Raw genomic sequence first — 71,645 nt, 5'->3', positions numbered from 1 at the left:
TACTAAAACAGAAATGTAAAGCGGTTAAGAGTAGTGAGATATTTCTCTCTCATTTAGTAATGTATGAAATGTTGTAAAGAAATTCCAAAGTTATATTCTCTGCACTTACTCACTCACTCTCTCTCTCTCTCTATTGCATCATCTTCTCCATTTTTGTACTGTTAATTCTTCCATTCTCTGTTAGAATCTGTGAGTCACATCTCATAGAGCTCAATTTCTTCTTACACTAACAACATTGGCATACTATACCAATTGTGTGTATCGAATATCAGGATGGCGAACTAAAAACTTCTCATCTAAGCCGTTATCTACGCTTAGTTTCTTAAATGTAAGGCATCTTAATTACCAAGTCAACTTTGCACTTTAGAAATAACAGGGCATAGCCTTGCCAGAACGGGCTACTCATTGTAGAGCATGATCATATATAATGTTCAAGAATGAGAAGGTTGCGAGGACTGCAATGAAAAATACCGCAAAAATATGAACATTAAGTAGTAACATTTCAATATCTCTAAACTATTTTAGTAGCAAAAATATGAACTTGTAAGTAGTCACCATTTAGTTAAATTAACATTAGGATTAGAGAGAAAACGAGCAGAATACGAAATTTGTGAAGAAGCAAAGAAAAAAACCAGAAAACTAACACCATAGCACACCAACCCACCACCCTAAAATTCGATTTAACACAAAAACCCTAACATTCCTAACCCTAAAATTTGATTTAACACTAAAACCCCCAATTTCTAATTTAATTTCCCAAATTGAATCTAATTACAATACCAAAATCTTCAAATTAGGCATTAAAACTTGATTCTGAACTTAGAAAGAAGAAAAATAAAGAATTAAGCTTGATTCTGACCTAGGTCTATACCTGTTGGCTACAGGAAAATAATTAAGCTTGATTCTGACCTAGTGCAGTCAGGAGAGGATGAGGAGAGGATGAGGATGAAGGATGAGGAAGAAGTCGATATAAGTGAGAGGGAAGAGAGAGACCGAGTGAGCGAGAAGGATAGAGAGGGCGATATAAGTAAGGGAACAGATCAGGAAACCAAGTGAGAAGAGAGAGTTCAGGTTTATAACAAATAGCGAAAATTTAAACAAAGCGCCTATTTTTAACAACTACACCACCAACATTATCATAGCGTAACGAAAGTTTACATTTTGACGTCGCGCAACGGGTTTTTACGTGACGATTACATTGTGGCATCGCGCAAGGTATTTTTTTTTTTTTTTAAATATTAGAAAATGTGACTTTACTCCCTTCAAATTCAGTTTTTTTAACATAAAACCCACAATAATACATAACAAAAACCCAACCCGAACTACAATAAATTTAAAGCTACTTAATAAATATACATATTTTTCAATTTCTTAAATGTTATACGTACAAAATAAATAAATTTAAATCTACTTAATAAATATATACCATTGAAATTGATGGGATACACGTTGTACAAAACTAGTTTCAACGATCCAACCGTCAAACTTGTTTGTATATACTTCGAGATCACATACGCCAAAAATCGCAAAAACAAACATTCAGAGATCAAGTAACGGGACAAAACTTTTCAACGGTTATAAACGAAAATTCACGATTTAACAGTAGTTTTAACTCCGATTTTGATGATTTTTTATAGATACACTCGTTGATCCAATATGAATACAATGAACAAATTCAATCGTCATTTTAGAATATTTACACAAGTGAATACCACAAAATCTTATGTTATACTTAATGAAAGTATAAATAAACTTCAAGTCTTAGTGAATCTATTAAAATTGATAAGATACACATTGTAAGAAACTAGTTTCAACAATCCAACTGTCAAACTTGTTTATATATACTTTGAGATCGCATACGCCAAAAATCGCAAAATACAAACATTCAGAGATCAAGTAACAGGACAAAACTTTTCAACGATTATAAACGAAAAATCACGATTTAACGATAGTTTTAACTCCAATTTTGATAATTTTTTTATAGTACACCCTTGATCCTCTATGAATACAATGAACTAATTCGACCGTCATTTTAAAATATTTACACAAGTGGATAGCACAAAATCTTATGTTATACTTAATGAAAGTATAAATAAACTTCAAGTCTTAGTGAATCTATTGTTTTGATGGCATACGCATTGTATGAAACTAGTTTCAACGATCCAACCGTCAAACTTGATTGTATATACTTTGAGATTGCATACACCAAAAATCGCAAAAAACAAACATTCAAAGATCAAGTAACAGGACAAAACTTTTCAATAGTTATAAACGAAAAAGCACGATTTAACGGTAGTTTTAACTCCAATTTTGATAATTTTTTATAGCTACAAGAAGGCTACACTCCTTGATCCTATATGAATACAATGAAGCGATTTGATCTTCAATTTCAAATATTTACACTAGTGGGTACCACAAAATCATAAGGAAGAAATAATTTAGTTTCGGAACCATTCAGTAAGGTCTACAAAAGGTGATTAAATTTGCCTGGCTGCAAAAATTTTATTAAACTAAACTTTTAAAAGGTCACATTATATTCGCACATCAGTTCTCAAAGAAGAAAAACTTCACTTCCTCATTTTGTATTAACCCCCCATCTCAGAGGAATAAGAACAGTTCTCTAAACTTCACTTCCCCATTTTGTATTAACCATACAAAAACAGTTCTCTAAACTTCACCTCAACAATAACAAAGCAATTTGTTCTGATTTCTAAAGTTTAAAGAGGGGAAAGCTACATCAGTTATCTTTCAGCACAGGAGAAAATATAAAATATCCTCATTTTGTGGGCAATGCTTGGGAATGCACTGTCTCATAAGCAGCAACCATGGATGCCGAAGAGAGAACATATTAACACTCAAGTGTATAGCCATTTGCCACAATCTCTTGGATGGCATCACTAACAGCTCCATCCTCTAATTTGACAGTAAGTTTCATTGCGACTTCCTTCCATGAACTGCCAATTCCAAATAACAACCGCACACTGGGGAAGGGAGGTAGCTACTGCAACTGGTTTGCAGTTTCTACGACCCAAATTAATTAAGTGATAGGAAAAAAATCATTGACTTTGCGCAACACCAATCTTCATCGCGCAAAGATGCTTTGCGCAATGCTGGTACTCCTACGTCGCACAAAGCAGTTTTGCGTGATGTAGGTGCACCTTCGTCGTGGAAAGTTAGGAAAAAAAGGGTAAAGCATTCTTGGTTTGATGCCAAAATCCTTGCGCAATGGCACTTTGCACCTACGTCGCGCAAAAATTATTGCGTGACGCATGTATATGTCGCGCAAAGTGCCATTGCACAAAGGCCGTTTGCAAGACGTTTTATGTTTAGCGTTGTGCAAACATACTTTGCGCAACGAAATTTGTTGCATCGCGCTAACATGTTTTTGTACTAGTGTCCACTGAATTGATAACTTGTGGGTAGTGGAGTAGGGGACTTATTGGTTCCTTCCATAAACTGTCATGAAAGGACTAGAACAGGTTGTTTGACTTGTAGATCAATTGTAGACAAATTCAGCTTGAGTGAAAACAAGATCCCATTAACAAATATTTTTGCCCACAAAACTTTTGAATAGATTTCCTAAGCTTCGGTTGACTGTTTTTGTTTACCCATCCGTTTGGGGGTGATGGGAAGACAAACTGCAAAGTAGTGCCTAGTTTTCTCCAAGGAGTTCACCAAAAATGTCCAACAAACCTATTGTTATCGTCAGATTGATTGTCTTTGGAATGCCATGAAGCTTGATAACTTCTCGAAAGTACAAATCAGATACATGAAAGGCATCCAAGGTCTTATTGCAAGGCACAAAATGAGCCATTTTTTAGAATTGATCCACCACAACCATAACATAATCTTTATTCCAAAGTGTGCGCGCGAGGTAGTCCCACAACAAAATCAATGCTTACATCTTGCCAAGGTGCCCTTAGCAATTGGTAATGGCGTGTATAACCCATTGTTTTGGCCATGACTCTTGGCTATATGACATGTTTGACATCACTCCACAAGTCAAGTTGCATCTCGAATCATTTTAGTCCAATTAAAATTTCTTCAACAAGAGACAAGGTCTTATCTCTTCCAAAGTGACCACCAAGCCCTCCTTGATGAGCTTCTACAATAATAGCTTCTCGTAAGGAACATTTGGAAATACACAAATGAACTCCTTTGAAGAGGAATCCATTTTGTAGAAGTAAGAGTCCCAAGAGCCATTAGAACAATTATTCCAAATTTTCTAGAAAAAAAAAAAAGATCATCCTTGTACAGCTCCTTTATCACCTCAAATCTTAGTAGCTTCATTTTCTTGGTACTCAAGCAAGAATACCTTCAACTTAATGCATCAGCCACCTGGTTTTGTTTACCCAATTTATGTTTAATGTGAAACATATAGGCTTGGAGGAATTCTACCCAACGAGCATGTCTTTGATTCAACTTGTGTTGGCCATTAATAAATTTCAAAGTTTCATGACTTGAATACAGAATAAATTCTTTTGATAAAAGATAATGGCGCTAATGATCTAGAGCCTTGATGATAGCAAAAAACTTCTTGTCATAAGTTGAATATTTGGTGCGAGAATTAGTCAACTTCTCACTAAAGAAAGGAATCAAGTTGCCTTCTTGACTTAGGACGGCTCTGTAGACATCGAAATTTCGGTGAAATAAATGTTAACCAATACAACACTTATTTCACCTATATCATTCCCTCACTTCACCAACCTCACACACTTACTGCACCTACCAACTCCATTTACTTCACCTACAACATCCACTTACTTCACCCACCAACTCCATTTACTTCACCAACCTCAACCTCACACACTTACCTCACCTACCAACTCCATTTACCTCACCTACAACCTCCACTCACTTCACCTACAACCTCCACTCACTTCACCAAAAAAATGAATGGTGGTGATTCACTCTCAAAGCCTATAAATAGGCTTCTCCATCAAGAGGAATGGACACACCAAGACACCAAGACACAAAACACAAACACCAATTCACAAATACATTTCTCTACTCCCAAAATGGAAGAGAATACTCCCCACACATCCAAAATCCTTGAAGCTTTGAAACTCTAAAGCTCTCAAGCATCCAACCCCCAAATTCCCAAGAATCCCGAAGAATGGAGAAAGCACTCTTCATTCTTCGTCAAATCCTCTTTCAAGATCAAGCCCCAACGGCCCTTGAAGAAACTTCCATCAACCTTCAAGATCAAAGCCACGAAGGCCCTTGAAGAAAGTGTTCATCATCCATCATCCGTTCATCCTAAGATCAAGCCCCAACGGCCCTTTGGATCAACAACCTCAACAAACCCACACACCAAAACATTGAAGCCTTAAAGTTCTAAAGCTCTCAAGAAAATCCCGAATGATCAAGAAAGCACTCTTCGTTCTTCGTCAAATCCTCCTTCAAGATCAAGCCCCAACGGCCCTTAAAGAACAACCATTATTCAAGATCAAGCCCCGACGGCCCTTGAAGAAAGTGTTCATCATTCATCAACTGTTCATCTTTAGATCAAGCCCCGACGGCCCTTTGGATCAACAACTCATCCACAAACCCAAACACCAAAACCTTGAAGCCTTAAAGTTCTAAAGCTCTCAAGAAAATCCCGAAGGATCAAGAAAGCACTCTTTGTTCTTCGTCAAATCCTCCTTCAAGATCAAGCCCAAAAGCCCTTGAAGAACTCCCACCAACTCAAGATCAAGCCCCGACGGCCCTTGAAGAAAGTGTTCATCGTTCATCCTAAGATCAAGCCCCAATGGCCCTTTGGATCAACAGCACAAACAAATCCACACATCCAATCGTGCTTCAAGATCAAGCCCAAAAGCCCTTGAAGAAAACCAACTGTTCATTCAAGATCAAGCATCGACGACCCTTGAAGAAAACCAACCGCTCTTCAAGATCAAGCCCAAAAGCCCTTGAAGATCTGCTCATCCATCAACCTTCAAGATCAAGCCCAGCCCTTGAAGAAATCCACACAACTATTATTCAAGATCAAGCCCCGACGGCATTTGAAGAAAGTGTTCATTGTTCATCATCCGTTCATCCTAAGATCAAGCCCCAACGGCCCTTTGGATCAACAACCTCAACAAATCCACACATCCAATCGTTCTTTAAGATTAAGCCCAAAAGCCCTTGAAGATCCGCTCATCCATCAACCTTCAAGATCAAGCCCAAAAGCCCTTGAAGAAATCCACACAACCATTATTCAAGATCAAGCCCCGACGGCCCTTGAAGAAAGTGTTCATCCGTTCTTCCTAAAATCAAGCCCTAACGGTCCTTTGGATTAACAACCTCAACAAACCCATACACCCATTCTTCAAGATCAAGCCCCACGCCCCTTGAAGATCCATTCATCAACTGTTCATCCTTAGATCAAGCCCCGACGGCCCCTTGGATCAACAAACAAATCCACACATCTATTCTTCAAGATCAAGCCCAAAAGCCCTTGAAGAAAACCAACTGTTCATTCAAGATCAAGCCTCGACAGCCCTTGAAGAAAACCACCCATTCTTCAAGATCAAGCCCAAAAGCCCTTGAAGATCCGATCATCCATCAACATTCAAGATCAAGCCCTAAAGGCCCTTGAAGAAACTTCCATCAACCTTCAAGATCAAAGCCACGAAGGCCCTTGAAAAAACTTACAACTGTTCATCCAAGATCAAGCCTCGACGGCCCTTGGATCAACAAATCTACATCTTACGGAGATTGAATCAGAGGACCAAATTTGAAAGATCGTAACCCCAAAAATCATTAAACAAAAAAATATTATTTTGTACACCACGTATTCTTGTCTCTTGTTTTTCAGGAATTTTTCGTGTTCACAGGCTCTGATCCCTACATTAGAAGCATCACAATCCACCTCAAACACCTTGTTGAAATCAAGAAAGACTAAAATAAGAGCCTCGGTCATTTTCTTCTTGATAAGCTCAAAGCTTTTTTGCGCCTCGTGAGTCCAATGAAAATTTCCTCCTTTTAGGCACTCAATAATTGGAGCCATAATTGTACTAAATCCCCTGATAAATCGACAATAAAAAGTGCAAGGCCATGAAAGCTTCGTGCTTCTTGAATTGAATTCAGGATAGGCCAGCTTGTAATAGCTTTTACCTTGGTAGGATCCATCATAATGTCTTCAATTGAAATGACAGCCTAGAAACACTAGAAAATTAAACTAAACACCTTTTATTCACTTTTACCTAATTCCCTTTGTGTAGTCAAGAGAGCTTGTACGGTCATGGGTGGTCCATCATTTTCAAATTCAACTTCTCCACCATAGTAATAGTTATCGCATTTTCATAGCTACCCCTATCGATAATCACATGTCATACCTTGCCATGAGAAGTACACCTGTATGAAAGATGTCATTGCGAAGCCAATTGTTTTCTTCCACATAGGCTGCTTTTAAACTTCTTCGAAATTGCTAAGCTTTCTCTCATGTCGCCATAGGTGATTTCTTCATCAAACCTTGGGGCTTGATCAAAATTTTGATTTGGATCTTCGTTGAAATCATCCCTATCTTGTTCTACAAGCAAAACCATCTTGCGATTTGGGCACTCAACCACATAATGGCCATACCCTTGACATTAGAAGCAACGACCTTGCTTCAGATAGCTCAAACTTGATGAAACTTCTTGATTATGAGTTGTCCTTGCTGGTGCATCTATTTTTGGAGTAGGACCAAGTTTCGTATTGGATGCTAACGCCCGATTGGTATTGAACTTTTTCAGTCCAAATCTTGTGGTACTACCCCACCTCTCTTAATCTGTTTCTCAACTTTTAAGGACAATTTCTCCACACCATTATAACTCCAATTAGGTTGAAGTTGCATGACATTGCTAATTTCCAAGCGAAGTCCCCCAAAATAACGAGCAATGGTTTATTACTCTGTTTCTACAATGTCGCAGAGCATTCGGAGTTTGTCAATTTCTGCTGTATACTTCTCCACAGACAAGTCTTTTTGCTGGAAATTGTGAAACTTAAGAAAAGAATCTTGTCGATAATTTTCTGGTAGAAATTTCTTCTTTCAATTCTCTCCTCATCTTTTCCTATGTTACAATTTTTCTTTTTCCTTCTCAAGCCTGATGCTTCTTGAAATGTCCTCACCAAATTGAAGCATGTTTCTTCAATTTGATAGCCACCAATTTCACTTTGTGATATTTTGCCACATCTTATTTCCACGGTATTGATCCAATCCATGTATTCTTCAGGTTGCATCTTACCTTCAAATTATGGGATGCCAACTTTGATATCAAAATTTGTTGAAAATGATGACATATCTATGATCGTTCTCATCATTTGAGACTCGATCATTGCCACAACCAAAAGTATTCCCCTCCTCCTCATTGGATCCATCATTCTTTGTTTCATGATGGTGATCATCATGTTCCAGAGGTTCATAGTGCTCAAGATGCTGCCAGAGCTGCTGTACTTGTTCACAATGTGGTGAGTCCTGACGAGCTTGTTGACTTCCACGACGCCCACGCCTCCCAACCATGACCAAATAGAACTTTGATACCAATTTGACACCAAATAATGGAGATCAAAGAGAAACCACAAGTCAACACTCAAAGATAAACAACTCGCCACTCTAAGGAATCCACCAAAGAGATAAGAGTTCATGGATAAGAAGAAAAACACTTCTCACTAAACCAAGTTTAAAAGTTATTCTTAATTTCTGAATGATTTATTCCCATACATGAGTAGGGGTTTTAAAGAGTCTAGGCATGGAACAACCTTCAACCTTCCATGAATAAGTTACAACCTTCAACCTTCCATGAATAGGTTACTAATCATGAACTTAATGTAATACTAATCATGAACTTAAATGAAAACATGGAACCATCTTTGAAGTAAATATGATGAATGCACCATGTACTAATTAGACAAGTCCAGATTCGATGTCAAATATGAAAAAAAAAATTATTGATAGCATTTTAAAGAAACCATAGTGTGGGGAATTGTGGGGGTGGCTTAGCTATTTTGGAGAAATGGAATATACTTAAAAAGAATGCAAAAGTAATTTGCTTCTAGAAAGAGATAATGCTTATCTCTTATAATTGAAGTTTTAAGATATTGAAAGGTTGGAGATCTTCTAGCAAATACCTTAAATGTGAGGGAGTTTACTCAAGTGTTAGCAAATTACTTATCAAGTCCGAACGCATGTTTAGGGGAATTACGTTGGAAAATAACTACTCTCAAATGAAATATAATTTCATAAATGGAAGTGCGCACCATAAGAGGTTGTCATCAACCTAGTAGATCCAATTAATTAAAGGTTTAACTCGATTAAGTTGTATCATCGACGGGAATAGGTTAAAAGCCCGTACTTAGAGAAGTCATAATGGAAATCCAACCTAGTTGACTGGTGATCCTAAGATCTGGGTTCAACAGGGACAACTAAATTATGACAACTCGGAGTAGAACTGGAGATATATTTTCCTTCTACCGATGTCTCATAATGATAACAGTGCTGCCTGCAATTGAGATGATGATGATGATGTTGTTGTTGTTAATGTTGTTGTTGTTGTTGTTGTTGTTGTTCTTGTTCTTGTTCTTGTTCTTGTTCTTGTTCTTGTTGTTCTTATTATTATTATTATTATTATTATTATTATTATTATTATTATTAACTTCCCTCATCGAGATTATGGATGTACGACTCATTTTAGGCATTTTGGTGAAGGGTTGACGTTGAAATAACTTGGGAGAAGAAAATTTTACTATTTTTCCAGCAAAGGTCTGTGAAGATTTGACCATCGTTAGGCCATTTTTCCAGCCAGCACCAACATTAACTCAACCCCACTTTGGTATGGTTTTGTTCCCTACATTTCTAACTTCAAAATGGCTTTTGAATCATCAAGTTTGGTTAAGTATCAAACTAGAAATTAGCTTTAAAAGTTGGGATGAAATTCTCTAGATTTCCAGCAAGAACCCGTGACCGTTTGGCCACTTTCAGACCACTTTTCCGGTGAACTCCAATCTTAACATGGCCTCAAATGGGTATAGACCTATTCCCTACACTTCTAGCTTCATTAGGTTCTTGCATCATTGATTTTAATGGAGAATCGAGCTCAATATAAGCTCTTGAAGTTGGACCAAAAATCTGGAAAGACACAGGCCTTCGCAAGGAAGGAAAGTGTGTTGGTACTCACATACGCGCGGACACGTGAAGGTGGTGGCGTGTGCGGCGCATGGCTACCAATGCAGCCACGTTATGGCGGCTCATGCGGCGGCGCGTGGAGGAACCCGAGGTCCCTCCTTAGGTTTCTCGACGTGCCGAACCCGAATCCACCCTTCGTTTTCCAAAATTTGATCGTTTTAAAATAGTTCCTTGATTAGCCTAGCTGTACTTTGTACAAACGCGTTTATACGTTATATATTTACGTAAATGGTTTTGTTTCTAGGCGAAATGCATCGCAATGACTCTTGATGCTACTAGGTGGGTTCGACTCGACAACAAGATTTGTGAGTGGGTCTTTTCTTTGATATATATATATATATATATATATATATATATATGTTTTGTTTCCATATATACATCTAATAACGAACTTTCTATAGGAATGCCATAGCTAAATTAACATTTATAAGAAATGACGTAACGATGAGAATTAAGAGATCATTATAAATCCTACGGGATGCCTCAATTAGAATCACGGCCATGAATACTATTATGTTGACTAGAATTATCGAATCATTGTGGCATAACTATATTTATGTTTTCTGTTCATCGTTTGCTACACCAGTGTTAGTACTTGCCCAGGCCTAGGCCAGGGCCAGGCTTTCACGTGTATGTGCACATTGCATCGTATACTCACTTTGGATCCATTGTAGTTCCCAATCCTGTCCTAGATTGCTATAGGCAATTAAGACTCGTATGTGCTGCGTATAGCGCTAGTCTTTACGTGATTGTAGTACCAAAGTGTATATTATAGTTACACCCAGTTATGTTCATGTTAGAATACCTATGCATGAACTTGTGTGTCAGCATGTGTCGATGAGCACTCGATATGATATGTTTGCTTATGCGAGATTATGAGATTATGTTGATTACGAACGTCATGCATTTACTTACGCAATATTGTGCCATATTGAATTCTCGAGCTATTATAGGCTACGGTAAGTACTTTCTTACTATATGTAGTATGTATATTTTGGAAACTATACTTGTTTTACGGTGAGGGGTTATTATGCTTTCAAAAAGGTTTTTACAAAACTTTATTTTTAGGCCCACTCACCTTTGTTTTTTGCCCCTCCAAGTTTATCAGTTGACCTTTTGTATCGACAAGGATTCTTGACAAAACTGGTATTGGAGACTACCTCCAATGGTATAATTCTCAATCCATTCTATTGTACAATACTTATACTTTGACATCACGTGTGAAATGGGTTCATTCCCACTCACTAACGCATTCTTGTATTTAGGCACTTTTAGTTTAAATTTATTCACATTTTCCACATCACTATACTTTATAGCTTCGTCACCTTCCAGTTGTTGGCCAACACAGGTCGATTCGGAGTCCTAATGGACATTCTAGGTCGGGGTGTGTCATAGCAGGTTCGAAGGGGGCATCTAGACTAGGCAATACACAAGAAGAATTTTATTTCAACGGAGCTCCAATACACGAAAATGTCTTGATCAAGCCAACCAAGGTAGTCCGATTAGAAAAGCTCAGGCACGATGCATAGGGTTTGACAAAAAAAATTCAAAAAGTGTTTCCGACCCATATGTAGGTGACCAAGTCTCCAAAGAACTTTGTTTAAGATTCATTAGAGATGGACACACAACATGAGTTATAGAAAATATACTCCTAAAAGTCATGTTGCAATGCAACATTCGAATGACCCTCAATAAAAGGGCAAGAAGGATAGATAAACAGGAGGACATTCTTAATTTCAAAATACCATCATCTTCAGTCTGGTAAAAAGACAAGGATAAGGCAATAGGTTCTTCATGGGTTTAAATACCTAGAACCGGAGTAAGGTGATATTCCAGATATCGCAATGGATACCTCTGCGGACATTAAGTTTGTGACATGATGTTCTTCCAAATCAAGATCATTATGGGGAGTTGTTAGGCTCTGTTCCGAGCCAACAAGATTACTCGTACTCCGTTTTGTATCCCACCATCCCAAAGTTAGCTTACTTTGGAGATTTGACCAGGCCAAAGACACGCATAGCGGAATAAAACCCAAACGATAGATATAAAATAAAATATGTATACTAAGAAAAAGGCTCTCATATAAAGCCAAAAGATTCAAAGCCCGAACTGGGGCAAAAAAGTTCTGTTAGGAATGGGATATGCCTCTATTATGGCCTAGTAAAACACACGAGGTGACCATTCCAGGCTGTTAACATTCGCTACACCCTCAGAATTAGTCGGAGAATAACTGACAGAAGAGACTTATGTGATAACGATATTTCTCGCCTTCTGTGGCTTGTCGAATTCAGAAGAAAAGTCACTCTACTTCGACAAGGCGAGCATCGACGCATCAACTACGAGCGAGAAGGCACCATCGAGTCAACTCTTTGTATTCCTCTAGCAAGCGAGCAGTATCCCACTGATCATGGTGGTCTTGACCCATGTAGTCATCAAGATAGCCCTAATTTTACTCGTGCATGATGTCCTCTTAATACTTTCATCATAGCTTCGCAATATCATCCTTATTCTACTAAAAGGATTTTGCTTGGATTTTCTCAGCTCGACTCACCTCCCTACGGACCGCATCTAAGTTTGACTGGAGAATAGATCTGTCGGCATCCCATGAACTCTGCTCTGATGCAAACAACCTTTCTACCTCGTCAAAGCGCGCCTTCAAAGACTCCCTCTCAGTATCCTAAGTTTGCTCCACATTCAAAAAGGCATTAAGCCTGGAGCATTTTTCCTATGAGTCTTACTCATGTTTGATCCTGTCACCCAGCTCACTCTTGTAAGCAGCCTCAAGCTTAAAATTTCATCTGCTCGAGCACGGATCACGGCTTTGATCTAGGCGTTTGCATGAAGATAGATGCATAGGGGTAAGTATAAGAAAAAAAAAACAAATAAGCAACGAGCACCATAGGAGATAAGAAAGTTGGGAAGGCTAACCGCATATCTACTTTGGTAACACTTCTCTTGAAGGTTTTCTACATACCTCAACCTCCTAAAATCGATAAGAGAAATAGGAGAACAAATCAGAGCCCGACAATGCCCCACATCTTGAAAACCATTTGCATCTAAGGGAAATGGTACTAACCCCACAAGAGTTGTAACACCAAGCAAGACGTTTCATCAGATACTCCTCCACCAGCGTCAGGGAGAGTAGATTGCCCTTCTGGCATCTGATCAATCAAATCATCTGCTAGAACCTTATTACTGGAAGGGGCATTCACGAAGTCAAAAGCTAGAGACACAGAAGGTTGCAGTTGCCTCTTTAAAGACTCTTGCCCTGACATTGGCACCTCTTCAAGAACGGACTTACCTTTTTCTCTACTAGGAACTATAAGAGTTTGCTACGAATTCTCATCAGTATGAGATCAATGGTCACTGGGCTATAACCTGGCCACATCTAGAGCCACCTACTAGCCTGATTTTCTTTTTCGACAACTTGGCAAAAATCACTTTTGAAGCCACCCTTTCTGATTCCTTTCTTTTCTTCTTCTTCTCCGCCCTAGATACGCCTTTAGTACGTTTTGGTGGCTTCAAAGCATTCTTAGTTGCAACCCATGTTGGGTTAGGAATATGATTGTTGGAGTAGAGGTCAATGATATCATCCCTTCTGTGCCCTCATTTCCAACTTCGATGCAGAGTGAGAATGATGTCAAAATCCCTATCGATAAACTCAGAACGACACTGGTCGGGATTCTATCCATCAATTTTGTAATCAACCTTGCTTCTGGGCTTACAAAGAATTCTTGGTCCAAATATTATCACCCTCCGAGTTCCCCTCTACCAAAAGAATGTCCTTATACCAGTCTTTGTTCTGACCAGGCAAGTTGGTAATGTAAGATGGCCACCAAAGTGTAGATCGAGATTGAAAATAATGAGTCTCGACGTTCTTCTGAAAAGTGTAAAAGACGCAAAATTCAAACAAACCCAGTTTAGTATCATACTACTTATTTAGGCAATCAAAGCATGATATGATGCGTACAGACGTTGTAGTGAGGTTACAAAGGCCGGTTTAGAAATGCACTAGTATCTCTTTCCGCAACTGCAACAAAGGAAATCTCAACCCCAAATCAAGATAACAGGGATAGATTCTGGTACAAAGATGAAGGTGATTGGAAGGTATGGGGAAATCACCAGTCACGTCATCAGTGTCTTCCCACCAGACTCAACACCTGTTAAAGAATTGGTCGCGACCCGCAAGAAAGGGTTCCTCTTCTCCCTTTTTTGAACCCTAACAATAGGAGATTCGAGACTAGCAAGAACAGCAAGTTGAGCAAAGGAATTGGTAGACATGATTTTACCTAGATACAAGAACAATGACAACGGCAAAGGAGAAAATTGAAGGAAATAATTATAGAGCTTTTTAGATGAGAAGGAAGATTTAAGAATTCAATAAGAGAGCGAAAACAGCTATGACAGATATTTAAAGAAGATATTTCAAATCATCCTACCATTGAATATGGACCGGTTCACCTCGGGATCAACAGATTCGACTGTTGTGTTTTTAGGGCACAATATTGAAGGTAATTTCTCGTTTTTCGAGCACATCGCATTGTCATTACGGGGTTTGAGGCACAGAGTTTAAGGCAACTCATTCAAATCCAAAACGCCACCACTTCAGAGTCAAAAGTTGCATCGTTTACAATAATTTGAAGACCAAACAGTACGTATTCCAACTTATTCCGAAAGGCATGGTCTTTGGATAACAATCCATCCTCAAAGGGAACAGGTTGCCTCTTAGATGGATAGTTAAGGGCAATTATTGGACCATGATTTTTTAAAGTAGGAGTAAGTCTGATCTGAATACAGTTATCTTAGAAGTCCAGTCATGGACTTACCAACTGATAGCGGAGCTGTATCAAACGAAGTACCAATACAACCATAACTCTACTCCAGGGCACTAGACAGAGTCCTAGCTACTCCGTTGGATGACCATTTTTGTTCTGCAAGACATGCAATCTAATATGGATATGGACACACTCATATCCTATAAATCTTGGAGTTCCCAATCTAGGAATTGGCGTGCGCTGCAAGTAATCACAACTCCTAAGAGAATGCAATATCTACTCTTAGATATCCTCTAGGATTCTCCTGACTTAGAATGAGGATTCTATCCTAAAAAGGTTTATCTCCCCACGGTATAAATACACTTATGTAGGGTTCATCTAGGGTAACACAATCTAAACACTTGATTTCTCTTGCCCATTGCTTGAGTCTAAAATCATTCACTAACTTGACTATTAAAGAGCCTTTGGTTGACATGCCCCCTACCCCGGCCTTGGGCTTGCTCACAGTTCTTTCACTGTGTTGCAGGTTGCTGGGATTTGTGCTCAACCACTGCTCACAGAGGTGCGAATTTGGTTCCAACAATTATTTTTATTTTTATTTGAAAATTGTTATTAGCACTCCAATTTGAATAAGTCAAGTAATTTTTGTATCGAAAAAAGAGTAAGAACCTAAAATTTGCTATGTATAAGTTGACAAAAATACCACTAAATTGCTCAATTGCAAAGCCAATTATTAAAATCAAGAAAACGTCCTCTGACTGTCTCATGAGAATATTTAAATTGAGGATGTCAATATGGGTTAAAAGATGATAGTAGTACTATAATTTAGTAATATTCTTCATTATTTGTAAGTGAGATATCTTAAATTTAACTCTCGTAGATAGCGAGTTGATACCACGTTATTATGACAAGTCATTGCCTCATTGCCTATGGCTTAGACTTAGATCTCCATAACCCTAGTGTAAATATCGTTGTTTAAAAAAAAATTAATTTAAAAACCTCTAAAAATGATGGGGGCTTTTTTGTATTATTCACTTTTAAATTTTATATTAATCCTTCTGCGACGACTTTGAGAATTGAGAGAGTCAGCAACTCCTCAGCAAACTTATATAACCAACCTAACCGTCATCTGGAAGTCTGGTAGTTGAAGTTTGAGAGGGAGAGTCCTCAGCCTCCTGGTCCTAGAGAGAGAAACTCCAAAACAATCCCACACAAGAAGCAAAAGCACCTCCAAATTTCAGCTCAAATTCCACCAAAATAGTTAAACAAAAGGCACAAATTTTAATTGTTTATCTTCTCTACCTTCTCTTCAAAGATCCAATCTTCAAACATGTACTTTCCAATAAAAATGCAAACTTCTTCTCCTCACTTGTCGTCTCCAGTCGTACATTTGATGTCTCTTTGGCATTCCCAACAGCCGCTGCTTAATCTGATAATATGAGATGGTTCAAAACCCCTAGCATTTTCAGTTCAAATAATCACAACCTTCCTTACAACAACCCGATTCGCGAAAACCTCGTAAACAACTCTGAAACGCCGAAAGATGGTGTCCCCAACAAGCTCTTTCGACTACTTCGCAGGCTTATGTCTGGAGGTGGGTTGGAATTGCTTGCTTCTTTGATGTTTTAATTTGGAAATGAATTCATGATTTGGTACTTGGAGCTGTTTTTGATGTGGGATTTTGTTGTTCGTGTGGAATGTGCAGGAAAAATTGATGGGGGATCAAGGACTGAGGCAGAGGAGAACCTCTACTCTTGGTTATACGCCTTGGCACAGTCCAACAAGGATTTGGTTTTCGAGTATGTTCGATCCACTGAAAGGGGTAAGTGTCCTTAATCACTCACCTTATCTTCTATGTTCTTTTAGTAATCAAAGTTATAAGGAAATGGGAAAACTATGATTTGTTTTTCTTATAGATGCAAGTGTGCGTACAAGAAAATGATTGAAGACGTTATGTAATTTATAAATTTACATGGTTATTTTATTTGAGATCTGAAAGAAAATATGAGGAAGTTGGTAGCATTTAAAATGATTGATAAAATGCCAAGATATAGGAATTCTCTCTGATGAATTCGACGATTTACGTACTCCGTGCATTTTGCAGTATTTGACCAATGCATAAGAATAAGGCTAATATAAATTTTATAACTTGAACATTACTCCGCCAATCAGTGCAACGAGATGTGTCTATTTATCTGTCTGTGGACTCGAAATGGGAGCAAATTTGGCCTAAATGCTGAACTATCGACCCTACTTGTTCGGATGGGTGTTCACCCTAAAGTGTGTCCGGTTTCAAATTCTCTCAGGATGATTCTTGAAACAATATATTGCTCCTCGAAATCTTATACCGGCTACGGACTTTTGCTTCTCTTCAGGATTGAGCTTTACTGAAGCTGAGCGGAGATTGAAGGAAAATGGCCCGAATGTTCCTGTGGATTATTCTTTTCCGAGCTGGTGGCATATTTTGTGGAATGCTTTCTTTCATCCTTTTAATATCATATTGATCGTCTTGTCTGTAATCTCGTACATAACCAGTGATAGCCCGAATGGATGTATCATGCTTGTTTTGGTTTTCATAAGCGTCTCCCTTCGATTCTATCAGGTAATCCTTGCTTAATTCCTTCGATTAAATACGCGCCACAGCTTTCTATATGAAGCATATGATTAAGACTAGTTTTCCATGCTCCTTTCAGGAATATAGCAGTTCAAAAGCGGCCATGAAACTCTCAGAATTCGTAAGGTGCCCGGTCAAAGTTCAAAGATGTGCAGGTAGAGTTATTCAGACCGAATTAGTAGTACAAATTGATCAAAGAGATGTCGTTCCTGGCGACATTGTCATTTTTGAACCTGGAGACCTCTTTCCTGGTGATGTGAGGCTTCTGTCTACGAAACACCTTGTTGTAAGGTATAGCGCCTCTAATGCTTGCTGTCGGAAAAATGAGATTTGTGAACTGTTTTATGTCATTCTTCCTATCAGTACAGACAACTTTTAGGTTAAATGATCACTCAAACATGCTTCTTCAACAGTCAGTCCTCATTAACAGGAGAGTCCTGGACAACTGAGAAAACAGCTGATGTCAGAGAAGATTCGAGCACTCCGTTGCTAGATTTACGGAATATTTGCTTCATGGTGGGTACAGTAGTAGCTGTCATTTTGCTCTAACTATGCTCGATATTTTGGTAGCGTATATGTAACATCAAGGTTGAAGGTGAACCTCACAAATTGACGTATTTCCTTGTGTAAATAATTCAGGGAACAAATGTAGTATCGGGCAGCGGAGCTGGTCTAGTGGTGTCCACCGGATCCAAGACGTACATGAGCACCATGTTTTCAAACATAGGAAAGAAGAAACCACCAAATGAATTTGAGGACGGTGTCCGCAAAATATCTTACGTTCTGGTTGCTGTTATGCTTGTCGTAGTCACCATCATAGTTGTAACTGACTACAGTACATCTCATGATCTTACCGAGAGCATCCTTTTCGGAGTCTCAGTGGCAAGTGCACTCACTCCTCAAATGCTTCCTCTCATTGTTAACACGAGTCTTGCAAAAGGAGCACTTGCTATGGCCAGAGACAGATGCATAGTCAAAAGCTTAACTGCGATACGAGACATGGGATCTATGTAAGTATCAATCAAATGGGTGTGTGCGTGTGTGTGAACGTATATCTTAGAATTGCAGCAGGCAATGCAACTGTAATTTCTTATCATCGAAGTTTTTCACTTGAACTTCCGTAGTTTAGTAGTCGTTTTCTGTGTTCTGTTTGTTGCAGGGATATCTTATGCATTGACAAGACCGGTACACTAACCATGAACCGTGCAATAATGGTTAATCATCTGGACAGCTGGGGGTTACAGAAGGAAAAGGTTTTACAGTTTGCATTCCTCAACTCCTATTTCAAGACCGACCAGAAGTATCCCCTTGACGATGCAATTTTGGCACATGTATATACCAATGGATACAAGTTCCAGCCTTCGAAATGGAAGAAAATAGATGAGATTCCTTTTGATTTCATAAGAAGAAGAGTAGCTATTATCATGGAGAGAGAGGCAGAAGACAGAAGCCACCACATTTCCGATAGAATCGTGGTGACAAAAGGAGCTCTGGAAGAAGTGATGAAAGTTTGTTCTTTTATAGAGGATGTTGACAGGGAAATGAATATAACTTTCTCTACAGAACACTATCAGAGGATTTTAAATCTGACAGAAGAAATTAGCAATGAGGGACTCAGAGCTATTGGGGTGGCAATAAAGAAGCTGGGAACGGTGCGTCTAGATTTCTTTCTCGCTCAACTTCTGCACTTTTTTGTATTCAATTGCATCTATTTATTTCTTTCAAAATTTTCGTACGTTTCATAGCTTTTTATACTGAATTTGGAACTACTTCTTTCATATAATGTATGATATACATTTGCCTGGAAAATCATAAACAAGCAACTACGGATTAATGAACTAGAACAGAAATGTGAAAATGTTACACCAAAAAGAAAATAAGTTCTGCTCAATTGTACATTTACAATGTTTACTAACCTGACAATTTTTGTCACAATGCAGGAAACGAATTATCAATGCAGAGACGATGCTGAAACTTTTGAATCAGACATGGTTTTCCTCGGCCTCATAACATTCTTTGACCCGCCCAAGGACTCGGCAAAGCAAGCTCTGTGGCGGTTGGCTGAGAAGGGAGTGAAAGCAAAGGTCTTGACAGGTGACTCGCTCGCCTTATCAATTAGAGTATGCAAAGAAGTTGGTATCAGAACCACCCATGTAGTTACAGGGCCAGAGCTTGAGTTACTCGACCAAGATTCCTTTCATGAGACGGTTAAAAGAGCAACTGTACTAGCTCGACTCACCCCAACGCAGAAACTCCGAGTTGTGCAGTCCCTGCAGACAGTTGGAAACCACACTGTTGGCTTCTTGGGAGATGGAGTCAACGACTCGCTTGCACTGGATGCAGCCAATGTTGGTATATCAGTTGATTCGGGAGTATCAGTTGCAAAAGACTTTGCTGACATTATATTACTGGAGAAGGACCTCAATGTCCTCACCGCTGGAGTTGAGCATGGTCGACTTACTTTTGGGAACACAATGAAGTACATAAAAATGTCGGTAATTGCCAATCTAGGAAGCGTTCTCTCAATTCTCATAGCAACCTTGTGCCTCAAGTATGAACCATTGACTCCACGACAGCTTCTTACGCAGAACTTCTTGTACAGTGTTGGGCAGATCGCTATCCCATGGGACAAAATGGAAGAAGATTATGTAAAAGTCCCACAAAAATGGTCGAAGAAAGGCTTACCGATGTTCATTCTGTGGAATGGTCCTGTGTGTACTCTCTTTGACGTAAGCACACTTATGTTCCTTTGGTTCTATTATAAGGCTGACAGTCTGGATGACATTGTGTTCTTCCATTCTGCTTGGTTTATCGAAGGGCTTCTGATGCAGACTCTGATCATCCACTTGATCCGGACAGAGAAAATTCCATTCATTCAGGAGATTGCCTCATGGCCTGTGCTCTGTTCCACAGTTCTGATTTCCGCCATCGGAATTGCTATTCCATTCACACCAATTGGGGATGTGATGGGATTCGTTGAGCTTCCGCTATCGTACTTTGGATTTTTGGTGGTGCTTTTTGTAGGATACATTTTCGTCGGCCAGGTGGTCAAGAGACTATATATTATGGTTTACAAAAGCTGGCTTTAACTAATAGACTGAGCTCAGCTGACATTCATTTGTTGCATAATAGTGTGAGAAAAGAGGAATTGGGACAAAAAATTTCCTATATATTTTTGCAAAGGATGTAATGCATATAGCCTCAAAGCTGTTACAGATTCATTGACATTTTCTGTAGATACTCTTTTTTCCACAATTTTGTTATTCGACTCAGCAAATTTGCAAAACAATATGGAACGATACAAATGCCATCGTTGTTGAGCAAGAAAGAAGAATAAAAACCTGGAAACGGATATCCTTTCCAGTTGCTGAGCCATGATGCATCTCAGGTATGATATTTCACAATATATTATGCAGATAGAATGATGCAAATGTTGATCCAAGCAACACTAGACCGTTAACATTCCAGTTTTTGGGCGAATTACCTGCATAAATATTAATAACATTCTCTTACCGACATGGTTGATGTAATCAGAGACTAAATTGAGTACGACTTACTTACGTATCTGTTGTTATAGCAATGATTAAATGAGTCCAAGAAAATTACCCAACTGGAGATAATTGTTCTTGATGTTCCATTCAAAATCCCAGTGTGGTCTGTCGTTTTTCAGTGTCCAGTATGCCCATCCGAAGGAAGCCGAATTATAAACCTCTAACTGAACCCTCCCATAGTCTTGATAATCAGTCTGAGAGCCATTTGCCACGTTCCATTCATTCACCCACTCTCCTGCAAACAAATCCAATCTTTTACCAATTAATATAACTCAACTACTTGAAACTTACAGAAGCCGAATTTTTGTACAAGAAAATGAGAAAATTTGGCTCCGATTTCATGACAGAACAAGACCTTGAAGTAAAAATCGCTTTTCGGGAGAAAGGAGAAAGGAGAAAGGAGGTCTTGCCTTACCGATAAAAACAAGTGGACCGTTTGCACTGTTGAGGGCCTGTAATTGAGCTCCCCTGCTCTTGTATATGAATTGCATATTGTCCACAGCACTCATATTAACGAAGAAATTATCAAAAAGACTGTAATAATGCAAATCCACCACTAGATGATGTGAGCCTATGTTAGCCTGATAAAGTTCCAATGGGTCCGCATTGCCAATTCTTTGGCAAACTATTACATAAGCTGCTGATGAGTATTTCCGAACAATTTGATAGCCTTGTTTGTAATACGAAACTAAAGTATCCAATGGAACTGCAGCTGCAGATGGTTCATTTAAAAGCTCTATTCCCAGCAAAGCAGGATGCTTTGCATACCTGCCAAAAAGAAAAAAATCAGCGTTTGGCATCCCTGCCCTCAATTTCATGTAGCAGATACACCACAGGTGCCAAAAAGGTAAGATGGCATATGCAAGTGTGTAAAATCTATAGCTGGATCTACAACGTAGCAATTCAAAAATACATTAAGGACATACCTGGAAGCTAGGAAATCTATAACGTGCAGTGTCTGTGAAATGTAATCAGGATTAGGCCAGTCTGTCGAACCATCTCTACTAGCACTATGTTCCATCCCGTTCTGGGATCCAGGAGCCGCGTGAAGATCAATTATGCACTTAATATTATAGGCTCTGCAGCACAGTTCTAATGTATGACGTCAGAACCAAACGTGGAGTTTTAACTTTTATCTGAAGAGAATTAGGTGAAAGAAAGACCTACTGTGCCCACGAGAATGCATTGTCTAGAGCTTCCAAAGTTCCACCGATAAACGGTGCAGGAGGATCAGGATCATAAGCAATCCACCAGCCAACAGGAATCCGCACAGTATTTATTCCATGTCTATACAGAAAACTGAAATCTCCAACAGTGATGAAACTGTTTCTATGCCTCTACATTTTAAAAAGATCCAAAGATCAAATAAACAAACAGACAAGAAAGCTATAGTAATTTGTTGTTCTAATCTAAAAACTATAACATTGAGTATCGAATAAAATAATATGTATGTAAAACATCCATTGCAACAGCCAATAGAGAGTAGCAAAGAGTTACCTTAAGAATATCTTTGGCCTTACTGTGTCCATATCCATTTGTAAGCTGGTAATCTCCATGCAAGGTATTAGCAACAATTGTCATCTCAAATGTGGCTGCATTATCTTCCCATCCTGGCTTCCCCGGATAGTCTGCCGTTAGCTGAGTTTGCAGTGTAGCCTAGAGGAAACAATTGGATATGAGGAGGCAGCAGACATGCAAATAAACATAGATTCAACATTCATAACTCTTCAGCAAAATCAACATCAGAAAAGCCCATTCTAATTGGCAATACCAATACTCAAAGTCGAAGTAGAGAAGTTATCCAACTTTCCCAATTATTGCATTCCCTTGGGTGTCAGATTGTGGAAAACACTTCAAATCTTCACAGATTTTAAAGACTAACATGAACTATAATTGCTTAACTTCGGGACTTTCATAAATTCATGGAATTTCCGTGCAAAACCAAACACTTCAAGATTCCTTGGAACCAGGTCACCTTCAGAAGATTTTTTTTCTGCTTCGACTCATTTCTTCAATTAAAAGGAGCATAAGAGTCTACCTTGATTCAAGCCTTAGGTTTTATTGAAAATTCAGCAAAACATCCTCCATTCAGTGACATCTCAACTTTCACAAAATGTTCAATCAGAAAATAAACAATCCTAAAATATGAATGATTTCCCAATGGAAACATATTTCATGATGAAAAGTTTAAGGTTGACATCTAATCCACCAAAAGGAAGGAGTCAAGGATGTTTAAACCTGCTCTTAGATGAATGGTAGTAGGACGAAGAGCATACAAACACACAATTATTCACTCTAAACATAAAGAGTTGGGTTATTTCATTCTTTACACAGCATAAAGGCAAATATCTCAAGAAAACAAACCTGCAAATATGTGCCATTTATTGTTCTGATGTGAACTCTACCATTGTTATTTCTTTCAATGTAAAAGGTTCCTAGTGCTGGAGGTGGTTCTGCAGTTGCAGAAAAAGAGCAACCTTCTCCATCACATGTTAGAAACTGTCCTTGCAAGGTGCGAAACTGAAATTCTGACGCAGAAACTCTCCATAACTGCAGCAGAACAGAAAAATAGTAATAAGGACCGCGATTTTATTGAGTCCAATTTCTCAACAAACGCAAACTTATATTATATATAATTACTTCCCCCTCCTTAGAGAAATTAGCAGATTAATTTTACAATCTAAACAATGGTAATGATTTTAGTCTGTCCCTCCATTACAGTGGATAAGGGCTTAGGAACCGACCTTATGTTCAGGGAGTGAGCATAAGGGGCTTAACTGATACGTTTAGTTAGAAAATACTTGAGATTTCCCACAAATAAGTTAACAACCAAGAGAAATTACAGGCATGAACTATTTGAATAGAGTGTACCCTAAAGGTTTCCCATGAAGATGCAATATCCCTATCAACTGAGACATTCATCCCTCCACCATTTTCAGCAGAGACGTACTTCTCCAAGGTGACTGACTTTAGCTGTACCTGTGTTCCATCCTACATGTTATACACAAATGGGTCAACTGCGTCGATAAGAAAACCCCAAGTTGCACTCAAGTTCAAACCGTCTCCCGTAGTTTAGATTAATTTAGTGTAAAGTATCGCTCGAATAGCAAAAAGAAAAACCCAAAAATAAAAATATAATTAAGCAAAAGCTCTGGAAAAAAGAAACTCACCAGCATGTCTTCATTGGGAATGTCATCAAAAAGTGAAGGCTTAATCCAACCTTCCACAACCAACCACCCTCCCAAGTTCACCCCTCTCACTTTAGAGTCCCCACGCAATCCCTCCACTTGGACCAATAAACAGAACACGTAACAATTCCAAAAGAAAAACAGAATTAGATAATCACATTTTAAAAATATTTTTTCAAGATTGTGCCTTTATCAAAACTAGCCAACCAAATAATTCAAGAAATTAATGGCATTGGAATTCACCTGAGTACACTCCAGAAACGAAGAGCCAAGAGCACAGCAGAAATGCGCATACCCATTTGTTAAGAACAAGTTCCATCAAGAATGCTGGCCTCAAAAGCACCCAGAAAGCCAAAATATACAACCCATCTGCAACGAAAGGCAAACCACCATCAAGGCATGATGGTTTATATTCAAAACCCCCAAAACCACCATGGAGAATCTTAGTACTTGCTTCCTTATCACCCAAATAATATACCAAATTCAACTTTGTAGGCAAGCACAAATGTCACTAGATTGCATGCCCCTTATATTGAATTAATTAACCTAGTTCATGGTCCACACAAAGCAAAAGCGGTCAGGATAATTGAGAAAGAAAAGAATAATGTCAACGAGTGGAAACATCTGAAAAGGGTACCTAAAGAGTTCGCATGAAAGGGTGGCTTTGCTTGGAGATTTTGTTTGGGAAATGTGATGGGGGTTTGGTTCTTTGTAATTGGCTGGATTTAGGAAAAGAAATGTCAAGAGGAAGCATTCTTGTTCGCTACTCTTATTGCTTCTCATGTGTCATTTCATTTAATTACAATTTAATTTTATATTAAATTCTCCTTTTTTTTTTTTTTTTTTGTCAAACAATAAATTTTATTAAATATAAATGTTAGATTAACCATGTCAAAAAAATCCAGTTGTTAATACTTACAGTCCCGGGTGAGGTCGGACTGGAAAACCCAGTTGTTGATTTGCAGAAATGATTGAACAAACAGCCCGAGCGAGGAGAAGGCAACCACAGTCCCTCTTGAGGTGGGATTGGGGAACCCAGTTGTTGTTGCGGCGCCCAAAAAAAAAAAAAAAAAAAAAAAGAAATCCAAACTCCCAATCAAGCGGCTCATCAGTCACCAAAAAAAAAAAAAAAAAAAAAGTTAAATAAAAGGAGATGATGGATTGAATAGAAGGATTTATGAATTGATTTCAGTTCTTGGGAATTTTTAGATTGTTTTGCAAATCGGCGTGAGGTTTGTCGGACTCTGTATTCTGAAAAAACCTTCGGGGAGTTTGGATGGGTTTTCTTAATTTGTTTTATGTTTAGTTTTAAATTAAAATAAAGTAATTAATTACAAAATTATCTAGATTTACGATAAAAGATAGAATGGATGGTGAACACGGTAATTAATCGACACGAGATGAAACAAAAACAACATAAAAATAATAGATTTCAAATCAACACAATAATTAAACGGGTCAATATCGAATGATCCGTTAATAATAGATTCTTAATGGGTATACATGCAGGTAACACGTGAGTAACCTGTTTCGACTCGTTAAAAAAAAAATTATTTTGATAATTTTAAAGTTTAATTACTAAAAAAATTATTATAAAATAAGGAACTTTAACGAAAAACTCTCAGTACTGTTCATTTTAACAAAAAAACCACATTTTTACACTAAAAGGTCAATCTTGGTACTATTCATTTTACCCTTTATTTTGTCCTTATCATTAAAACTTAAATTTTTTAAATTTTTTTCATTAGTTTTCCATATAAAATATAATAACCATACTGCATATATTGATATATTCTATATTAAATATATATATATATATATATATATATTTTTGTATTATTATTCTATGTAAGTTAAAAAATTAAGTTTTATTCATTTATTTATATTTATTATGAGAGTTTCTCATTATTATTACTAGAATAAATTGTACTCAACATGTCATATCCCAGCCCGGGGAGGATCACTTCCCGGGCCCGCTCCACCACCGTAACACGATATTATCCGCTTTGGACTTACCATGCCCTCACGGTTTTATTTTTGGGAATTCACGAGCAGCTTCCCAGTCGGTCACCCATCATGGGATTGCTCTAGCCTCCTTCTCACTTAACTTCGGAGTTCATATGGAACCCGAAGCCAATGAGCTCCCAAAAAGCCTCGTGCTAGGTAGGAATGGGAATATACATTTAAGGATAACTCCCCTGGGCGATGTGGGATGTTACACAACATGTTGTTGTCCAAAATTAAAATCAATTAGTATAGTATTAGTATAAGCAAGAAGACATGCCTACAAGTATGAAAAATGTGAAAAAAATATATAAACACTCGTGATTCATCATTTCTCCACTAATAGACACTTACATTATTGTTTAGATTTTTAAAACCCTCCAAAACCCTCATGAATATGAGGTAATATATCTTTTCTATAATATAGTACTATCGTTTTATTCTTTTCATAATTATTTTTGGTACTCATAATTTGAATGGTTTATAATGTTTGGTTTTTTTATACTTAATTTATGTGGAAGAGTGTTAATATGGAAAACCTTATTGAAAACATCATCAATATAACTCGTGAAAACTATATATCAAGCCAAAGTTTCAATATCGTTTCTCATGATGATTGATGAAAATTGAAGAGTTTGATTGTAAGAAAATGTTCAAGGTTCCAAACCTTGAAACATAACTCCCTTAATTTTGCAAATCTTTTGAACATTTTATATTTTGTAATGTTCTAATGATTTTTTTTATTATGCCCTTATTTTGGGTATGTAAATATGTAATACTTGAAAAACAAGTGTGTTTTTATGTTTTGAACGTGACAATATGGTATGTATATATTTATTTAGTATTATGTTTTCTAATTGATTATTTATTGGTTTAAAATATATTTTTCTTAACGGGTAATTGGTTGGGTCATATTACCCGTTAATATTATCATGTCGGGTCATTTTACCAGTTTATTTTAACGGGTGTTACACGACAGAACCTGTTATGATATCAGGTATAACACGAAAAAGACACGAACACGTAAAACATGACACGAATGCCAGGTCTACTCCTGGGGTGCTTAAAAGAAGACAAATAAATTGGTAAAGATGTAAAGGAGTAATAGAGATACTTATCTTCATCTCTACAAACTAGTCACATACACAAATCAAACTCATTTATTTGGTAAACTTCCTCTCTACACTACTGCTTCAGGATCAAGGTAAAAATATGGAAGGACGAGAAAAATCTTCTCCAGTCAAAATTTGATCGGATTTTATAAACTTCAAAATTGTACCTATTCATGGACATAAGGGTTTCAATCATGTTTTAATTCAGGCAAGGTCATATGAGTGAACTGTTTGTAGAGTGAGCTGCAGAGCCATGAAATCGTCTTTAGCAAGGTACTTCCCTTTATAATGCTTCAAGCATAAGTCTTCAAATGAAGATCATGGCTAAGACTTATTCAACTCTATTCACGCCATTGTTGGCTTTAATCGATGTCAACTGTTCAAATGTGAGTAGCTTTAAGACTACGAAATGTGAGTAGCTTTGAAACTACGAAAGGATGTCAATTGTTTAAATGAAAAAATATATATTGAATCATTAATTTACAAAAGTGGGATGATGGTCCACAAAAATTTCAAATTAATGGACTATGGATCACTAGATTAATTCAATATATCAGGACCAAAGAGGAGTTGGTCATGGAAGCAGGAAAATATAGATGTTTAGCCATAGTGGGTTGTATGTAGGCTTGGAAAACTGGTCGTGTTCGTGTCATTTTCGTTTCATACTCGTTAAGATAACGAATTCCTAACAGATGACCTATAACGACCCGATTCGTTAATGGGTCATGTCGTTTCATATCATGTTAATGGGTCATGCAATAAATTATCATGATTAATGTATAGGTCTGGCAAATGATATCATATCGAGTTTTTAATGGGTGATCCCATAACGAACTAACACGTTAACAGGTTACCTGATAACAACCCAACTCATTAATAGGTTGACCCGAAACCTATTGTTTTTGTGTCGGGTTAATAGGTCGTGTAAAAAATTATCTAGCTTAGTTGTATGGCTGCAAGCTAAACAATTGGGAAAGTCGAAAAAAATAGTCGTGGGCCGTGAATAGTGCACCTGAGCAAGAGATGGGTGCGAGGTGGAGCAAGAGCTAGCCTAAACATTGGGCTTGAGATCTGCGCATAGAAAGCCCAAGGACTTGGGCTACAAAACCTGAAGTTGAACGGCGTCGTTCTAGAGCAACGCGACAAGAACGACTTGGTGCAGCAACTTCATGCAATTAGGGTTTTGACAAAAAAATCTTAATTTGCTTCTATTTTTTTTTTTCTTTGTACTCACACAATTCACCGTAGCAATATCCAATAGCAGAATAAAATACAATTTTTGCATAGCAAAAGTAACATAATAAAATATTGCGAATGCATGAACATTATATATATTGAACAATATATGCGGTATAAGACAATATATAAAGCGTAGATAAATTGGGAGTTTATGCATCATGGTGAATGTTTTTATATGATCAGGGTATAAAATATCGATTTCATGTTTTTGAAGAACCTACATTGGATGGAAACTGGACTGGTACCACGATCAAGTCCTAGATAGGCAGACCTAATTTATCTTCTAGATTTTTGAAACCCTCCAAACCCTCATGAAAAGGAGGTAATATATCTTTTCTATAATATAGTACTATTGTTTTATTCTTTTCATAATTATTTTTGGTACTCATAATTTGAATGGTTTATAATGTTTGGTTTTTCTATGCTTAGTTTATGCGGAAGAGTGTTAATGTGGAAAGTCTCACTGAAAACCTTATCAATATATCAAGCCACAGTTTCAATACCGTTTCCCATAATGATTGATGAAAATTGAAGGGTTTGATTGTTAGAAAATGTTCAAGGTTCCAAACCTTGAAACATAACTCCCTTAAGTTTGCAAATCTTTTGAACATTTAATATTTTGTAATGTTCTAATGATTTTTTTTTATTATGCTCTTATTTTGGGTATGTAAATATGTAATACTTGAAAAACAAGTGTGTTTTTATGTTTTGAACGTGATAATATGGTATGTATATATTTATTTAGTATTATTTTTTTGAATTGATTATTTATTGGTTTAAAATATATTTTTCTTAAAGGGTAACGGGTTGGGTCATATGACCCGTTAATATTATCGGGTCAGTTTCGGGTCGGGTCATTTTACCCGTTTATTTTAACAGGTGTTACACGACACAAACTGTTATGATATCGAGTATGACACGAAAGCAACACAAACACGGAAAACACGACACGAATGTCAAGTCTACTCCTGAGGTGCTTAAAAGAGGAGAAATAAATTGGTAAAGATGTAAAGCAGTAATAGAGATGCTTATCTTCATCTCGACAAAGTAGTCGCATACACAAATCAAACTCATTTATTTGGTAAACTTCCTCTCTACACTGCTGCTTCAAGATTAAGGTAAAAACATGGAACGACGAGAAAAATCTTCTCCAGTCAAAATTCGATCGAATTCTATAAACATCAGAATTGTACCTATTCATGGACATAAAGGTTTCAATCATGTTTTGCTTTAGGCAAGGTCATATGAGTGAACTGTTTTGTAGAGTGAGCTACAGAGCCATGAAATCGTCTTTAGCAAGGTACTTCCCTTTATAATGCTTCAAGTGACACAACCTGACCAAAGTCAAGGCATGCTGGCCGTCACGTGAGGGTGACGTAGCTAAGTGCGCAACAAAAGTGATAATAATAAGAAAAATGTGAATAAATAAAAACCAAAACTAACTTATTTAACTAGAGATCATATATAAGTGTGTGAAAGTGATCAAATATCAGAGCATAGGTAAAATGAAAGTGCAGTCAAACTAAATAAGTACTAATTATACAAATAGGGGGAGGATCCCTACAATATCTAGTAGAACGTCAAAACCGCCTAGTAGTCCTCGTGCACCACCAAAGATGAACAACTACCTAGAACCTGGAGGGGCGCAAAACAGAAGGGTGAGTGGGCAAAAAAAAAAAAAACAAAGTGTTTGAAAACATATTTATCTTTATGAACATCATAAACCTCTTCTTAAAACCCGTATAGTTTCCAGAAAATCCTACTACATAGGTATGAAAACCAATGCACAAGACCAACCAAAACTGAAGTATGCCATGTCATAACGTTCAGCTCTAAAAGATGTAAATCAGATGTGAAACCATTATAAAATAGTATGCCAATCGGAGTCACCTAACGTGAGCTGTACGACTAGACCTATAGCTCATCAATCTAGGCTAGCACACGAGTCGGAGTCACCTAGTGTGACCTATATGACAAGCTGGGTATAAATACGTACTCTCAAGTGCTACAATTACATGAAGGCTGTGCGATAAATCACGGGTCACCTATGAGTTGGAACCACCTATTGTGGTCCGTACGACAGGCTGACACCAGACTTGGATCCAAGGTGAGAGTGTGGTGCAGGAGGTAAGGAATCACGTGAAGGCTAGCCCTGGCCCTAGGCGGGAGCACTAACACCAGGGTGCAGCCATTATGAGCTCTAAATAAATGTATGCATGCCAATGTAATACAACCCATTCAATCACATAATACTCACTTAAAACTTACTTGAGTCTCCACAGCATCACATAATACAATTCACAAGTGTAACAATGCAATATTTAAAATGTAACTTATTTACGACATGGCAAGCAAAGCATAATTCCATATAAAAACGTTTCTGGAAACTGAGTACATATATATGTGTGTGTGTGTGTGTGTGTGTGTGTAGAGAAGTGTTATTGGCACTTTCTTTCCAAATATAGAAAGTTTGGAATGTAGAATGAGATTTTTGGAGTGCCAATAACAATTCCATATATATATATATATATATAACAAATGCCCACTCACTGATAAGTAGCAGGATCGTAGCCCCTGGCATCGCTTGTCCACGCTTATCCTCGGGGTACGTCTCACCTATATGAGATACAACTATCTTTACGTTAATTAATTAGCACATATACAAAACCTAGGAATAACCTATCATATCTTGCTCAAATGTAAGGTTTGAATATACCAACGTGATCTACTTGATGATATGAACACACCTATATTTTTAGAAAAAATTTTGGACATCGGACGCATCCTCACGCGCTGTCCAAGACACGGCCACACGCACTAGCCACGCGTAGGCACATCCACGACACACTAACGGAAACCCTAATGGCGTTAAGGATATTCCATCAAAATAGGTAGAATATTCTGTTAAAGTTAACGGAATATACCTTCTTCTTCTCCGGTCACCCGCCACTCTCCGCCATCTGCCGCCGCCGGCTGCCGTCTGCACTCGCCGGTTTTTGGAGAATTTTCAAAAGCTTATATCTACTTCAATTCTTAACCAATTTTCATGAAATTTATATGGATTTAAAGCTCTTGAGGAGTAGAACACATTTGTACCTATTAGAAGTCCAAAATTCAACGAAAAACGGTCGAAAAATCCCTCGACAATTCCAGCCAAAATTGGGACTTCTCAAAATCGTGTGATCCGACGTCAATACAACTCCAAACTTGTTCCAAAGTTCTAAGGAAGTTGCGTGGAGACTTTTCCAATTCCTAAGACTCCGTAAACTCGCTGGGATCGTGACGGAGTAAACTTGCTCCTCGTCGGAGCTTCTGGTGTCTCAGGTTACACTCGTCCGTTCAACGTTTAAGTTGTATCATTGAGTTTGTAAGGTCAAGGGGAATACGATGATGTAAAGCTCACGTTCGATCTATGGGTTTGGGTGTGGGTGTGTCACGGTGCAAAGGAAGAAGAAGGGAGAAAAGTCGAGAAGGAGAATGTACGTGTGTGTGTGCGCGTGTCTGATTAGGCAGAAGAAGAAAATACATATCTTCTGATTGGGCCACGGAATATAAGAGCCTAAATAATTGGGTAGATAAGGGTTGAGTTTGGATCAACATTCAAAAGAAAAACAACTTAATTCTACCCAGTTACGCATTCAGTTGTTCGTAACCTTTTTCGTTACTACTTCGATTCGGCCCTAAGTCGCATTAACGCGCTCGTGACGTCGAGTACGATTTAATTACGATAGCAAGAAAAATAATTTAAATCTGCACATGTACATCCATGTCACTTAGCCAACGAGGCATATTTGTCACTTTACACACTCGGGGAGAAAAATATATAAAAAATTGGGACGGGTTGTCACAACAAGCATAACTGTTCAAATAAAGATCATGGTTGAAACTTATTCAACTCTATTCACACCATTGTTGGCTTCAATGGATGTCAACTGTTCAAATGTGAGTAGCTTTGAGACTGCGAAATGTGAGTAGCTTTAAGGACCCAATGTGAGTAGCTTTGAGACTATGAAATGATGTCAACTGTTCAAATACAAAAAATAAATATTGAATCATTAATTTACAAAAGTGGGATGTGGGTAAAAAAAAAGAAATATCAAATTAATGGACTACAGATCACTAGATTAATTCAATAGATCAGGACCAAACATGAGTTGGTCGTGGAAATAAGAAAATACAGATGTTTGGCCCATAGTGGGTCGTATGTAGGCCTGGAAAACTGGTCGTGTTTGTGCCATTTTCGTTTCATACTCGTTAAGATCAAGCCCGTTAAGATAACGGGTTCCTAACAGATAACCCATAATGACTCGATTTGTTAACAGGTCATGTCGTTTCATATCATGTTAATGGGTCATGCAATAAATTGTCATGCTTAATGTCTAGGTTTGGCAAACGATATCCTATTGCGTTTATAATGGGTGATCCCATAACGACCTAACACGTTAACAGGTTACCCGATAACGACTTAACTCATTAATAGGTTGACCTGAAACACGTTATTTTTGTGTCGGGTTAACGGATCGTGTAAAAAAATTATCTAGCTTAGTTGTATGGATGTGAGCTAAACAATTGGGAAAGTAAAAAATAAGCGTGGGCCGTGAACAGTGCACCTGAGTAAGAGATGGGTGTGAGGTGGAGCAAGAACTAGCCTAAACATTGGGCTTGAGATCCGTGCATAGCAAGCCCAAGGACTTGGGCTGCAAAACTTGAAGCCTAACAACGTCGTTCTAGAGCAACGCGACAGGAATGACTTGGTGCAATGGCTTCATGCAATTAGGGTTTTGACAAAAAAAATCTTTATTTGCTTCGATTTGTATTTTTTTCTTTGTACTCGCACAATTCACCGTAGCAATATCCAATAACAGAATAAAATACAATTTTTTCATAGCAAAAGTAACATAATAAAAATATTGCGAATGCATGAACATGATATATATTGAACAATATATGCAGTATAAGACAATATATAAAGGGTAGATAAATTGGGAGTTCATGTATCATGGTGAATGTTTTTATATAATATGGGTATAAAATATCGATTTCATGTTTTTGAAGAACCTAGATTGGATGGAAACTGGACTAGTAGCACGATCCAGTCCTAGATAGGCAAACCTAATTTTAACAGCAGGCACAATAACAATGAAAATGGCTCCTTCTTTAGTAAGATTATATGAACAAATGCTGAAAGCCTTTGAATGCTAGTTGTAGAAGGTCCGTCTCCAAAATCTAGAATTTTATCTCCAATGCTTTGTATTACGTCCAACATAGACATTGAAAGAACAAGTAATTGAATTAATAGCAAATAGATCAACTCAATAAAATAATAAATGAATCATAATAAAAATGATTAAAACGTAATACTCCCCTAAAGTGAAGCTGATCAAACTCTTTTTTGCGCAGTGTCAAGAGTGTGCTGATAACGTGTTCTAGATATATTTTACTGAGAGAAAAGAGAGGGAGGAGGCCAACAGTAGATAGAGAGAAAAGACAGAATTTAGTGATTTTGTGGTGCTGATTTCTCACCCCATTATGCCTTTATTTATAGTAGTAAGGAAAGGAGAATCGTTGCTTTTCAAGTAATACATTACAACTAGAAATCTATCTAAAACATATATAGAATCCTACAACGATTTAAATAATCACAACTAACTAATTTAGGACTACAGCAAAGATGAATTACTCATTAAAAAGCTTATTCATTTCTATATTCCAAATAGTCCATAACCTGTTAATAACTTAAGGACCGAATGAGGATTGGTGGAAAGAAAATGGAGCCAAGTGATGATGATGGTATAGGGGAAAGGACCGAATGAGATGGAGGAAATGGGTGAACGAGATTTGAGGCTCGGGATGATGAAAACAAAGGCAAAAAAAGTACCAGGAAGATGAGATCGTGAAGGGAAGATCGGGATGGAAACGGGGCAGGGATTATTGCAAAAAACAATAGGAGAAAGAAAAAGAAGAAGACAGGGAAGTCAAGGGACTGCCACCGGCCTTGCCATAGCAAAAGCCGATGGCGACACAGAAAATCGAAAACGAAGTCACTCACACCACCGGTGAGAAAGGCTCTCACTAGAGGAGAGAAAGGCCTACGATTCCATCAAGTTTCTGAATTTGTAATTAACGTAATAATCTTAAAAGCTATGTTTTGGCGAGAAATTTCCAAATCCTAAAGGGTTGAGGCCAAGTCGGGTAGAAATGGATCCAAAAACGTTAATACTATTTTAATTAGCTCGAACTTGGCCTTTTCATTGTATAAATACTACTGAGAGTAAGATTCTGCAGATTTTTTATTGAAAATACAAAAATTTCTCACTGCTTAAGCTCTAAATAATGACTTCATGTGCACTTGCAGTTATGTATGCCAGCAACTTACCAGTTTAAAAACCATAACAATCCTCAGAGAATTTTAACCGGTATATATGGCAGATAATCGCCTCAAGCGTCATTAACAGATTCAGCTTCCTCAAATTTCAATCGATCGATATCAACTTTAAAAACAATTATGAGACTTCCCTAAGCATATCTACATACATAATGCTATGAAATGACTATGCCAAAGTATGCAGAAGCATTGCAAAAGCAAACTTGAGGAATTAATGCAGCAAAAGAGAGAAAGACAATTCAAAGTTGAAATTACGACAAATTTGGTAGTAAAAAGTATATGTTGTCTTGAAGATTTCACGCATTCTGCGTTGAAGACATGTACTTTAACAACAAAAGAAAAATCACTATCAGAAGCCATAATATAAGACCACACTTGTTGCAGTCCATATGTTCTTTTTATTTTCTTACCTTTGAGAGCCTAAAAAACTTGAAATTTCAGTACCAGAACCCTTATTTCAATGTACAACCGCTTCAGTCTGTCCTTTGTATTGACACATCACTATACCAACTTGGTTTTTCTCATGTAGGAATGGCGCAATGGCCGTTTAGAAGGCCATTGATTTCTTGATTTTGCTAGAAACTGACTTAAAACTTGAGACATTATAGAGGGTGCCCAGAGGTGCCCAAATCTTCATAAGGGTAGGATTGAGCTAAGACTCCTTCCATGTTTGGATGAAAAAAGCTTCCTGCCAGATGCAAAGGGCTTTTTCATTGATATTGACCCCATCTGCAGAGAAAACCCAATTGAAGAACTTCTCATTAGTTTGGCTAGGCTAGAACTTGAACTGCCATGCTTCGAAACATTCCCCGAATTCATATTCTTTACATGTGATTGGGAATTCGAACTTCCTTCTTCAGGAATTACATTCGCCACATCGCGATATATTCTCAAAGCAGACATTGAATCCATCGAAACTGATCTCCTCATTGGTTGAATATCCTCTTCAGTAACACGCCGATTGTCAGTCAAATCACTTAATGCTCTCGGATCACAACTTCCCACAGGCACAATAGAATTTCGCAAAACCTTCCTCGAACTTTCAGCAGCCCTTCCCTCAATTGGAATTACAGAAACATTACCATCCTCTCCAGCCCCAACCTCATTTGTCCAACTTCCAACACTTTCAGCCCCTCCATCACCCTCCAAATTCTCCACCTCACCGCTATCCCTTGAACCTGAACCACTCGAAACAGGCTCCGGGTCACTCACCTGAGCACTAGCAGTGTCATAAACAATCGGGGCGCGGCAAAGCGGGCAATTCTTATGTGATCTCAACCAGGTATCAATACAAGGGATGTGAAAGGCATGACTGCACTTCGGCAAAAGCCTAAGACTCTCATCTTCTTCAAACTCATTCAAGCAAACAGAACAATCCGTTCCCTCAATCAAACCCTCATCTTTTCGAAACTTGCAGACAGTTATAGAGTCAATCACAGATTGTGGGAGACCAACAGTGTGTATGTACCAAATGGGATGGTCAAGAACAGGACCGTGATCTTCATCAATAAAATCTTGTTGGGTATCAAACAAAATCGGTAAAGACCTACTCCTCGACGAATTGTTGCGGCGGCGGCGGCGGTAAAATCTAAAAATTGAGAAAACAATAGCAAGAAGAAGAGCAGCCCCAATCGTACAAATTGTGATAGTCATACTTGTTTCAATCAACTGCTTCCGCTCAGATGTGGGCTGATAAGAATTATCAGGCAGGGATGGCGGCGGCGTAGATGGCGGCGTAGGAGGGTTTGGTACAATTGGAGGAGCAAGCTGACTACCAACATAGACTACAAGATTCTTACAGACATCAGGGCAGGTTTTGAAACAAGATTCAATACAATAACCCCCTTTGTTCAAGAGTGGATTACAAGGAAGTAAACAAACGAATTGCTCACTCAGACTTGTTTGTGCCAGGAAATTTTTGTGATCAAACTCCATTGAAACAAAACCAAACAGAGCAAAAACAGAGGAGATCCAAAACAGGGGATTAGAAATTCATACCTTTCATTGCTTATGATCCAGAGAAGGGAAGGATCAGACTTCAGAGAGAGTCAAAAGGCAACAAGTTGGTGAGGGTTTTGTTTGGAGGGTTGGTTTCCACCACATACAGAGGTTTGAATGGATTGTGATGGAGAGAAATGATGGCTGTGGGTGAGGACTTTTGCTTGTTGGGACGTAGTTTCCTTGAAGAATTTCGCTTTCGAAATGACTTTTCCTTGGGGAGCATTTTACTCACCACCGTCACTGTTGTAATGCATCCTCATCATTCTATTTATCATCGTTAGATAAGTTTGAATTTTAAAATTTGTGTAATAGATAAACACAAATTTTAAAATTCAAACTCATATAACTGTGATAAATAAAATAATAAAAATACATCACATTAAATGATGGTGGACAAAAATGCATTTATCGGTAGTTTTGTGTTTCTTTTTGGAACTGTAGAAAGTCAATGAGATTTTAAAACTCATTCCGCGTTAACTATTCTTTTTCCTTTTTTTATCCCCCCAAGGGTATTATACAGTGTTCCTGACGTGGAGTTGATATTCGATTGTTATATTGTCAATCACGTCCTTTGTATATCGTACGCCTTCTTGATTTGCACCCCAAGATGCCCGCAAATTTCCAGCGGATCATAGAAGCCCAGGTCTCTTTTATCCCAACCAACCCAACCTTTTTAAACCCTTGGCCATAGAAGCCCAAATTCCGCCCTTTTTTATATCCTCTTTTAGATCAGTCTCTTTCTCCTGTTGTGTGGGCTGAAATTTTGTTTGCTGGGCATTAGACTTTTGCAGTACCAAGACGACCCAATATTTGCCAGAAGAGTAAAACAGGAACACGAATGGTCTGTTCTTCATCAACACATTAAATAGAACTCACCAAAATAAGTACTTTTCGTTTGTTCAATTTTCTTTGTGCTCAACGAAGAGTAGGATTCATGTTTATACATGAATTTAAATGTCAAATTTAAGAATTGTTTGATAACTATTTCGTTTTTAATTTTTACCTTTTGTATTCATTTTTCTTAAAGCTTAAAGCTAAAAGCTAAAAAAAAAAAAAAATGAAAACAAAATGGCTATTAAACCGGCGTAAATTAACCAATCAAATACTTAGCAAGGTTTGCCACCAGAACCACTGAGGCAAAATTAGAAATAACAAACCTACAACACATGGGTAATCTAGATATTTTATTTCCTTCTATTTTTGCATCTATAACTATATGATGAAGAGAAATTTTGGTAGTACTGAGCTATTGAGACAACTATCACATAGAGTGGGACTAGCGTAGGTCAAGTGGGATAAAACTACGATGATGTTATATTTTTGATAGGCACATTATAGATGACATGGTCAAGTGTCACTACCCAAATTATCATTCCAAGTAATTTCTAAATGGGCAAAATTGTAATTGAATTTTGTTATGCTATATGTCCAAGTGCTTGATTGTCCTCTCTTAATTTGTTGGGGGTTCGAATGATTTTTTTGCAAGGATGATCTTCAAATGAAGATTAAGAAATTGAAAGGTTCCGTTTATAAAATTAATACAATGAATATACATTATTCGTAAGGGGTGAAATATGTGCATTTTCCTACTGAAAAATGCAAGTATTATTCCTGATCCGAATAAGTCTATGTATGTCTGTAAACCTAACAAATACTTCATAGCCTTTTTTTTTTTTTAATCTCTTCATAGCCTTAAACAAGCCCCAATGGCTTGCTTTAATTGGATTAGTTTTTCAATTTTCTAAATTTCTAATTCCGACACTTCTCTTTTGTAAGAGTTGCTCAGTCTCTCGTTATTTTGTAGTGTATGATGACATTATAGTCACAAGAAACTCACAAACAACTGGTCTATTTATCATATCTCAATTGGGTCAACAGTAGTAATTATTCATATAATACCTCAACTAGGTATATGGCATCTACTAGTTCACTGCTCTCTCAAATTAAATATATTTCTGACTTGCATCCCAAGTTTGACATGGTTGGTGCCTTGTATATATAGATCTTTAGTAAGAGCTTTACAATACGATACTTGTAAGCTCTGCCAACTGATGCAAGCTCCCAGAATACCTCATTTTCAAGCATCAGAGAGATTACTGAGGTACCTTAAACGTAAGAATGAGAGAGAAAGAGACACGAAAAACGTTACCGGAAAATTCTCTTAACAACTAATCTGAATGTTGCAGAATATATGAAGGCTTGTCTGCTACCCTGTCGAAAAAACCTCCCCCAATATATAATGCAGCTTGTCATTAAACTATGGTACTTGCGTCGAACACGGCTATGCATTTGGTTATGAGACGACAAAGTCCCGTTTCTTCGGAATTTAGATACGTTTCCTTTTCCAGTATTTGCAGGATGGCTGGATTGGAAGGCTGCGGTTCTTCACCTCCGTTTGGTTTTTGGCTAAGAATGTTCTTTTCTTTTTCCAGTGGTCTTCTTGACCACTATCCATGTGAGAATGAGCACCCATCCGGCTTTACGACACTCTAATTAAATGCACTTGCATTCTCTTGGGATAAGCTCATTCTTCAACTGGCAAATAAAAGAGAGAATAAACTCATTCATTCACTTGCAAATAACGTATCATCACCTTACAAATTTCAAAATTAAAACTGTTCAATTTCTTAATCTTCATTTGCAGATCATACTTACAATTCAATGTTTATTTTATACCAATGACGTACCATTACAGTGTAACCAATGGCATAGTATTACAGTGTAGACGTATGTTATTGGGAAACGTTATAAACTTACACAACATCGTGATCGCGTTACAACATAACGTCAACATACAAAGTCTAAGATAGGGGTACACTGTACGTTCAAATTTACATCCAAAGTTACATAATTCTTTTATTGTTGTATTTATTTACACCAAATAACGTTGGTATTATTATACAAATGTTGCACTTTTTGGCATAGATATTAGATTACACTAATAAGATAGAGAATTGTTATTGGCACTCCAAAAATCTCATTCTATACTTCAAACTTTTTATATTTGGAAGGAAAAATACATTTGTAAGGAGTGTAAAATGAGATTTTTGGAGTGCCAATAACACTTCCCGATAAGATAATATACTATAATTGAACAGTATTGCATTATAGTTTACGGTAATGCTAGGGAAACTAATTTTGTAGACAAAATTTACAAATTAAATAATTTGTCACCAATAAGAATAAGCATACTTATCAACGCTTGAGTAATAACTCAATCATTAACTTTCATATCATTTAGTTTACAAAATTTTATCTATAAATCTAGCCTCTCTATTATTATCCATTTAGGATAATGTTCAAATTAAATAATACTCATACCTTTTTTTATTAAAGTACCATAGACGAACCCTTTTTTAAATGTTTCCTTATTCTAACAATTCTACGTCAAACGTGTTTTCTTATTTTACGAATGAGGATCCTCTCCTGATCTTTTTTATGAGAATTTTAGATATCCTCAAATCGTATCCGTTCATCGTATATCGTGCAGTCATTTTTTATCAGATATTGTTTATATTTAATTTTAAATAAACATATTTAAAATAATTTATGACCGCACGATGTACGATGAATGGACACGATTTGAAAATTCCCGAGATTCTGACAAAGAAAATTCGAAGAGAATCCTAGATCTTATTTTACAAGTTAGAGACAAATGGTGTACCAACAGTTTTGTCCTTGCGTAATATCAAATGGAAAGCTAGATCTATCATCCCTATCAGCGTCTAGCTGGCCTTGGTACTGGGGTAAGCCATGTGAAGGATCAAGCCACACGCTATTGTCATTAATTAATGTTAATAATATATATTTTCCGAAAAAGTCTTCATTATCACCCAAACTTATGACGAAAAATATTAATTTCACAGAGAGTATTATCATATTTAAACACGTTGGCGTATAGCAATTAATAATAATTACAGTCAAGAAAACTCGTAGTTGACCATGGGAGGCTAAGGAAAGAACAAGTCATCTGTTTCGTACTTTCCTAAGGTCCAATGTGTTGGGCGTGCATATATGTATCCATATACCAAATCCATTACAATAATCATGGGGCCCCTCTTGGATTATTTCTATCTACTTTCCTTTGACTAGTTTTTTCATTGAACCTAAATAGCCTATATATACTAGCACCCAAGGAACAAACCTCTCATCACCAGAAATACTTTAAAAATATTACTATTAATTGGAGGAGTTGATCAAAGGAAGAACTAATGTCGACATTCACATCAACTGATCTTTGCAAGTGGCATAGTCGCCTTTTCGTAAAGCCTCCTGGATTGTTCCGGCATGTTTCATCATCGACGTTGAAATGCCAGCAAGGTTTCAGAACCAACCATGCATTGTTGCCTCTCACAATTGGCCAAAGGAGTAGTCTCAGCAATCAACCATGTAGGAAGAACAAGATTGTATGCAATAGTTTTCCATTACCTGGAGTTCCAGGTCCTTCCCACTCTTGGTAATTAGCAATGAAACCTTTGTTTTTCTCTTTCTCTAGATTCTATACTAATGAATCTAGTCGTCTTCTCTCTTTTTTTTAATCTCTTTGCAAGTAATATAAGATAAAACTGAAATCTGATCGACAATTTTAAACAGGAAAGGATGGTTGATAGGGATTGTACTATCAGTAATATTACCCTTCTCGAGGAGCAAATGGGGGCCCTTGCTAGCATTGAAAAGTAAGTATTCATAACCATCTTATTGCAGGAAGTTTTGAGTTCAAATTTCATGGACGAGAGTTTGTTGTGTTTAGGAATCTATTGATTAATTACCATATTTCTCATGATCATTGCTTGAATTTGCTTTGATTTTTCAGAGGAGGTGGACATGATTGTAGACACAGTTGAAGCAGTGGTGGAGGTGGTAGAACAGGTAGCTGAGAAAGTGGAGGAAGTGGCAGATGATATAGGTGATAGTCTTCCTGAGGGAAAGCTTAAGACTGCACTTGAATTAGTTGAAAATATAGCCAAAGAAGCGGCCAAAGATGCTCACCTTGCTGACGAGCTGATTGAGAAGGTATATGGTTTGTTTTACATAATTAGTTAGTGTTCTACAAGTAATTTAAATCTCTAAGTTAATCAACGATAAACATATATATGCAATTAATTAGTGTTTGTATGAAAATTGCGCGTAGGCGGAAGCACTGGAAGACCGGGTGGAAGACTTTTTTGAGTCAGCTTTGGATAAAGCAGGAGATGTTATCAAAGATGTTGGTGATGAATCAGATGTACAAGTAGCTACAGAAAAGAAAACCCAGTGATACATATATGAGAATCTGAGATTTTCAAATCAGAGACGAACATAGAATCGTTAATTTATTCATCTCTAACTGTAAAAACGCATGCACCATTTGGATTTTGTATCTGTTTCTTTAAAGTTGAATTCATCAATATCAGTTCCTTTGTTTTAGATTATCAAGTTCTAATGGTGAAATCTACCTTTTTGCATTTTTTATACAAGCATTAAGGTTTAGGGCGGGGATTCTCCTATGAGGGGAATAAAGTTGGCCAGATATAACCAACCTCTATTATGCTCAAATTAACATTTTCTCTACCCCTATGTTTACTAATAAACAGAATATCAGATTTTGTGAGAGCCTTGTTGCTCATATGATTAAGGACATTTACCCTTATAGTTGAGTTTTTATAGGTAAAAGAGTCCTACAATGGTAAAAGAAGAAACTTGGGAAGGGTTTGGGCTTTTCTCTATAGTGTCAATTGATTTATGATGAACCTTATCTTTTTTATGATATCGGAGCAAGTTGGCCCATGTGTGAAGCCCATATGCCACACATGCTCCATGTCACCTGACACACTCCGACTCGGAATGTCTACATGTATTCCCGAGTTCAGATGTGCTGGTCAACACTTGAAAGATGATGAAGCCATAAAGTGTAGGTGATGTGGAAAAATGCTAATAAATAAAAAATTGAGTTAATTGAAACAAAAGTGAGCATGTAAGCGGGTCGGAACCTTTACTACAAAACATTAGTGTAAGAGCATAAGTATCAGAGTGCAACAAAAGTAAGGAATATTCACATCCTAAAATATGGTTATTATTACATAAAGCGAAAAGACTTCTTACGTTATTGGAGATACTAGTAAGCCAAAACCAATTATTGCAAGAGTTTATAAGAAGTTGGGTTACCTTCTATTTTGTCAATTAATTTTATAGTGAAACCTTAACTTTTTTTCATTATCCATGTTGGTAAGAGATGTGTTATTAGGATTCCCAATTCATTACCGGATGTAGAGAATGCATTGTTAACATATTTCAATTTCATTGTCACTTTGTAGTGTTGAATAGCAGCTTGAAATCATTTACGAGTAATGACCACAAAATTTTGGTAGTGCGTTATTAGCACTTCGGATTTCCGCTTCATAGGATAAGTCCAATTAAAATGTGAGAAATCATCAATAAGGATAACATAATACCAGTAACACCTAAAGAAAAATGCGATAGACATCCATATATCAGAATCTATAACATAAATTGAAGAGGAAACACTATTATTATCATTTACATAAAAAGGAAGTTGATCAAACTTCCTAAGTGGGCAGCCCGTACAAAAAGAATTTTCTAGCTTAACTGAAGGACCTAGACTATGATGAAGACGAGACATGATTTGAAACTATGATGATCAAGACGGTTATGCCAGGTGAAAGAGGAGGCAGCGGCAAGGGCTTGTGGTGTGGTAGTGGAAGCAATCGGAACTTCACCAAAAGTAGTCGCGGGGGCGGCTGACGTTTCCAGCCTCAGCAACTAGACTATAATCCATCCTTTCCGGCCGGAGATGAGGATTCTACTCTAACACATGCTCATTCACCAACTCCCCTGCTCACCCCCGCCTCTCTCTCTTTCCTAATCGATTGGATCGTACACATTTAATTTCTCGCAATTTATTTCGTTGAAATTTTATTTTCTTGCAATAGGAGTAATCTAACGTAATTATTTATCAATTTGATCCCTTTGACTAGTTCGGAAGGGTTGATGCGATTCGCCTTCCCTACATCCCACCTCACCACATCAACCATTAAAATCTTTTCACTTCACTGTCACGAATAAGGCATATTCTAAAGTCCTTGCACCCAAGGCACATAGAACCCTCAATCGGGACGCGTTCCTTCCATAGTCATAAATCGCATTAAAAGAAATCAAATCAAGAGCAACCAAAATCACCAACTTCTCTTTACTAACTTGGCCTTAGGTCGTGAGTTGATACGCCTACAACAAAATGGGAAGCACCAAGGGCTGTGCGGTGGAAACCAATTTTGAGACGAACAAAAACAAGAGATAATTTGATAGAATAACAGTGTCAGTATTGCCACTGACAAGCATGAACCTTGAATTCTCATTAATGAGGATCCTCTCTGGATCTGTGAGGATCTTAGGGATCCTCTAATCATGTCCGTTCATCGTACATGGTGCAGTTAGAAATAATTTTAATTTTTTTTATTTAAAATTGAACACAAATAGTATTTGACAAAAACTGACCCTACAATGTACAATAAATGAACACGATTAAAGAGTTCTCGAGATCCTCACAAAGAAGATCCGGAGAGAATCTTTATTCTTCTCATTAGGTGAATTGCATAGGGTAAAGTACACATAAAAAAAGATAAAAAGGAGAGAGAGAAAATGTAGGTGACATGTGATGGATTGTATGTAGTAGGTAGTAAAAGTTGGCTAACAAGTAACCCTTCTCTAACTCAAAATGTTTTATTTTCAAATTCTGAGAAGGAAGGAAGGAAGGAAGGAAGGAAGATTCCTTAAAATATGTCATCTTGATCTTCAAAATACTCAAAACGGTCAAATGGTCTAGAATAAAAATTTAAAATTTTGACACAATCATCTTGAAAAATTCACAAATCCGCTCCAATTGGAATTACTAAAAAATTCATCTGTTTGATTGCTTTATGCCCAAAGTAGATTTGAAAGATCACACTGTTTTTTCTTCTCGCAAGTGAACACCAACATTTTAGGTATTTGAATTTTGAGTTAATTAAAGAACGTTTCTTAAATGATTAGAATTTAAATTTAAATTACAACCGATCAGAGTTAAACATAAACAACATATTGATCATATTTATCGGACATAGCGATTAGAAATCAATGACCGACTACATTCTGAACAACTGGATGTTTCAATAGTGGGTTTGAAGAATGGTCGTTTTCTCTCACTAAATAATTTGTGCACCAATTAAGCATGAAATGTTTTTAGCATTATACTTGTTTTCTCGTATTTGTAATTTTACTATTATTTGAAAAGACCTAATGCAAGTGGTCTTATTATATTCCAATAATTGCGCGTTCTTATTTTATATTTTAAAAGATGTTATAAAACAACTAAAATTGTTTTAAAAAAAAATAAATTATAAAAAAAACACATATTTGACACACTCTATAAAAGAGTCTCTATTATAGTAAAACTGACGGTCATTTTTAACACTACAAGAAACTATTCATCAGTTAGATATTTCACAAAAAAAAAAAAAAAAAAAAAAAAAAAAGCTTAACGGTGAACCCTTAAGCAAGAAAAATGGGAAGAGAGAAGATTGTTTTAGAAAATGAGTGGGTTAGGTTTGAATTGTTAATAATGAAATGTTCAAAATTTATTAAAATAAAGAGTGTTGTTGGAGATGACAATTTAAAATAATTATAGTTTAACAAAAATTCAGAGATTTTCTTAGAAATGCTAACAATTATAATTTTAAATATGAGCGGTATAAACGTGTTTTCCATTTTACAAGGTAGTGACGTTATTTAACCAAATATTTTGTCTTTACGCATTATCAAATTGCTTGACAGCCTTCCAAAACCTATCAATCTATCTCAGCGTCTAGCTGGAATTGGAATCGGATATTGCGGATCAAGGCAAAGCATTATTTGTAACGAGTTTATTTTCCTATGAAGTGCTTATAAGGTCACTCAAACCTATGACTTCTAGAATATATTAACTAGTTAAACAGGGACATAAGAGGAATTCTGTACAAAAGCTGACCAATTATGTTTTGTTAAATAAATGAATACAAGATTTAACACGTTGGTTTAAAATAAAAAAGACGAGGGAAACTCGTAGTTGACCATGGGGCTTTGTACGTAGACAAAGTCATCGGTTTCGTACTGGTCTTGGAATATTTCTTTGTGCTTTCCTCGACTACATTTTCACATTGAACAAATATTAACTATATAAGCCTCTCATTAGCAAAAAGTTCCATCATACAACAAATTTGAGAGATATAAATCATTTTTGGACTGTTAATCGAGGACGAGTGATCAGGAGAAGAACGAATGTCAATAATCACAACATCAATTGATCTAAGTCGATCGGCCCGCGGTTGCATTTTTGTGAAGCGTCCTCGAGTAGTAGTTCAACCATTTTCATCATCATCAACATGGAAATGCCAACAAGGTATCAGAAGCAACCCTGCATTCTTGTCTCTAACTAGCAGCCAACCATGTCGGAATAAGATTGTATGCAGTAGCTCTACATCACCTGGAGATCAAAGTCCTTCTGTAGAGCATTCAGACTCTTGGTAATTAGCAACCAGACCTTTTATTTCTCATTGATTCCTTTTATGATCTGTTTCTTTTTTTGCAACTAATATATTTATAGAAAACTTCATTTTAATCCTTAAAAAAGATGAGTTTTAGATTATAACCATATGTAAGATTAAAATCCAATTTTAGTCCCTAGCACATTTAATCATATCATTTATTAGTTATATTTTGTTGTTTTATTTATCTTTTTATTTTTATTTTTATTTTAATGTATTAATTACATTTAAATTTAATTTTTATTTCATTCATCATAATATATTTTAATGTCTACATTTAGGCAACTAATTTTTTTATAATATATATTCTGATAACAATTTTGTATGTTCTTCATTTCGGTACATTAATACATTTGAATATTTTGGTATATCCATCGGTACAAACATGTAGTTACATTGATTCAATATAATGCATTTCGGTCAATATAATGCATTTCATTACTTACACTTTGGTACACACATTTGAGTATTGACTTTTAGGTACATTAATTCAATATATTATATTTCGGTAAATACATTTAGGTACATATATACATTTTGGTATTGATATTTAGGTACATACATTTTAGGTATTGACATTTAGGTACGTACATTTTGGTACATACCATTTTGGTACGTACATTTCTGTACATACATTTCGGTATTGACATTTAGATATATTAATTCAATATAATACATTTCGGTACATACATTTAGGTTCATTATAATATATTTCGGTACAATTAATCATGTAAGTACAAATATTTCGGTACAAAAAAGTCAATTTTATATATTTTGGCACAATCATTTCTGTACACTTATGTATTTATATATTTTTGTATCACAAATTTCTTTTAATATTTTCTCATTTACGTTCATTTCTAATTAAAAAAACTAAATATGTGCATATTAATAAAATTAGAATTTAATATCGAGAGATTAAATATAACAAAAATTGAATGTAAATTTTGATAAAAGTACACTCAAGGGATTAAATTGAATATTTGATCTAGCATCAGGTTTTTTTTTTAAATTTTAATCTTTTGCCAGGACTAATGTTCAAAAACCCCATATATTTATACGATAAACATGTCCCTTGATAATTTGAACAGGAGAGGCTGGATGATAGGGATGGTATTCTCAGTAATTATACCTTTTTGGAGGCACAAATGGGGGCCTTTGCTACAATTGAAGAGTAAGTATTGTAAGCGCAGGTCCTGATTTCAAATTTTATGGAGATAAAATCGAATAAAATATTCCTTGTAAGAGACCAAGTACTTTTAAGAATCCCTTGATTATACCATATTTTTCTGATAAAAAAAAATTGGTTTGAATTTGACTGTGCAGAGGAGGTGGACATGGTTGTAAACAATGTTGAAGCAGTGGTGGAGGTGGTAGAAAAGGTGGCAGAAAAAGTGGAGGAAGTGGCAGATGAAATAGGTGATCATCTTCCAGCTGATGGAAAGTTTAGGGCTGCTTCTGAAGTAGTTGAAAGAATAGCCAGAGAAGTAGCCAAAGATGCACACCTTGCAGACCAGCTAATTGAGAAGGTAATTAGTTTAATTTGCATAATAAAAACTAATTAATTGACGTCAATTTCTATACAGCACACTAATTTATACTTAGTAGTGGCTAATAATTAACTAGCTTTTTTTCCTGAACAATGCGCAGGCGGAAGCACTAGAAGATCAGGTGGAAGACTTTTTTGAGTCAGCTGTGGATAATGTAGGAAATGCGACCAAAGATGTTAGCGATGAATCAAATGTACAAGTAGCTACGGAAAAGAAAATCCAGTGATACACATGTCATATATGAGGTTTTCAAATAAGAGATGAATTAGCTGGATCCTTATAATTTAGTCAACCCTAACCGTAAATATTGTGTTCATCATTTATTTTATAATTTTTCGATTGGTTTTATTTATTTATTTCTATTGGTTTTGGTACATTTGACTTTTAGTCCTATCACTGTTCGAATTTAAGAGTAACCTTTAGATTTGTAATGTAATAAAAGCTTCTTTTTAATTACGTCTTCTAAAACTCGATTTTAACCTTATTTTGCTCATTGTAACTTGTAATTTGTTATTTTACTTCTTGAAACTCATAGTTCGCTCCATTTTGTCCCGTGAAACTTAATTTTGATCCCATTTTGCCCCCTTAAAATTGAAAGCCGTTTCTCTAAAACTCAAAATTCGCTCTACATTGCCTTAGATTTGTTAATTTCTTAGTGGGTTTGCGATAGGATTTTTACCACCTACAAAAGTGGGGATAAAAATATTTGCAAGAGTACAAGGTAATCGTAGTATAGTTGGCTCTAGTAATGTCTTTTCCACACAGATTGAATAAATAATTTATATAAAACCAAATCTTAATTAATTATTTGAAAACAAAGTTCGGAAAATGTTGATTTTATTAGGGGTGGGTCCAAAACACCGAAAACCGAAAAAAACCGAAAACCAAACAGAACTGAAACCGAAAAAATCGAACCAAATTGAAAAAACTGAACTGAACTGAATTCTTTTGGTTTGGTTCGGTTTTAGTGGTCTAGAAACTGAACCGAACCGAATTAATTAAATTAATATTTTTTATTTTTATTTATTTAATTATTTATTTTGGATATTATTTTTTAAACCCAATTTGTAAGCCCAATGTGTTGCCCAAAATTAGAAATTCCAAATGCATGTGCTACTTTTCCTATTACTACAAGGAAGAAGTCGTATAAAAAAGCAAGACCTAAAATAGTGATACCAAAATGGCGCTAACTCTTGACACGATACTGTTAATTCTTTATTCTTGTTTAATCTGGCTTCTTGCTCCAAGTATTTGTAAGCTTATTCGGTACTTCATTGCTTATTGTTATATGCAGTGATCATGTATTGGTTTTGATCAAGTGTTTTCACTTTTGATATTACTTCTGCCGACTAAATAGTAAATTACAATACTAAATGATCGATAATACATACAAGGAGAGCATAATCAATATATGATCCTCGTTGGTTCAAAGTGAGTTAGAGTATGATAATGCTCTCATTGTACGTACTATCGTGATAAAATAATTCAGCTCATATCCACCAACCTATACCAGCTCTTTATATTATTCATAGTTAAGAGTTGAGGTGTGAAGAAAATGGTAGAAAATTTTACTTTTCTAAAAAGATATCTATTTACAGTTAAACTTTAAACCCAAAATATTAAAAAACCTTTATGGTTATAATTCTAGTTGAACTTTAAATGTTTATTTTCATTGTCTTTGATTCTAGTTGGAATATTTATGTTATGATTGTGTTGGAGATGTTAAAATTTAAGATTTCAATTTTTGAAATAAAAAAAAAAAAAAAAAGAAACCCAAACGGAAAAAACCGAACCGAAAAAAAAAATGAATTGAACCGAAATTTCAGTTTGGTTTGTGTTTTGGCAAAAAATCAAACCGATTTGAACCGAACCCAACCCTAGATTTTATAACCTAAAATATTAAAAACGAATTTAATTAAAAACAATTAAATAAATTGGGAAAGTAAAGAAAACAAAAGAAAATAATTTTGAAAATCTATTTAAGTACTAGGGTTCCGCCATCACCTTAACAATCATACATAGTTCTTCCAATTAATTATGACCTACACATGCATATTTTAAAGTTTAGGTTTTCCTAAATTATGTCCTACTTGAAACCTCCAACATAAAACGTATATCAAACATGCAACCCATCTGTAGTGTCCAGATCGAATGTGAATATGCAAGAATCATTAAGTTTTGTGAAAACCTTTTGAAAAACTATGCAATCATGTCGTTCATCCTAAGAGGTTACGCATATTAACTACAAGAAGCCTTAGTCAATTTTAGGGACAACCCTCCTTCAAAATTGCATTGAATTACTTTTCTAAATATCCTAATAGTAGCCAATCATCAAGACAAGTACATAGTTTCAAACATGGTGATTAATAATTCAAAACCTACATGCATAATATCATAAACAAATTGAAAAGAGACTACATATTCTTGCTAAGGCTTGTGGCCTCACCCTAGCAGTTGGAAATTAGTTACTAACAATCATAAAACAAAATATTATTAAGAACATGGATAGAAAACACGTTGAAAATAAACTTGAATCGTCAAAAGCTCACTAAGCAGAATTCTCCAAAGTAGTCCTCTCTAAAGTAATGCGTTCCAAAAACCCTAAGGGCTAAATAGGCTTATATACTACTACAAAACAAAATCCTTACTAGAAAAGGTGTTCTAAAAACTAGGAAACATAATAGAATAAAATAACTAGGAAATACATTCATATTCTAACTTTGGGAAATTTACCCATTCGTAAAGAACCCCACGTTTCTGGATCTTCAAGGCTCCAAAACAGGTCCAAAACGATTTGAATTAAAGCTTGAGATGTGCCGAATATTAATGAAGAAGGTCTTAAATCCAGAAGACATCATCTTAGAGTCCAAAAAGGCCAAATAAGCCCAAAACATCACATTGACAATACTGCGTGCTACTCCTTTATTTCATTGCCATAAATAAATTGCATGGTAGAAAAATTAGAAACTTTGATACAAACAAGCTGAGAAACACACGAACATCCTCCAATTAGAATCACTCTAAAATTCATCCGTTTGACCATGTTTTGGCCCAGCGGAAATCAAAAGTCCTATATTGAAAATACAATTCATAGTATCAAAATTCTCACAAAATAACCACTAAATTAATACCAAGGTTCTAAAAGATGCTAGGCGCTAGTTAAGCGGCGAGTTAGGGCCTAATGCCTAGGTGGACTAGACAGATTTAAATAAATCTATTATATTTCATGTAAATAAGTATTTGTTTATACTTAAAAAATATATAATTTCATTATAAACTACAAAATAAAATGACATATATATTAGGAAGTATTAGAACATAATGAAAACATGAGGAACATGCATATAATGTGTATTCATTTAAAAATTCAACAAGTCTCTTACAATTTATTGAAAAAAAAAAATGCAAAATGAAAGTTATCTATTTTCTGTCTAAATGAGTCGCAACCTAGGCGGGTTAGGCGGGTGCCTATGCGATCTAGGCGGATGCCTTAGCAGGACTAGACACCCTTTCTTAACTTTCAAACGCCTAGGCATTAATTAGGGCAATGGCTAACCACCAAGCGCCTAGGCGGGGTCTAGGTGGCGCTAGGCGGAGATTTTTAGAATAGTGATTGATACTAAGAATAGGGTAAAATATATAGTATAATATGGATTCATCAGTTTGATTTTGGGTGCACTAGTCTCTTCAATTTCTTTTTTATTTGTTTCAACTCTCCAATTTCTTCTGAACTTAATATTCTTTAATTGTTTAATGTTAACACATAATAAAGATTTATAATCAAATTTATTGTACATGCGGCATATCTTATTGTGTGCTGGGTCCCACATGTGTTTCAGAAGGCGACCTATATGTTTTAGGGAAAAGAGAATTCACATGTCAAGGTGAAAATAATTTTAAGTTTTAGAGAGTAAAATTGTAACTTTAAAGTACATGAGGCAAATTGAGGTCAAAATAGAATTACGGGAGGCGTAGCTAAACATAAGCCTAAAAACAAAATAAAACAAAGCTAGCTCCTAGATCCTGCAATTAAATATGACTCATGAGTACCAGCTTTTTTTAAGGAGGGACGAAGGAAACAAGAAACACCACCTTTAATTAATGGAGAATGCTAGGGAGATAAAATTTTAAACTAAATTTGTAAGCCAAATGATATGGTTATAGGTAATTGGATTACAAATTAAATGTCAATTAACGTACTTATTTCTTATTGGTGACACATCATTGAATTAGGACAAAAAGTTACCCTAGTTATGTATTTATGTCATACAAATACTTTTGGTATGGAGGAGGTCCATGTCTATAATTTACATGCCACGCTATAAATAGTATGGGTGAAATATTAAAATTTTTCTTTTTGTTTGGTAAGGGAGACTTTTTGTTTTTGTTTTGGTAAAGGGAGAAATGTGAAAGCTGGAAAGGCTATCTCTCCGGCACATCATCCTGTGAACTACTAATAGCTCTAGCTCATTGAATTTAGCTACCAATTGCCATTATCTTCTGTATAATCGCCTTGAAAATTGCACTATTTGAGAAAAATCTTCATAATTTGATCTCTTTCTGCCGTTTTAAGATCCAAATGCCTCTGATGTAATCAACAATCTCAACCATGTGCGGTTTAAAAACTACTTGAAATGAACAAAATTGTAAACTTTATAAAGTATTAGTTAAAAAATAATAAAATAATAAAATAAAAAATAAAAAATAAAAACCAATCAGAAATTGTTTGGTCACATGAGTTTGTGCAACCAATTATACAAGACACTGCTGTAGGAGAAAGTGCTCGCACACGCTTATCTGCGGCAGCCTTGTACTTCGCATGGGTATTCTCTAACTTTTAATATCCTCTTTTGTTGTATGCACATCATCCGCCATATGCTCTGCTACTATGCCAACTTCATGTCCGATTTGAAAACTTCACCAAATCATCTACGTGGTTAGAAACTGAGGTATAATCTATACATAATGGTGACTTTCTTGTGACTCTACGAACAACATTATTCTAGGCAAACTCCACTTGAGGAAATTCAAAATTCCATTGCTTCAACTTTTCTCCACAAACACTTCGAATTATGCACTTGTTTGAAAGTGCTACTCTATAAAGCATTTTTTCTCACTAGTGCTTCTTGTTAGTAATGCTTTTACGAAGAAACAGTTATTGGTTGGCAAGCAACTAAGTAGGTACTTTTATACTTTATAGAAGTGGTTTTGTTGTTTGGCAGGCAACCAATCACGTCAAACTTTCTTGTTCCTAAGACACTTTAATTTTTTGGTTAGATTGCTTCAACGCAACAAACATATTTTATTTTTTATTTCACTGAAGACATCTACAACTTTCATAAAGAGCTCATATTGCTTACAACTTCAGACAAGCCTTCCAAACCTTGCATCACTTCCTCAACGCTCGGATGGGCTACGCAAGTTCTTCCTCTGATTTTCTTTCGCTATCCTCTTAAGCATTTCTATGTTGAGGGCCTCCTTTTACCATGGACCGGCTACTCATCATCACAGTTGGTTTGAGGAATACGATTAATCAAGGCTGTCAACAATTGAGTGAGTTGAGCAAACTAAGCAACAATGGCATAAAAAATCTACTCGGTAACAGGTTCAACCCCATGGCCATCGACGTCTGGGTCCCTATCATGACCATCATCATTGTCATGGAAAATAGGGCGAATCCCTTCTTTAAGTGCTACTTGGCACAATGTGACAAAAAGAGGGTATGGAACAATACCCTTAAAGGACAAGTAAAGTAGAATCCACATAGAAAACATGAGGAAAAATCGAAGCTTTTATTGATTGATAGTGCAAAAGATACACAAACCATAGCATCCTAAATGTGGTTTATAGATGCCTCTTAACCCTAGACTTTCCAATGGTTCAAATAAGAACAAATTAAACAATTATCAAAATACCGAATATGTCATAAAATCTTAGAATGCTGTTTCCATAGTAAATGATATTATGATAGAACTCTGCCAGAAAAACTATATCACAAAATGTAGTGAGTTGGACTTGTTCTCTTTGAAACAGCGGGTAATGAGCCCAAATCAAACACCGAAGTTCAAATTTGCAAGGCATTATTCTTCTTGTTGCGGGATTTTTGCCATTCATTTTTATCTTCAATCCTCCACCGTTTGATTTACATCATAATCAAGTTGGCTATAGCTCAACTAGTTCTTGTCTAAAAATAAGTGCAGGTGGAAGCCACTAAAAGTTCAAGTGGGAGACCTAATGGAGTCAGCACTGAATAAAGCAGGAGAAGACCAAAGATGTTGGTGACGAGCCAAATGTACAAGTAACTACAGAAGAATAAAAATAAAAAATAAAAAAAAAATTGAGTAAAGTTTGAGTTTTGTAGTCCATAGAAGAAAACAACTGGATCATTACAGTTCAGTCACCTCCAAATAAGGCTAAATTCTTTTTAGTTGTATTCATGAATTAATATTGTTATGAAACCAACTTCCATGTTAAGAGTAATGAACTATTCTATGTTTGACTGGCACATATATGATATAAAGATGAGTTCGTGAATTAATATTGTTATGAAACCAACTTTCATGTTAAGAGTAATGAACTAATGTTAATGAACTATTCTTTGTTTGACTGGTACATATATGATATAAATTTCATCTTTTAATTGCGATGAAGAGCAAATGATTTATAGCTCAAATTGTTAAAAACAGTAAATTTGCACTTGAGGTCCTGTGCTTAGATTTCATATTTTAGTAAGGCTTGTATAAGAAAATTGCAAATAGTGGGATGGTGTAATCTAAGGACTGAAAATGCATTGACTTTAAGTCATATGACTGTTATCAAATTTTTCAAGAGTAACTTTAGATATGTAGGCTTTTAACAGTGTGTTTTAGTAATACTACCATTCATGCACGTGCTCACACGTATGCAGAAGACATTTTTTGAATCACAGCGTGCTTCGTTCTACTTACACATTTTAAATTTATTTATATGCATGAATTGACAAAAGGAAAGTCAATAAGTAAATAAAAAATCTTTGATCATGCTAGAAAAAACCCCTCACAAACCAATTAAAGCAACTGAATTTAAATAATAAAATCGGTTTTTAAATTTCCATCTACATTCTATTGAATTTACATTAAGAATAGATAAAATAATATTTAATAAACAACTGAGTTAATCACATTATTTCTAGTCCATTGTGAGGCTAAGCCCACCCTAACACATCCCGACTGAGATCAGGACATGCTGGCCGTCACGTGGAAGTGACGTAACCACGTGCACAGTGCGGAAGCTAAAAATAATAATAATAATAGTATGAATAAATACAAACCTAGCTATACACAAGGTAAATAATAAACATGTGCAAGCGTAAGTGTAAAAAACAATGCTCAGAGCGCGAAAGAGCTAGTGCAGTCCGGGAGAAACAATACTAAATAAACACACCCAAAGGTGATCCTACACTAGTGATAATCTATCAGATATGCCGTGAATCCCTCGAGAGCCACCAACAGAGCTATCCAAACTAGAACCTAGAGGGGCGTAAAAGAGAAAGTGTGAGTGGGCAAAAACAAAGCTTTTCAAAATCATTTCAATATCAAAAGTACTAACCCCTCGCCGTAAAACCTGTATAGTTTCCCAAAAAATAGAGTATGCACATATATATAAGTCATGCTCAGAAATATGCCATGTCGATGCCACTATATAGAAATGCAAGTACTCAGGTAATGTCAATTCAATGCCATGAAATCTGTCAGCCAGAGTCACCTAACGTGACCTGTACGGCTGAATCTAGAGCTCAAATCCACAACTCACTAACTATACCTACACATGAGTCGGAACCACCTAAAGTGGTCTGTACGACAGGATTGGATGTAAATAAGTACGCTCAAGTGCTACGATCGTGTGAAGACTGGGTGAATAATCGCGGGTCACCTATGAGTCGGAACCACCTAAAGTGGTCTGTACGATAGGACTGTGCACCTAACTTGGATCCAAGATGAGCGTGTGGTGTGGGAGGTGACCATCACGCGAAAGATTGTGCCCTACTCTGGGCGGGAGCACTAACCCCGGCGGTGCAGGTTATGAGCTCTCTATGCATCTCAATTCACTACTAAACACAAACATAAACCATAACTTACTTGTGCGTCCGCAGCACCAAACACACACATATATATATATATATATATATATATATATATATATATATATACAACTACTAATGCATAACTAAATATGCAATTGCAGTTCATGGCATTTAAAACATATAAACGTTTCATTTCATTTTCTGGGAAAATCATAAGTATATAGGTATATACAGAAAACCAAAAGCCCACTCACTGCTATGTAGAAGGGTCGTAACCCCCTTACCTCGAGTTACTGCGCTCGTCCTTTTGATAGGTCTCACCTATATGCGAAATAACTATAAAAATGTTAATTTTAAAGTACATAACCAACATTACGAAATAACTTCTCATACAAAGCTCAAATGGGGTGTAGGAGTACACCAACATAATCTACTCAACCTCACCAACATTCCCATATTTTTAAAATAATTTTCTGACACTGCACGCACTCCCACCTGCCGGCCAAGGCACAGCCACATGAGTCGCCCACGCGCTGGCACACTGACAGCATCAGTTAACGCCGTCAGGAATATTCCGTTAAGTCTAACAGATTCCGTTAACGCCGTTAGGAATATTCCGTCCAAACTGACGGAATATTCCGTCGTCTTCTCCGGTCAAACTCCAGCATCGTCGGAAAACCGGGAAAACTTCCAAACTTTGTATCTCACTCGTTTTTCATCCAAATTTCATGAAATTGGTACCAAAATGAAGCTTACAACTAGAGGAACAAATCCTTACCACTTTCAAGCACTAAAACCAATGGAAACTCGTCGGGAAAAATCCACCAAAACAGGCCAAACCTGCAACTCATGATCCCGACGTCCAAAACCTTCAAACGAACCACCCCGAGCCTCCTAGGGACCTCACCAAGCTTCCTACAAACTTGAAATTCCCAAAAACACAAGAATTAACGTGTGCATGAACAGTACCCCGATTTACACCTCTCGAGTTCGACGTGAAAACAAAGGTTCCCTTACTTGAAATGGGTATGGTTAAACTCCTAAGAACCTCACGAGCACAAATATGTAATTTGTTTCCTTAATCCGTAATGTTTCCAATGGTTTTGGTGTTGTCCGTACGAAGAAGATAGGAAAGGGAGAGAGAGAGAGGGACTCAGGATAGGAAGAAGAGGGGGATGAAAGTGTGTGGGTGCATGTGTGGTCCAAAAACAACCAGCCAAATTCCAAAAATGACCACATAACGAAACAAACATACTAGGGGCAAAACCGTCATTTTACCCGTACGGTATAAAAAGTCTGGGACTGGCTGTCACAACCTACCCACCTTAAAAAAAATTTTGTCCCAAAATTCATAACAACCACTCATAGCAACCACTAGCGATCAAAGAATAACCGAGGATACAAATCTCTCATCCAATCTTCAGTTTCCCAAGTAGCTTCTTCCACGGTGTGATTCCTCCACAAAACTTTCACAAAATTCACTGTCGTGTTCCTCAAAACCTTTTCCTTCTAATCCAGAATCGTCACCGGTTCCTCATCATAAGTCAAATTCGGATTAATTTTCAATGGTTGAGGAGGTATCACATGGGATGGATCCGCAACATAATGTCGAAGCATAGACACGTGAAAAACGTTATGCACCTTTGCCAGCTCATATGGCAACTCAAGTCTGTACACCACTTCACTAACTCGCTCAGTAATCATGTACGGTCCGATATACTTGGGACTCAGCTTACCCTTCTTTCCAAACCGTACCACGCCTCTCCACGGTGAAAGCTTCAGAAACACCCAATCGCCAACCTCATACACTCTGTCCGTAGCATGCCGGTCCGCTAAACTTTTTTGACGATCCTGGGCCGCTTTCAGGTTAGACTTGATTACCTGAACATTTTGAGTAGTCTCCTCAACAATCTTCAGGCCCACCAAAACTCTTTCTCCGACCTTTGACCAACACAAGGGTGTACGATAAGATCTACCATACAACGCCTCAAATGGTGCCATGTCGATACTCGAATGAAAGCTATTGTTGTAGGCAAATTCCATTAAATCCAACCGCTTGTGCCAAGCATCGCCAAACTGTAACAGCGAAGATCTTAACATATCCTCCAATGTCTGAATGGTTCTCTCTGACTGTCCGTCCGTCTGAGGATGATATGTTGTACTATAAAGTAACCTCGTACCCAAAGCTTCTTGAAACGCCACCCAAAATTTAGAAGTAAATCTTGAGTCACGATCTGAAACAATACTCACAGGAACACTATGGTATTTCACGATCTTCGAGATGAACAACTCCGCTATTTGGCCCAAAGAATACTTCTCCCTCACTGGAATGAAATGTGTTGACTTAGTAAGCCAATCTACAATCACCCAAATACCATCAAAACCATTATGCGTACGCGGAAGCTTGTACACAAAATCCATAGTAATGTTTTCCCATTTCCACTCTAGAACAGGAAGCGGCTGCAACAACCCAAACGACTTCTTCCTTTCAACTTTAACTTGCTGGCAAAGAGCACACCTACTAACATACTCAACTATCTCCCTCTTCATACCCAACCAATAATAAAATGGTCGAATGATATGATACATTTTAGTAGCTCCTAGATGCATAGCATAAGCTGAGATATGTGCTTCATCGAGAATTGCTTTCTTTAAATCCAAATTATTAGGCACAAACATCCTACTCTTCTGCATAAGCATGCCATTCGATTCACAAACTCTGAGGTCTCTCATCCTCCTTTGATCTCGAGCTTGGATTATTTCTTGAGTTTCCTCATCAGCTACCTGAGCTTCAAGCACACGATAAACTAAAATTGGCCTAACTTGAAAATTAGCAAGTAAAGCCACCTCTTGATCTCCTACCTCTAACCTCACTCCCGTGGATCTTAAGTCTGCCAGAAGAGGAACGCGACTAGTGTACAACGCATTGATACGGCCCTGAAACTTCCTGCTAAGTGCATTAGTTACCACATTTGCACGACCAGGGTGATAATCAATCATGCAATCATAATCACTAAGCAATTCCAACCACCTCCGCTGATGAAGATTAAGATCCCTCTGCGTGAAAAGATACTGAAGACTCTTATGATCTGTAAAGATCTTGCATTTTTCTCCATAAAGATAATGTCTCCACAACTTCAATGCAAAGATGATGGCCGCTAACTCCAAATCATGTGTAAGGTAATTCAACTCATGAGGTTTCAATTGTCGTGAGGCATAAGCAATTACCCTACCATGCTGCATCAACACACATCCCAGACCATTCAAGGAAGCATCACTATAAACCTCGAAATCACCATTATCGTCCGAGAGTGCCAAAATAGGTGCATGAGTGAGATAATACTTCAACTGCTGAAAACTCTGCTCGCAATTATCATCCGACTCAAATTTAACATCTTTCCACGTAAACCTTGTCAGTGGTAAAGCAATCACAGAAAAATCCTTAACAAACCGTCGATAATACCCTGCTAAACCAAGGAAACTCCTCACGTCAGTGACGGTTCGTGGTTGCTCCCACTTCTCCATAGTTGCCACCTTTTGAGGATCCACCAAGATACCTTGAGCAGAAATGACGTGCCCCAAAAATACAACTTGATCTAACCAAAACTGGCACTTGCTAAACTTAGCATACAGTTGGTGTTCCCTCAACCTTTTCAACACCAAAGTAAGATGTCGAACATGCTCCGATTTAGACTTAGAGTATACCAGAATATCGTCAATGAAGACAATAACAAATCTATCCAAATATGGCTGGAATACTCGATTCATTAAATCCATAAAAGCAGCTGGCGCATTCGTCAATCCAAAAGGCATAACTAGAAACTCGTAATGACTATAACGAGTCCGGAAAGCAATCTTAGAGACATCCTCTCTACTAATCTTCAGCTGATAGTATCCAGACCTCAAGTCAATCTTGGAGAATGCATAAACACCTCGAAACTGGTCAAACAAATCATCAATACGCGGTAATGGATAACGGTTTTTAATCGTTACTCGATTCAATTGCCGGTAATCAATACATAACCTCAAAGTTCCATCTTTCTTTCTCACAAACAACACTGGAGCTCCCCAAGGTGAAGTACTAGGCTGAATAAAACCATTATCCACTAATTCCTGCAACTGAACTTTCAATTCCCTCAACTCAGCAGGAGCCATACGATAAGGAGTCAAAGATATAGGATTAATACCTGGAAGCAAATCAATGGTGAACTCCACGTCTCGGTCTAGCGGCAAACCAGGTAAATCCTCAGGGAAAACATCAGGAAAATGTCTGACTACCCTTACATCCTCCACATTACTAGGAGCAGCATCGTCTAACACCACATGAGCTAAGTATCCCTGGCAACCTTTCGATAACAACCTTTTCGCTAGCACAGCAGAAATAACACCATGTCTCATCTCACTCTGCTCGCCCACAAAAGTAACCACAGGTAATTCAGGACGATGGAAGGTAACTATTTTCCCATAACAATCAATATTGGCACGATTAAGATGTAACAAATCCGTGCCCAAAATCACATCAAAATCAACAATATCCAACGGGATAAGATCAGCTGGCATAATAACATCCTCCACCATCACTAGACACCCTGGATACACATAATCTACAATACATCTATCCCCTCTAGGCATAGCAAACTCTAAATCATATCCTAGAGGTGTAGGGTGAGGTTGCGTCACTTGAGCAAATGTATGAGAAATCACAGAATGTGTAGCACCACAATCAATTAATACTCTAGCAAAATAACCAAGGATATTTAATGTACCCATGATCAGGTCTGGATTATTTTGAGCATCCTGCAGAGAAATATTGTGAATATGCCCCTGGGTCTGCTGCCGTCCACCACGACCTATACTCGTCTGGCCACCACGACTCTGTGCACTACGCCCCTGACTAGGCTGACCAAACTGCCTCGAAGATCCTGCACTACTCGCAGCAATCTCTCCCTACTGAGGCTGTCCTCCCTGATACCATTGAGACCCACCTGCTGGAACTGGAGGATACGACAGATAGCCACCAGAATACTAGGGATAACCACCTTGAGAATATGGATCCTGGGGATATGGGTACTGTCCTGAGGCATAAGGAACAACATCACCTTAATAGTAATAAGCACCACCACGACCCATCTACCCGTAACTACTAGGACTATGAACTTGCTGGATCGGTGCAGGTGGTGGCAAGAAAGTCTGCTGAGGCCTCTGCTGACTCTGGGGACAATTTGTAGCCCGATGTCCCATCTGTCCACAAGTGAAGCATCCACCGCTGTCTCTCCTGCACTCTCCAAAGTGTCGATTATTACATCTGCGACAAACCGAAGCTCGTCCTCTACTAGCATCACCTTGTCTCTGGCCTCTAGCACATCCAACAAATCTACCACCACGACCCTGACCAGTGGCACTAAAACCACCGCTAGAAGAACTAGAACTGGTTCCACCCCGCTTAAAGCTCTGGGTCCTGCAAGGTCCGAGAGACGCATGACCCTTACCCTTGTCATCTTTCCTCTGGTTACCATCTTTTTCTTCCTCCTCACTCTCGCTGGGCATGTTCTCGGAATCCTCAATCCTCAACAGAATCTCATAGAACTCCTGGTAGGTGTCACAAAGGGTAGTAGTCGTCATCGAACACCACTTCTTCTTAGTGCCCAAACGAAAACGACGAAGCATCTCTGCCGGATTGCCAACAACATCCAAATGATAGCGAGACAGATTAGTAAACCTCCGGTAATACTCGTTCGTCGTCAACTTCCCCTGCCTCAACTCAGTGAATTCCTATTTTTTGCAGTCTATAGACTCAGGAGGCACAAACTTACTCCTGAACAACTTTCTGAACACCTTCCAATTAGTCCTCTCCTCTGGGGATAAACGACGAACCTCCTGCTCCCACCAGGATGCAGAATCCTTACCCAAAAACCAAGATGTCGTCTCAACCCACTTCTCAACAGGGAGATTCCCCTGATTATGCAGAACACGAAAGGTCTTCTTAATATGTTCTAGCCACCGCTCCGCTCCCTTAAAACCCTCGTTACCTTCGAACTTATCCAGCTTCAGATTGTACATAGTCTCCAGATGAGTCCTCTGGGGAGGGCGAAGTGCCGACTGAATAGCGGTGACGATAGCTTCCCCCAGTTGAGCTACATCGGGGAAACTAGGCTCAGGGGAGTGACGTGGTTCCCGACGAGGTGGCATAATTATGACAGAAGACACCAAAACAATTAGAATACTCACAAAAGTACAGGACTGCCAAACCTACGCTCTAATACCAAACTGACACACCCCGACCGAGATCAGGGCATGCTGGCCGTCACGTGGAAGTGACGTAACCACGTGTACAGTGCGGAAGCTAAAAATAATAATAATAGTATGAATAAATACAAACCTAGCTATACACAAGGTATATTATAAACATGTGCAAGCGTAAGTGTGAAAAACAATGTTCAGAGCACAGAAGACCTAGTGTAGTCCGGGAGAAACAATACTAAATAAATACACCCAAAGGTGGTCTTACATTGGTGATAATCTGTCAGATATGCCATGAATCCCTCGAGAGCCACCAACAAAGCTATCCAAACTAGAACCTGGAGGGGCTCAAAACAGAAAGTGTGAATGGGCAAAAACAAAGCTTTTCAAAATCATTTCAATATCAAAAGTACTAACCCCTCGCCATAAAACTTGTATAGTTTCCCAGAAAATAGAGTATGCACATATATATAAATCATGCTCAGAAATATGTCATGTCGATGCCACTATATAGAAATGCAAGTACTCAAGTAATGTCAATTCAATGCCATGAAATCTGTCAGCCGGAGTCACCTAACGTAACCTGTACGGCTGAATCTAGAGCTCAAATCCACAACTCACTAACTATACCTGCACACAAGTCGGAACCACCTAAAGTGGTCTGTACGACAATATTGGGTGTAAATAAGTACGCTTAAGTGCTACGATCACGTGAAGACTGAGCGAATAATCGCGGGTCACCTACGAGTCGGAACCACCTAAAGTGGTCTATACGACAGGACTGTGCACCTAACTTGGATCCAAGATGAGCGTGTGGTGTAGAAGGTGAACATCACGTGAAGGACTGTGCCCTACTCTGGGTGGAAGCACTAACACCGGGGTGCAGGTTATGAGCTCTCTATGCATCTCAATTCACTACTAAACACAAACATAAACCATAACTTACCTGGTACTTACCTGTGCGTCCGCATCACCAAACACACATATATATACAACTACTAATGCATAACTAAATATGCAATTGCAGTTCATGGCATTTAAAACATATAAACGTTTCATTTCATTTTCTGGGAAAATCATAAGTATATAGGTATATACGGAAAACCAAAAGCCCACTCACTGCTATGTAGAAGGGTCGTAACCCCCTTGTCTCGAGTGAATGCGCTTGTCCTTGGGATAGGTCTCACCTATATGCGAAACAACTATAAAAACGTTAATTTTAAAGTACATAACCAACATTACGAAATAACTTCTCATACAAAGCTCAAATGGGGTGTGTGAGTACACCAACGTGATCTACTCAACCTCACGAACATCCCAATATTTTTAAAATAATTTTCTGACACCGCACACGCCTCCATGCGCTGGCCAAGGCACGGCCACATGCGCCGTCCACACGCAGGCACGTGCCTGGCACACTGACGGCGTCAGTTAACGCCGTGAAGAATATTCCGTTAAGTCTAACAAATTCCGTTAACACCGTTAGGAATATTCCGTTCAAACTGACGGCATATTTCGTCGTCTTCTTTGGTCAAACTCTGGCGCCGTCTCTGGAAAACCGGGAAAACTTCCAAACTTCGTATCTCACTCGTTTTTCATCCAAATTTCACGAAATTGGTACCAAAATGAAGCTTACAACTAGATGAACAAATCCTGACCACTTTCAAGCACTAAAACCAATGGAACTCGCCAAGAAAACTCCACCAAAACCGGCCAAACCTGCAATTCACGATCCCGACGTCCAAAACCTTCAAACGAACCACCCCGAGCCTCCTAGGAACCTCACCAAGCTTCCTACAAACTTGAAATTCCCAAAAACACAAGAATTAACGTGTGCATGAATAGTACCCTGATTTACACCTCTCGGGTTGGACGTGAAAACAAAGGTTCCCTTACCTGAAATGGGTATGGTTGAACTCCTAAGAACCCTCACGAGCACAAATATGTAATTTGTTTCCTCGATCCGTAACATTTCCAATGGTTCTGGTGTTGTCTGTATGAAGAAGATAGGAAAGGGAGAGAGAGAAGGACTTGGGACAGGAAGAAGATGGGGATGAAAGTGTGTGGGTGCGTGTGTGGTCCAAAAACAGCCAGCCAAATTCCAAAAACGACCACACAACGAAACAAACATACTTGGGGCAAAGCCATCATTTCACCCTTACGGTACGAAAAGTCTGGGATGGGCTATCACACACCCCCTGCCCCTTAGTGTAGATAATATCGTTTGTTCGAAAAAAAAAAAAAACAATCACTTAACAACTAATTTAATCACATTATTATGCGCGTGCGAAAGACCTTTATTATAATCGGCATTACACTTCTCTTAAGATGTTTTTAACGTGTTTAAAAATAGAAAAAAATAATATTTAATGAACAACTGATTGAATCACATTATTGTTAGCCTATTGTGAGGTACTAATTAAAAAAAAAAAACTATACAAAAATAATTAATTATTAAAAAAATGTTAAAATGATGAAAATACCCCTGCATTATTTTGGGTTGCTTTTGAAATTTTTTGTTTTGGGAGCATTTTTGTCCAAAAATTTGTGGTGAAACTTTTGACCCCAAAAGGAGTTGTTAGCTTTATATATAAAGAATTTTTTTATTTGTAAATAAGATGTTTTAAGTTCAATTTATGATACCAAATTATTATAATAGCGGCTTCGCACGAATAGCACAGTTCTTAGTGCAAATATATTATATTTTTTTGTTAAAAAAAAAAAAAAAAACAAAGCTTCTGGGTATTAATGAATACTGCTAGAGAGACCAAATTTAAAGACAAAATTTACAAACTAAATGATGTATCACCAAAAGAAATGAGCACATTAAACAAAATTTAAGTTATAAATCAATCTTCAACTTCCATATCTTTTAGTTTCTAAAATTATATCTACAAATTTAGTCTTCTAAGCATTATCAATATTAAATACGAAAACCACTTTATCATTATCCCACATGGTATCCATGTGCTTATTCGAATTAAAATATGAATTATGGATATATATACTGTTCTTACCTAATACTGATGGACAGGGGGCCCTTTTTACTAAATTTTCTACGGTGTGGTCCATATCTATCATTTTCTCTCTTCCACTATTTTTATGGGGGCAATGTGAAAATGCTCTCTCCTTTACATGAAAGATTCAAGTCCCTTGAAATATTATTAGCTCATACTGAACTAGATAGTAGCTACCAATTACTTTTATCTTTTGCCTAATCGTTTTATCAGCAGAATACCACTTTTTTTTCTAAGTCACGGATGGTGACTAATTTGATTAAATACTGAATCACCACGCTCTTAATGGCTAAAAGATTTTCAATTTGCTTGTATTGGAGTGTTCTTTAAAAGCCATTGGTGTTCGATTATTTTGAACTTTTTATTTAAAATTAAACACAAATAGTATATGATGAAAATTAATCACACGATGTACTTGATGAATAGACACAATAAAGTAATTTTAGGGATCCTCACAAAGAAGATCCCAAAAACATCCTCATCTATCCCCCATAATTAAAAAAAATAAAAACTTGTACCGTTTCATTATTTTTTTCCCCTCAAAGAAGAGTTTCTTGTCTAGTAAAAGGTGCTGTGTTAACTAATCTGTGTTCTTCCTTTTCTTTGTTCTTCTCTCTTCTTAGAAAAGCTCCTTTCGGAATTGATCTATGGCAACCATCAATATCTTCCAGTACCCTTACATGCCTATCCTCCACAAGTCCCAACTCCTCCATACCAGTTTTGCATATCAAAGATCATCATTCACCAAAATCCCATGTGATCATCAATCGATCAGAAGAAATCATCAGAAACTAGTCACCTTGTAAGCTTCAGTTCACTAGTATTATACATATTTTGAGCATATCTTTTTCTGCATAAATCTTTCACTTATTGCGTATCTAAATTGTCACAAAAACTGGCTGTGGTTAAAGGGTGACTCATGCATCAGATAAATCTCAACCAGATGCTCAACTTTCTGCTGATGATTCTCCATTATCTTCTTGGTGAGGTTATTAATTTTTTTTTCCCATGATTCGGTTTATTAGTTGCGATCTTTATGATCCGTTCGATATTTTACTTTAAATTAATCTACACTGAGGGACGGGGAAATAGTTGTGTTCTATATAACTTTACTTCTTGTCACACGGTGGCAATATTAATCAGCACCTCTTTCATATTGACTCTGGTGCTTTTGGCCTTCCTGCAGGAAAAACTGGATTGTGGGATTAATGTTGACAATCATAATACCTTCTTTGAGACACAAATGGGGACCCTTGCTGGCTCTTAAAAGTACATTTCCAAGCCTAATTATCATTAATTTTCCATTATATTATTTTCGCTATTTCTATTCCCTAGATTATTAAGCTTCTAGGGATGATTAAATTTGGTGATTTAATTAGGCAAGGTGGACACGGCAGTAGACACAGTGGAATCTGTGACGGAGGTGGTGGAAGAGTTAGCTGAGGAAGTACAGAAGGTGGCTGAGCAAGTAGAAGACAAGCTTCCTGAGGATGCCAAGCTTAGAGACGCAATGGAGTCCATTGAACATCTTGCTGAGGAAGCAGTCAAGAAAGCTGAGCTAGCCAAGGACGTCATTCATAAGGTGAATAATTAAGGGAAATGATAAACATATTCTTTTCTTCTTTCACTCACTTTATGTAATTATATCTATTATTTTCGTTTGATTTATTTATGACCACAAATAAAGAAAAATGTGTAACGGACTAAAAAGTGTGTGAAAATCAACTTCCATGATTAATTACTACTCCATCACAAAATTTTACTTATTTGTTTTGGATTTTTAAAAACATTTTGCCACTTTGTATGTAGTTCATAAGTACAATATTGGTGCATTATTGGTGAATGGTGATATGATGTCTCATATATTTAATTGCAGGTGGAGGAAGTGGAGGAAGATGTTGAGAAGGCACTACTTACTGGGTCAGATACTACCGATCCTGCCAAGGGGGAGAAGGGCCAAAACAGTACTTGACTACGCTTTTCCAATTTATTGAGTTTTCATTGACCTATTGCAGCATATACCTATTTTGCCATAAATTTATAAATTAGTATTTCCTCATGCCATGTCCGTTCTGTAGATCACCAATCAAATCATTTGATATTCTTCTCTCTCTTGTTTTGAATAATCTTTTTGCCAAAACGTGCAAAGCATTTATCCATTTTGTTTTGTTGGGTTGAAGAAAATCGGTTTTATACTATTGAAGACGTAACAAAATCAGTACCAGAGGTGAAATTAGAAGACTAACAAGCAAAAAAGAATGATATTGAAAGATTAGACGAGTTAAACTACTCATTACATTTGGTTGTTGAACTACTATTGTAGTCTTACGTTCTTATCCACACAAGGCGGGCACAAAAGACAAGGGCCTCCAAGTTTAGTCATCAACCACAAGTTTTCTTCCTCCTTAGAGCGATTAGTAAGAACCAAGTCTAGGTTAGAAGGACCCCTCGGTCCCCGCAAGGTGTCAAGCTCCTATAGTTTAATTTAGGAATTACAACCTTCAATCAATACATAAAGAATTAGATCGGGAAGCCTCAAATGTTATCAAATGTTTTTTTTTTCTTTTTTTTTTTTTTTTTTTTTTGGGAATTAAATCAAATGTTATCCTTGATGCAGAAAAGATTGAACTTCTGAGTACAAAAATAATCAAAGCTTATCCTATGTGATTCGATCGTAGTTGTTGAGTCATTTGGAGTTTGTTACTTGTCACCGTTGTTTCTTTTGAGTGCAAGGTAGCATCAAGTATTAGCTTATGTAGTGTAACCTTAACGGTCAACTCTGTTTTCCATGAGTGGTGTGACATGCAATGTGGTGAGAGATATACGAGTTGCTTAAAGAAAGAAAATTTTAAGAGTGTGAGACGGAATATTAGGTGACTACACGGTGAGTGATTTCATTCAATGATCCTGAAGTTTATTTATTTATTTGAGCTGAGTTTCACACATTATTTTTATTTTTTGTTATCCAATTAAAAAAATTAAATAAAAACAACAAAAATGATTCAACGAAGTTGTGTGTTTATCATTTTTTCTTTTTTTTTCTTCGGATGATATAATATCTACCGTAAATGCATGTAAATTAAGGAGTGGGGATGATATAATATCTACCGTAAATGCATGTAAATTAAGGAGTGGAGGATTCAAACATGAGACCTTAGTACAAAAAAAAAAAATGCTCTTAACCAATTAAGCTACAAACTACTTATAAATTTTTGTTTAACATATTAAACTTGAAAATGGTAGAAGAGTAAACCAACTCTCCTTGGTTGAAAAAGAGAATTCTCTTAAAGGGAATTTGGGTAAATTATCATGGGTTTCAGGCCAACGAGCTTATTTATTAATTAGATCTAGGTTTATGGAATGTCGCATAGGTTCATACCTTCATAAAGAATAAAAGAATTTTAATGAAAAATTCATGGTACTGTTCATTTTAACAAAAAATTATATTTTTACACTAAAAAATCAATCTTGATACAATTCACTTTACCTTTTATGTTGTCCTTATTGTTAAAACTCAAAGTTTTCATACCATTTTCATTAGTTTTCCTTATAAAAAATTAGAAAAAACTCATATGATTAATGATTTAACTGATACTATTGAAACAAAATAGTGCATCCCTAAAGCCCATATTGGACGTTGTGTTGTAGCTTTATTATAGTCAAATAGTCACGCCTGACACACCTCGACCTAATAGCCAATTAGCTAATATGATGGTCGATACTAAATTGATCATGTAATTTCAGAATTAAGATGACGAAACACCATCAACTTAATGACGAAAATCATAGTAAAGAAATTATGATGTGCACAATTTTGAACCAAAACGGCTCTTTTATTAATTAATTTCAAACTATTATGCAAATCCTTAACAACCTGCCCAATTGGGTACACAACTAGGGATATGCTCCTATTATTATCATATTGAGTTCAGAGCTCGTAGCAGTGCATACAACAGTTAACACAAATTAAAGTGTAGTGCTCGCAAAATCATAAATACGATCGTGCAGTTATTACAACTAGATAATTAAACAGTAAGAATGATCACCCTACACAGTAGGTGGATAGTCTCATTGCCAAACCCACTTGTCTGCTCCAAAAGCCTCCTTACTCTTACTATGTCCTAAGGGGTCAAAAAACAAAGTATGAGTGGATCATCATCATTTATCTAGTTAAAATCATTTTCAATATACTAACCCTTGTTTTGGAAATCATATATAGTTTAAAGCTACATAATAGTATTTACTATAGTATATAATCAAACAATGTCAACATTTCATGTAACATCCCATATTTAGTATACTAACCCTTGACGAAGGCTTCTTAAGGTTAATAATTGTGATTTCACTTAAGAGTCAAGATGAATACCACGTCTTTAGGGTTGCATGGTTTTTCAAAGGGTTTTCATAAAACTTAATGAGTCTTGCATGTTTAGATTTGATTTGAATACCCAAATGGATTGCATGTTTGATATACATTCTAAAATGGGGGTCCAAGTAGAGCATACTTTAGGAAAACCTAAACTTCAAAATATGCATGTGTAAGTCATAAGTAATTGGAAGAACTACGCAGGATTGTTAAGGTGACGACGAAACCCTAGTACTTAAATTGACTTTCAAAACCGTTTTCTTTTCTTTACTTTGTTGATTTCTTTAATTATTTTTATTTAAATTCGTATTATTTTAAGTTACAAAATCAACCTTTTCCAAACTTTGTTTTAAGTAGTTAATTAAGAATTAGGTTAAATAAAAATTATTCATTAAATCCTTGTGGAGAACGACCTTACTAGAGCCGACTATACTACAATTACCTTGTACTCTTACAAGTATTTTAGATGTTTTTATCACTACTATTGCGGGTGATAAAAATCCTATTACCAAATCTATCATTTGACAGAAAAAAAATGGAAAAGTGTAAAAACTAATCAAATTTGGATATGTTAACGATCATCGGTTTAAATTTTTTATTATTTTAACCACTTGAGGACCAACTTGATGGGGGTTTGGGTATTACTTGGGAACTGGTCGAGTAGGCCTTTAAGTAATTTTGTTTAGAAATCTTATAAGATAGTCTGACTATGCACAATATGTCAATATCATTGTAACAAAATTATTGACATGTGTTGAGGCCAAAAAATATCACGTATAAGCCCAATCAAGTCTCGAAACCCAATTATCATACAAGCCTCAAGTCAAGACCAAATACATGCAAAGGGTGCGAAATCGAGAAGGAGGTATGTTTGTAATCATGCCATGCTACGTTAATGAAGCCCCACATTTGTGTAAATCACACCATGCTTGTGAGAACTCATGCATATTCATCACAGCAAGCTTTATCACGCTAATCACTATTCATGCTAAGATAAGCCTAAGCCTCATGCCCGGGGCTTGTCAAATGAATTGTGGTGTGGATGGTTACGGAAGTTCATTAGGCCTACGTGGAGTAAAGATTATGGAAAACTTTGGGTTGCTTGGGAGCCCAAAGTCCAAGCCTATAACCTTTGTATTCCATGTGGATAAGTTTGAGAGAGAATATGGCGACCCGTCCTAATTTATTACATAATTTTCTCTCCGAGTATGTAAAAATCATGAATATGCCCTCGTTGGCTAAGTGACTTGGATGTATGTGTTCAGATTTAAATTATCTTTTTCGCTGTCATAATTAAATCATACTCGACGTCATGAATGTGTTGAAGCGAGTTAGAACCGAAGTGGAGTTGTAACAAAAAAGTTACGATTATTTAAGTGTGTAACGGGTAATTTTTGAACTAATTAGATAGGGTTTTCCCTTGGCCCAATCAGGTAGTTTGTTTTTATTTTTCTTTGGGCCAATTACACATATAACTCTTTCTCTCTCTCATAGCGGCCCAATCAGAAAAATATAATTTTCTTCTTCTGCCCAATCACGTACGCATACACTCTTCCCTCTCTCTTTCTCTCATTCTCGACTCTTCTCCCTCCATACACACATGACATCCCACACACAACCATCATCAAACTCACACGGATCAAACTTTTAGAAACACATCACCATTTTCCTCTCAACTTCACGCTTACCACCATTCCCTTAGCTTTCCGTTTTGATGAGTTTTAGCTCAGAAACCAGAAGCTCAGACGAGGAGCTAGGTTGCTCTAACACGATCATGGACGATTTATAAGGTTTTGAGACTTGGGATGGTCTCTATGCAACTTTTTAGAGTAGATTT

The 71,645-nt window shown here is 36.9% G+C and overlaps 6 protein-coding genes across 11 annotated transcripts; 4 read left to right on the top strand and 2 right to left on the bottom strand.

Annotated features, from left to right (window-relative positions):
- The first annotated feature begins 16,080 nt into the window (after window positions 1-16,080).
- LOC125476182 (magnesium-transporting ATPase, P-type 1-like) lies at window positions 16,081-20,794 on the top strand. Of its 2 annotated transcripts, none has more exons than XM_048581975.1 (8): window positions 16,081-16,519; window positions 16,631-16,724; window positions 17,301-17,527; window positions 17,619-17,830; window positions 17,953-18,055; window positions 18,179-18,549; window positions 18,699-19,191; window positions 19,480-20,794. In XM_048581975.1, exons 1-8 carry the CDS (start codon window positions 16,469-16,471, stop codon window positions 20,626-20,628), a joined length of 2,700 nt encoding a protein of 899 aa, XP_048437932.1. In that variant the 5' UTR covers window positions 16,081-16,468; the 3' UTR covers window positions 20,629-20,794. The 2 variants fall into 2 exon arrangements, with proteins under 2 accessions (XP_048437932.1, XP_048437931.1); XM_048581974.1 differs by having other exon boundaries at window positions 16,082-16,519; window positions 16,631-16,747.
- Window positions 20,609-25,550, bottom strand: LOC125476183 (probable glucan 1,3-beta-glucosidase A). Of its 5 annotated transcripts, none has more exons than XM_048581978.1 (11): window positions 25,198-25,548; window positions 24,522-24,647; window positions 24,261-24,376; window positions 23,962-24,081; window positions 23,455-23,640; window positions 22,588-22,746; window positions 22,258-22,427; window positions 22,017-22,169; window positions 21,506-21,858; window positions 21,151-21,325; window positions 20,609-21,023 (listed from the first exon to the last, which is right to left on the bottom strand). In XM_048581978.1, exons 1-11 carry the CDS (start codon window positions 25,385-25,387, stop codon window positions 21,020-21,022), a joined length of 1,752 nt encoding a protein of 583 aa, XP_048437935.1. In that variant the 5' UTR covers window positions 25,388-25,548; the 3' UTR covers window positions 20,609-21,019. The 5 variants fall into 5 exon arrangements, with proteins under 5 accessions (XP_048437935.1, XP_048437934.1, XP_048437936.1 ...); XM_048581977.1 differs by having other exon boundaries at window positions 21,146-21,325; window positions 25,198-25,546; XM_048581979.1 differs by lacking the exon at window positions 25,198-25,548 and adding an exon at window positions 24,916-25,065 and having other exon boundaries at window positions 21,146-21,325; window positions 24,522-24,824.
- Window positions 25,551-35,247: 9,697 nt separating this feature from the next.
- On the bottom strand, window positions 35,248-37,018 carry LOC125476181 (RING-H2 finger protein ATL54-like). Its single transcript, XM_048581973.1, has one exon. The coding sequence runs from the start codon at window positions 36,951-36,953 to the stop codon at window positions 35,652-35,654; it is 1,302 nt and encodes a 433-aa protein (XP_048437930.1). The 5' UTR covers window positions 36,954-37,018; the 3' UTR covers window positions 35,248-35,651.
- Window positions 37,019-41,152: 4,134 nt separating this feature from the next.
- On the top strand, window positions 41,153-42,463 carry LOC125476239. Its single transcript, XM_048582106.1, has 4 exons — window positions 41,153-41,475; window positions 41,613-41,695; window positions 41,833-42,032; window positions 42,151-42,463. The coding sequence occupies exons 1-4, from the start codon at window positions 41,231-41,233 to the stop codon at window positions 42,274-42,276; spliced, it is 654 nt and encodes a 217-aa protein (XP_048438063.1). The 5' UTR covers window positions 41,153-41,230; the 3' UTR covers window positions 42,277-42,463.
- Window positions 42,464-46,223: 3,760 nt separating this feature from the next.
- LOC125476242 lies at window positions 46,224-48,579 on the top strand. Its single transcript, XM_048582110.1, has 4 exons — window positions 46,224-46,552; window positions 47,665-47,747; window positions 47,900-48,102; window positions 48,224-48,579. The coding sequence occupies exons 1-4, from the start codon at window positions 46,308-46,310 to the stop codon at window positions 48,347-48,349; spliced, it is 657 nt and encodes a 218-aa protein (XP_048438067.1). The 5' UTR covers window positions 46,224-46,307; the 3' UTR covers window positions 48,350-48,579.
- A 17,337-nt stretch (window positions 48,580-65,916) lies between these two features.
- LOC103955641 lies at window positions 65,917-67,551 on the top strand. Its single transcript, XM_048582057.1, has 5 exons — window positions 65,917-66,244; window positions 66,354-66,425; window positions 66,629-66,711; window positions 66,822-67,024; window positions 67,319-67,551. Exons 1-5 carry the CDS (start codon window positions 66,090-66,092, stop codon window positions 67,412-67,414), a joined length of 609 nt encoding a protein of 202 aa, XP_048438014.1. The 5' UTR covers window positions 65,917-66,089; the 3' UTR covers window positions 67,415-67,551.
- The last annotated feature ends 4,094 nt before the right edge of the window (window positions 67,552-71,645 follow it).

The sequence above is a fragment of a genome, unplaced genomic scaffold (assembly GCF_019419815.1).
Source record: "Pyrus x bretschneideri cultivar Hongxiangsu unplaced genomic scaffold, Pyrus_bretschneideri_v1 Contig18, whole genome shotgun sequence".
Lineage (NCBI taxonomy): Eukaryota > Viridiplantae > Streptophyta > Magnoliopsida > Rosales > Rosaceae > Pyrus > Pyrus x bretschneideri.
This window is presented reverse-complemented; position numbering and strand designations above follow the sequence as displayed.

Excerpts from the sequence above, each read along its gene's own strand:
- LOC125476182 (XM_048581974.1), top strand. The coding sequence starts at position 16,363 with ATGAGATGGTTCAAAACCCCTAGCATTTTCAGTTCAAATAATCACAAC. Across the intron at positions 18,056-18,178 it reads TACGGAATATTTGCTTCATG|GGAACAAATGTAGTATCGGG; the intron begins GTGGGTACAGTA and ends TAAATAATTCAG. Across the intron at positions 19,192-19,479 it reads CAATAAAGAAGCTGGGAACG|GAAACGAATTATCAATGCAG; the intron begins GTGCGTCTAGAT and ends GTCACAATGCAG.
- LOC125476183 (XM_048581977.1), bottom strand. The coding sequence starts at position 25,387 with ATGAGCCGCTTGATTGGGAGTTTGGATTTCTTTTTTTTTTTTTTTTTT. Across the intron at positions 22,428-22,587 it reads AGGCCAAAGATATTCTTAAG|AGGCATAGAAACAGTTTCAT; the intron begins GTAACTCTTTGC and ends TTTAAAATGTAG. Across the intron at positions 22,170-22,257 it reads AATGCATTCTCGTGGGCACA|AGCCTATAATATTAAGTGCA; the intron begins GTAGGTCTTTCT and ends ACTGTGCTGCAG.
- LOC103955641 (XM_048582057.1), top strand. The coding sequence starts at position 66,090 with ATGGCAACCATCAATATCTTCCAGTACCCTTACATGCCTATCCTCCAC. Across the intron at positions 66,426-66,628 it reads GATTCTCCATTATCTTCTTG|GAAAAACTGGATTGTGGGAT; the intron begins GTGAGGTTATTA and ends GCCTTCCTGCAG. Across the intron at positions 66,712-66,821 it reads ACCCTTGCTGGCTCTTAAAA|GCAAGGTGGACACGGCAGTA; the intron begins GTACATTTCCAA and ends TGATTTAATTAG.
- LOC125476181 (XM_048581973.1), bottom strand. The coding sequence starts at position 36,953 with ATGGAGTTTGATCACAAAAATTTCCTGGCACAAACAAGTCTGAGTGAG.
- LOC125476242 (XM_048582110.1), top strand. The coding sequence starts at position 46,308 with ATGTCAATAATCACAACATCAATTGATCTAAGTCGATCGGCCCGCGGT. Across the intron at positions 47,748-47,899 it reads GCCTTTGCTACAATTGAAGA|AGGAGGTGGACATGGTTGTA; the intron begins GTAAGTATTGTA and ends TTGACTGTGCAG. Across the intron at positions 48,103-48,223 it reads CAGACCAGCTAATTGAGAAG|GCGGAAGCACTAGAAGATCA; the intron begins GTAATTAGTTTA and ends AACAATGCGCAG.
- LOC125476239 (XM_048582106.1), top strand. The coding sequence starts at position 41,231 with ATGTCGACATTCACATCAACTGATCTTTGCAAGTGGCATAGTCGCCTT. Across the intron at positions 41,696-41,832 it reads GCCCTTGCTAGCATTGAAAA|AGGAGGTGGACATGATTGTA; the intron begins GTAAGTATTCAT and ends TTGATTTTTCAG. Across the intron at positions 42,033-42,150 it reads CTGACGAGCTGATTGAGAAG|GCGGAAGCACTGGAAGACCG; the intron begins GTATATGGTTTG and ends AATTGCGCGTAG.